Source organism: Mobula hypostoma, chromosome 30 (genome assembly GCF_963921235.1).
Source record: "Mobula hypostoma chromosome 30, sMobHyp1.1, whole genome shotgun sequence".
NCBI lineage: Eukaryota > Metazoa > Chordata > Chondrichthyes > Myliobatiformes > Myliobatidae > Mobula > Mobula hypostoma.
In genome coordinates, this window is record NC_086126.1 from 6,029,804 (window position 1) to 6,101,892 (window position 72,089).

The window sequence follows — 72,089 nt, forward strand, 5'->3', positions numbered from 1 at the left end:
CCCTTTTGCCAATCACCTGTCCAGCTCTTGGCTCCGTCCCTCCCCCTCCTGTCTTCTCCTATCATTTCGGACCTCCCCCTCCCCCTCCCACTTTCAAATCTCTTACTAGCTCTTCCTTCAGTTAGTCCTGACAAAGGGCCTCGGCCCAAAACGTCGACTGTACCTCTTCCTAGAGATGCTACCTGGCCTGCTGCGTTCACCAGCAACTTTGATGTGTGTTAATAGAGAAACTATTTATGAACAGTCCGGGACTGACAAACAATCAGCGTGCAAAAGAAGGAAAACTGTGTGCAAATATGAAATATCATATCGAGGACAAAAATGTCTAATACGATTTGACATCGTCATAGGGCGAAAGTGTCGTGCAGACGTCAGAGGCAAGTTTTCCACACAGAGTGTGGTGGGGGTGGGAGTGCGTTACATTTCCGGGGTGGCGGTAGAGGCAGATACAATAGAGACATCTGAGAGACTCCTAGGTAGACACTTAGATGAAAGGAAAGAGAGCAGTGGGGGGGGGGGAGGGACAGATTACACTGATCTCGGAGTAGGTTAACGGAGCATCAAGAAAGCTCACCTCTGTCCCAGGATACTGACGGACTTTTACCGCTGTACCATTGAGAGCATACGCACCAACTGCATCTCAGTGTGGTATGGCAATTGTCCCGTATCGGACCGCAAAGCACTCCAGCGTGTGGTGAAAACTGCCCAGCGGATTATCAGCACCCAATTGCCCAGCATTGAGAACATCTACCATAACCACTGCCTGGGCAGGGCGAAAAGCATTATCAGGGATGCATCTCACCCTAACCGTGGACTTTTTACTCTCCTCCCGTCCGGTAGGCGCTACAGGAGCCTCCGCTCCCACACCAGCAGGCACAGGAAGAGCTTCTTCCCTGAGGATGTGACCCTGCTGAACCTCACATCACAGTGCTAAGCAGTATTGCATCCATATTGTATTGTCTCAGTACTTTGGTATTTGTGTGCTGTAGCACCTACTTTTTATTCGCAGTTATTTTGTAAATAACACTGTTCTTTGCATTTCTGGTTGGATGCTAAATGCATTTCATTGGCTTTGTACCTGTAGTCGGCACAATGACAATAAAGTTGAATCTAATCTAATTGAATCTAATTGAATTAATCTAAATGAATCGAATCTAATCGGTTCCTCGAATCTAACCCTAAGAGGTTAGCACAACATCGTGGGCCAAAGGCCTGTGCTGTACAGCTCTGTGAATTGTAGAGTCTTTGAAAGTGAGTCTGCCAATTGCGGAACCGGTTCAGAGCTGAGGTGGGTGAAGACACCCATGCCGATGGCTGAAGGGTTATATCTGTTCCTGAACTGTGGTGCGGGTCCCGAGGCTGCTGTACCTACTTCCTGAGGTTGGCAGCGAGAAGAGAGCGTGGCCTGGGTGGCGGGGTCAGGGTCCCTGATGATGGATGCTGCTTTCTGAAGGCAGGCCTTCGGTGTCGATGTGCTCCGTGGTGGTGGGGGTGGGTGGGTGGCGACTCAGAGGAGGTCCCGGCTGAGTGAGCCCTCGTCTTTGCGGGGAGAATCCCGCTGCCACTCTGATTCCTAACGTGCGCGGTGCGAAGGCGTCACGACCACACCGCTGTACCCCGTAGCACCTCCCGAGAGCTCCAACCCCCACCCTCCCCAGATGGTCTTGGGCAGAGGGGATGAGGAGAGCGCTCCCCCCCCCCCAAATTGGGCTGCAGAGGAGGTGTGGGGAAATGGTTTGGCTTGATGGACTGCTGGCACCGGCTTGCTGTGCTGACAGCGAACGGTCGTCCACAACCGTTTAGGATCTTCGACCCCCCCCGCAGAATATCCGCAAGATGAAAGGAGCTGGTTGTCCGCCTAAGCGGCTCTCCTGGAAACTCATCACTGAGCTCCAAGGCCTGGGCCTCGGTACCTCCCTGTGGTTAAGGCGTCGGTCTAGCGATCTGAAGGTCGTGAGTTCGAGCCCCAGCTGAGGCAGCGTGTTGTGTCCTTGAGCAAGGCACTTAATCACACATTGCTCTGCGACGACACTGATGCCAAGCTGTATGGGTCCTAATTCCCTTCCCTTGGACAACATTGGTGTCATGGAGGGGGGAGACTTGCAGCATGGGCAACTGCTGGTCTTCCATAGAACCTTGCCCAGGCCTGCACCTTCCAAGGCGCAAATCCATGGTCTCACGAGACTAACGGATGCCTCCATACGTACAGTATTTTGATAATAAATTTACATTGATTTTGAAGGAGGCAGGATACTAAATGCAACCCCACCCTCGCATTCGGAGCTGCCGTAGTGATGGTCGATGTCTTCCTGCCCATGGGCATCCATCTCACTGGCAGCCTCTTGCTGGTCCCTCCACGCTGATGGTGGGGTGAGATCCAGAAAGCAGATCAGCAGATGCACTTTGTAGGGCATTGGGGAACATACAGCTTGTCCATAAGAGTTCTCTACAACTTCTACAAATGCGCTATGTAAAGTATCGTTGGGGGTTGTATCTCAGTCTGGAATGGCAACGGCTCTGCTCTGGACCGACGTATCGTACAGAGAGTGATAAACACAGGTATGTTCAACTTGAATCCAATTGAATTTATTTTTAACCAATTCTCCCACGCTCTCCTCATATATCTTTTCGCGTGACTATATCTTACTGGTGTCAGAATGGTTGTTGTGACGTGTCTAGTGTGGTAGTGTAGTGGGTCGTGCTTGTCGCTCTCACTTTCAGCTCCCACCGCTGGCAAGCGGTCTCAGGAACAGGAGAGCTGAATGTGTCAGTCTCTCCCTGCCAGTACACAGTCTCTCCTACAGCAAGCCTCACGTCGTGCCTCCTCGCCGGCGACACACGGAAACTGAACTCCTCTCCGACTCGGGCTGAACTACAGAGGACGGGGAGGAGGTCCGGCCCCTGCACAACGTAGCACGCAGGTTCACCGGTGTGTGGACACGCCCTGGTGCTCGTGAACCAGACCCCCAGCGACACGTAAATAGCCCCACTGCCTTGCGGGCAGCCTTGGGAGAGACGAAGGCTACGGGAGTAAAACCCAGACAGCAAATCCGGAGTGGAGCCCCTGAGGCGGCCGGACGTCACCGAACATCCTTCCGGCAGCTCCTGCAGCCGAGCTGGTGACAGACGTATTGCTTCATAAACTTTCCTTTGGACTACACCGGTGAGGCCGAGAGGGGGATTTTGACGAATGTGCATTTCAGGATCTCCACACCTTCCACCCAGGCTGGTGATGATCATCACCCATTGTCCTTCGAGACAGACAGATGCCAACCAGCCAATATTTTACTGATATTTTATACGTGCTTTGTGTGCTTTGTGCTGTGTGTGACTGTTGGTATTTTGTTTTGTACATTGGCCCTGGAGGAACGCTGTCTTGCTTGGTTGTATTCATGGGTATTCATGTATGGTTGAATGACAATTAAACTTGAACACGAACCCTTAAACCCCTTATCAATCAAGAACCTATCAATCTCTGCCTTAAATACATCCAATGGCTTGGCCGGCACTGCTGCATGTGTCAGCAAATTGCACAGATTCACCACCTTTTGACTGAAGAAATCCCTCCTTGTCTCAGTCAGAAAGGGTCATCCCTCCGTTCTAAAGCTGTGCCCTCTGACCCTAGGCTCCCCCACTACCGGAAACATCCTCTCCGTGCCCCCTCCTTTCAGCAGATTTCAATGAAATCCCACCACCCACCACCGCCCCCCCCCGGCCTTCTGAACTCCAGCGAGCACAAGCCCAGAGACATCCAATGCGCCTCGTACATTAACCATTTCATCCCCAGGATTGATTTTGTGCACCCTTTCAGATCTTTTCTTGGTTACAAGGCAAAAGATCGCTCACGACGTCCCAAGTGGGGTCTGGCCTTACAAAGCCTTGCTTTTATGTTCTAGTCCTGTCAAAATGAATGCTAACATTGCATTTGCCTTCCTTGTTACTGTGAAGCCATAGGAGCAGGAAGCTGATGGTCGTATAAGCAGCCGGTGCATATCACAAGTCCTGGTTATGCGACCACTAGGCAGACGATCTCTGAAGAGTACTGATAATGGCTGGGGTCACCCGTCCCAAAGAAGGCGGCAAACCATTTCTGCAGAAAAATTTGCCAAGAACAATCATGAGACTCTGATCCCCCTGGTGACATGACACAACATTTGATAATGATGACAACCGACTCACCCCAGTACCTAACCTTAATCCCGGATTCTTAGGAACTTGATGGAGTCGCACTGACAGATTTTACAGATTTAAGGATGATACCAAAACATAAGGGTATTTTCTTATGCTTCACATATTAGACAGCCGTGTATTTTCAGAGAGTCCAGGGAACAGGAAATATCCAAGCACTTTGGACCCCTGGCCTGGGACCATCGTGTAAGCACCGTTGCAAAGAAGGCACAACAGCACCTCCACTTAGAAGTTTGTGTAGATTTTGCATGTCTCCAAGGACTCGAGCAAACCTCCACGGTGTAGATGCACAATTGAATGTATGGAAACGCCAACGCTCAAGAACTGTAGAGTCTGCAGAAAGTGGTGGATATGGCCCAGTCCGTCACGGGTAAAGCCCTCCCCACCATTGAGCACATCCACAAGGAGCGTTGTCGTCATCGTGGATATCCCTCGAGGTCGAGGATGATTGTCTTCGTTCTGAAGAAGAGGACCACAGAGTGAGGATGCCTGTGTGTGTATTTGTTTAACGTGTACTTGATGTTGCACTCCAAGAAGCACACGATACTTCACAAATCAACCAACTGATTCCAACAGCATGGAAACCACTACGACTGGAGCTGATGGATTTGTTGCAGCTTTCATCCGCCTTCACAGCCGTTGAGTTCGAAGTAGCTTCGTCCACCTGTTCCACCGTTGAGGTCTTGGTTGGATTGTTCTTTGTCAGGGACCTCACCCTCGACCTTACTGCCATGGGTGACCCTACCAGGAGCACAGCTCCAGACGGCATTGCTCTCGGGATCTCAGGACTACGACAAGGTGACAATCCACGGAGAAGGACAAGGAGCACTGCTACAAGGAAGCAGTATCCATCTTCAAGGAACCCCTCACCATCTAGGCCATGCTCTCTGCTCACCGCTACCATCCGGCAGGAGGGGGGGGGGAAAGTCTGCGGTCCCACACCAGCAGGTTCAGGAACAATCCTCAGGCTCCTGAACCGGTGTGGATAACTTCACCCATCACAAATCTGATCTGATTCCACAACCTAGGACAGCAATGAAGATCCTCCGCAGCTACCACGACCCATTGTTTTCCTGCCTATCACCTCCCTGCTTCCCCTCCCCCACCCCTTTGTCTTTCAAGTTACTGGTTTTTCAACTGGACCTACCAGCCTTCTCCTTCCCACCCTCCCCCCACCTTCCCTCTTCAGTCCTGACGAAGGGTTCCAGCCGGAAACGTCGACTCATCGTTTCCATGGATGCTGCCCGACCTGCTGAGTTCCTCCAGCGTGTTGTGAATGAAGATCCTCCATCTCTATCTCTCCTTGGTCATCTTCTCCACTATGCCCCAGGTCCTCATTTCTGTCTCTACAGAACGGGGCTAAGTTTTCTTTGTCCTCCCATGTTTCCTCCACCCAGTCCAACGAAGAACTGTGTCGATGATCGAGCTGGCCTCTTCACGTGCCTAATCCATCTCCAACGTTTCTTCATGGTGATTGTGTCCACATCCTCTTGGTGACCCGATGGCACTGCTCCCTCCTCCGCCGTCCCTCTCACAGCTCAGTGCTCCCTCGCTTCCCCATCCACAGCATGGTGCTCCCTCACCACCCCACCCCGCGGCACGCTACTCCCTCGCCGCCTCCCCCCCCCGGCAGCGTGGTGCTCCCTCCCCAACGCCTCTCCCGCACGCATGTCGCCATTTCTTCACCGCGCTCCCCCCGCCACCCAACCGTGGTGTGGCACTCCCCCCCCCCCCAGCACCCGTCCCTCAGCGCGGCGCTCCCCAGAAGCATTGGCTTGGGTGCGTGAGACCAGGATCTCCGGGAGAAGGACCGGAACGTGCAGGAGGGATCGTAAGGCGGAAGAAACCTCCCTTTTTTGAAAGGATTAGTGAAGTTTGTCGGGGGGGGGGGACTGACAGGGCTGGCTACAAACAAGCCCAGTCTCCAAACAAATAAAGTTAAGGCACTTTTCGCCAGCACTTGCAACACACAGCAAACATCTATCTGCAACCGGTAACTGCATTTAAATGAGTCAGTTGTTTTGGCCCAGGTGTACAATAGGGAGATAGGAGGGGGGTGGAGAGGACAGGCTAAAGAGGTGGGAAATAATTATTTAAATTTTAGCTAGAGGCTCAAGGAGGGAAGGACTGAGGCACACACAGAGCGAGAGGGGCAGCGTTACAGGAGCACTGGCCACTCTCTGCTCAGTTTGTTCCTCCACAGTACAGCTTCGGTGACTGGGACTCTGAGTGGGAGAGCAAGTGGAGACCCCTTCACAATGCTAAATGGGATTAAACTGGATGGCGTGGATTTCTCTGATTGGGATTGCTATTACACTGGGAATGAGGTAGGTTCAACTCAATTTTTTTGATACTCTGTTGATGAGAGAATGTTTTAGATCTCTCAAAGGCTGTTAAGATTTTCGGAGTCAGATTTTGGAGATGTATGGTGTGGTCTGGTGTTGAGATTTGTCCTTTGATAGCGTTGGGCAGGGGTCTGAGTGCGGGGGAAGGGGGCGATCACTACTAGTAAGTGGCAGAGCGTGAGGTTTTTCCAAAAGGATTGGAAGGTTTGGCCAAGTCGGGGGTTGCGTGTTGTGACCACGTCGGTGTTAGTCACCGGTGGGCTTCCCACTGGCCCGGTCGCATTACTACAGCCCCTCTGTGCAGACGGGGTTCTGGAGAGAATAAATTGTGCAGCGCCTCCAAAGTTGCCACGGTTTCTCAGGGCCCCTACCCACCTCGCCGGCGGTGGGGATGGACCCCGAGCCGCTTCAGGAGGGAATTAAGTGAAAAGAGGTCGCTTTGTGGAGAGTCTTGGAGGAGAGAGGAAGAGAGATAAGGTAGAGAGGCGGAGGGGGGGAGAAGAGGAGATGGAGACAGAGGGAGCAATATATATAGATTCAGAGAGAGAGGGAGATGAGACGGGAGAGGGAGAGAGCAACAAATATATACAGAGACAGAGAGAGGAGATGGGGGGACAGAGATACAGAGTGAGAGAGAGAGAGAAAGAGAGAGACTGAGAAGAAGAAAGAGAGAGAAAGGGAGGGGGAAGGAGAGAGGTAGAAAGAGAAAGTGAGAGAGAGGGAGGGGTAAAGAGAGAGAATGAGAAAGAGAGAGAGAGAGGGTGAGAGAAAGGATGAGAAAGAGGGGGAGAGAGATAGAGAGGGAGAGAGAGAGAGAGAGACAAAGGTATGGAGAGATCTGGCTGGGGAAGGAATTCCAGTGCTCTGGGCCCAGGCAATGGCAGAGAAATGGGAATTGTGGAACACGGAAATGGCCGGGATAGGAAGAGGGCAGTGGGGCTGGTGGAGATCACAGAGGGAGGGATTTGAACACAAGGTGGTGCCAGGCACTATAGAAATGCAACTCTTTTGTTCCTTCTCTCTGTTTCCGTCACCGTTCGCTTCCGCCCCATTAGGGTCACAGCTGGTGTTATCCCCCACACACCTATCTTCAGAACCAATCTCAGGCCCCCGGCATACGTACTTACAAAGGAAGGGTGGGGGGGGCAGGGAGGGCAGTTCACTGCGGCCAATGGAACCATTGGCACGTCCCAGGGATCTGGGAGGTAACGGGAGCGGGGGAGAAAGCGGGGACAAGCCCCACGCGGACAGCAGGCAAGGTCACTATTGCACTCGGGACTCTGGGGCTGCCAAGCTGAGGTGATAACTACGCCACCGCGTTGCCCAGCCCAGGGCTGTGGAACAGAGTCCCTGAAGGTCATCCACGTTGGCACGGCTCGGAAATCACTCCCAGTGAAAGACTTCAGAGCCATTTTCACAGCCTGCCGGGGGACTGAGGACGTAATGTCAGCCACCTCAGCACTGCTCGAGTCTCGTTCTCCAAAATAATAACAATAATCCTGTCAGAAAACTCTCTGTTAAGCATCCCAGCGTTGAAACACCCTCATTTTCAATACGTTGGTTGTCTGTCTTGTCGGACGATGACGGGAGGTCTGGGTGGGGGAGTTTTTAAAGTGGTAAAGCCATTGGGCTGGGGCTGTTCCACTCTCTCGACCTCAGAAGTCCGGGTCCAGTGGGACCAGTAGTCGTCACAGATGGGGTCTTCCCTGGTTGCAGTGGATGACCACGACGTCTCCTGTGTCTTGTCATTGCCCTTCGCTCTCCACGGAGCATGGTAAGACAGCCTTCCTGGCTGTTTGGTCTCATCTGCCTAGTCCACCAGAACTGCCTTCATATTCTAGGACAGGCACGCCCCCTACCTCACCCGTCCCTGGACACCCCAAACACCCCAATTCTCAATATAAGTAGTAATTTTTTTTTGTTTTCCCTCACACCTTCTTGTGGCTGTTCTGCTTCCACCAACCACAGCCTTATATTCCTTGGTTATGAAACATCGATCCCGATGAAGGGTCACGGCCCGAAACGTCGACTGTTTATTCCCCTCCATAGATGCTGCCCGACCCACTGAGTTCCTTCAGCATTTTGTGTGTGTGTGTGTGTGTGTGTGTGTGTGTGTGTGTGTGTGTGGATTGATCTTCAGTTCCAACATCTGCAGAATCTCTTGTGCTTCTGAAACATCGATCAACCGAGGCTAGGCCTTTTCTCTTTGGAGGGGAAAGGAGGATGAGAGGTAACTTGATAGACGCGTACAAGATGATAAGAGGCACGGACAGAGTGGGGTAACGTCGCGGCTCTGTAAAACCCTGGTTAGACCGCACTTGGAGGATTGTGTTCAGTTCTGGTCGCCTCATTATCGGGAGGATGTGATGCTTCAGAGAGGATGCAGAGGAGATTTACCAGGATGCTGCCTGGATTAGAGAGCGTATTTTATGAGGAAAGGTTGAGCAAGTTGGGGGTTTTCTCTTTGGAGCGAAGGAGGATGAGAGGTGCACAAGATGGTGAGGCGTAGATAGAGTGGATACCCAGAATTTTGTTTGCCCTGGGCAGAAATGGCTAATACAGTGGCGGCGGGGGGAGCATAATTTTAATGTTATTGGAGGAAAGTAAGGGGGGGGTTGTCGGAGCTGGTTTTTTTTTTCACAAAGAGAGTGGAGAGTGAGTGGAACGCGTTACCGGGGCAGTGGTGGAGGCAGATACATTAGGGACGTTTAAGTGGCTCTCAGATAGGCAGATGGATGACAGAGAAATGGAGGGCTAGGCAGGAGGGAAGGGTCAGCTTGATCTTGGGGCAGGTTAAAAGGTTGTGGGCCGAAGGGCCGGTACCGTGCTGTGATTCGATACTTTCTGATCTCGTGCCTGCCTGAGTGCTGTCAGTGGGTGTGGATTCACGATGCGTCACGGGAGGAGACGCGGCCGGCAGTTCCCTGTGGCCCACCCGCTCAGCCCTACACCTGGTACAGGTTTTTAATCGCTCTACCTCTGACCCCGTTTATTCTGACCTCTCCAAGCGGCACTGTGAGCAGTTTTAGGCTCCTTATCTGAGGACATGCTGGCATTGGGGAAACGTCACCAGGGAATGAAAGGGTTAATATATGAACGTAAACACGAGGAATTCTGCAGATGCTGGAAATTCAAGTAACACACATCAAATTTGCTGGTGGAACGCAGCAGGCCAGGCAGCATCTCTAGGAAGAGGTACAGTCGACGTTTCGGGCCGAGACCCTTTGTCAGGACAGAGGGTCTCAGCCTGAAATGTCGACTGTACCTCTTCCTAGAGATGCTGCCTGGCCTGCTGCGGTCACCAGCAAATTTGATGTGTGTTGGCTAATATATGAGGAGCGTTTGATGGCTCCTGGCTTGTACTCACTGGAGTTTAGAAGAATGGGGGTGGGGGGGGGTTCTCATTTAAATTCTATTGTATATTGAAAGACCCCCACCACCCAGGCCATGCTCTCTTCTCACTGCTGCCCTCAGGAAAGAGGTACAGGAGCCTCAGAACCCACACAACCAGGTTCAAAGACAGTTATTACCCTTCGACTATCAGGGTCTTGAACTAGAGGGGATAACTTCACTCACCCTGACACCGCACTGTACCCACGGCCTGTGGACTCACTTTCAAGGACTGTTCATCTCACGTTCTCGATACTCATTGCTCTCTGCCCCCTTGCTTCTTTGTATTTTCTGTGAATGCCTGCAAGAAAAATGAACCTCAGGGTCGTACGTGTGTCTAGTTTGATAATAAATGTACTTTCAACTTTGAACTCTGAGTGACCGTGGAGAGGTGGGGGAGTGCTAAAGTGGGGGAGTCTAGGACCAGAGGGCACAGCCTTAGGATAGAGGGACGTCCCTTTAGAACCGAGACGAGGGGCATTTTCTTTAGCCAGAGGGTGGTGCATCTGTGGGATCCATTGCCGCAGATGGCTGTGGAGGCTGTTATTGGGTACACTTAAAGTGGAGGTCGATAGGTTCTTTATTGTCAGAGGTGACAGGGAGAAACAGGAGAATGGTGTTGAGAGGGATACTCAATCAGCCATGATGGAATGGCAGAGCAGATGCGATGGGCTGAATGGCCTAATTCTGCTCCTATGTCTTATAGTTTAATCAGACTTCTGGAATCTCTATATCCTGTTCAGTGGCCGTTTTTGCAGCTGGTGCTTAGGGCAGCAATGAAGGTCCTCCATCTCTGGCAATGTTCAGGATTTCCTTAATCATATCCGTAGCTCAGTCATGCATGTCCCGGGTGGAGACTCAGGAATACCGACGCAGTCAGATGTAGAAAGAATTTTCACTGCTGTTTCCGAAACAGTTTTGTTTGACCAGTCAGGCTTGTCGGCCCTGAATGAATCCTCGAACCTGGAGGACCGGTGAACCAGTCTTAGTCTGACCTCTACCCTTTGACCTGTTTGACATGGGTGACCCTTCCAAGAGCCAAAGCGTCCTGACTCCAGCCAGCGTGGCTCACTGAGGCACGCAAGCCTCCAAGCCAGACAACAAGGTTGTGGTCTTCTTGGAGGTCTGTTCAGTGCCATGCAGAGTAACATGTCCTTTTTGTTCAGCAGTCTCCAGTGTTCACAGAGGGCTCTGTGTTCCTTTATGATTCCTCCAGTGGCGGTACTGGGATTTGTATCAGTGTATCATTGACACCTTTGTCGAAACACACACTGAAATGCGTTGTTTGCATCAACGACCAGTACAGTTAATGTATTGGGAGACCGCTTCTCCGAGCACCTATGCTCCGTCCGCCAGAGCAAGCGAGATCTCCCAGTGGCCACCCATTTTAATTCCACTTCCCATTCCCATTCCGATATGCCTCCTCCACCATTGAGATGAAGCCACACTTAAGTTGGAGGAACAACACCTTATATTCCGTCTGGGTAGCCTCCAACCTGACGGCATGAACCTCGATTTCTCAAACTTCAGGTAATGCCCCCACCCCCCATTCCTTCACCATTCCCCATTTCCCCTCTCACCTTATCTCCTAGCCTGCCCATCACCTCCCTCTGGTGCTCCTCCCCCTTTTCTTTCTTCCACGGCCTTCTGCCTCTTTCAGCAATCAACTTCCCAGCTCGTTACTTCATCCCTCCCCCTCCCGGTTTCACCCATCACCTGGTGTTTCTCTCTCCCCTCCCCGCACCTTTTAAATCTACTCCTCAGCTTTATTTCTCCAGACCTGCCGAAGGGTCTCGGCCCGAAACGTCGACTGTTTACTCTTTTCCTCGACGCTGCCTGGCCTGCTGAGCTCCTCCAGCATTTTGTGTGTGTGTTGCTTTGGACTTCCAGCATCGGCAGGTTTTCTCTTGTCAGTCAAAGTACGTGCTGGGGGCAGCTCGCAAGTGTCGGTCGCAATGTAGCGTGCCCACAGCTGACCCTAACCCGTACGTCTTTGGAATGGGGGAGGAAACCCACACAGTTATGGGAAGAAAGTATAAACTTGTTACAGCAGCGGGAATTCAACATGGATAGCTGACGCTGCAGGGCATTACGCGAACTGCTACCATGTGCCAAGGGGCTTAGTTCTGAGTGCCATCCACACAGATAATTTAACCTCATCGGTGCCTCGAGGTAGGGCAAGGGAGAAGCAATAACAGAGCGCAGAATAAAGCGTTACAGTTGCAGAGAAAGTGCAGTGCAGGCAGACAACAAGGCACAAGAGCCACGACGAGGTAGATTGTGAGGCCAAGAGTCATCTTTAACGTAGAAGAGGTCCGTTCAATGGTCACATGACGGCGGGATAGAAGCTGTCCTCGAGTTTGGTTTCCTCCCACAGTCCAAAGATGTAGTAAGTTGTGGGCGTGCAGTGTTGGCGTCAGAAGAGTGGCAACACTTGCGGGCTGCCCCCCACCTACTGGCGCATCCTCGAAGCCGACACAGATGATGCGTCTCAATGCTTCGACGCGCACGTGACAAACGAAGCCAATCTTAAACACAAGCGATTCTGCAGATGCCGGAGATCCAGGGCAATGCTCTCACGCACACAGATCGCCGGAGGAACTCGGCAGGTCAGGCGGCATCCGCGGAGACGCAGCATCGGGAAAAGCTGGAGAGGGTTGTAAGCTCAGCCAGCTCCATCGTGCGCGCCAGCCTCCCCACCGTCGAGGACACCTCCAAAAGGCGATGCCTCAGAAAAAAACTCAGCATCGTTCGTTAAGGATCCATCATGCAGGACGTGCCCGCTTCTCATTGCTACTATCAAGGAGGAGATACAGAAGCTTGAAGGCACACACTCAACATTTTAGGAACAGCCTCTTCCCCTTCACCATCAGATTTCTGAATGGACAGTGAACCCGTGAACACTACTTCACTACTTTTTTCCCTTTGATTTGCTCTCTTTTTTGCACTAATTTATTTTTTCATAAATATGTGTACAGTATTTCTTATTGCAATTTACAGTTTTTAAAAATTATGTACTGCAATGGACTTCTGCCGCCAAATGATGTCCCTCAAGTCAGTTTTCATTCTCTGTGCTGTCCCCCGGCAGCATTCGGTAGGTCAATAATTTCCCAAGTCCACAACTTCCAGAAAGTGGCTGCACAGGCTGACAAGATGGTGAAGGAGATGTAAGGCATGTACTGTACCGTTCTGTATATTTGTTATCAAAGTATGTATAGAGATTGAGATCCGTCCTCTTAAGAGGGAGCCACGAAAGAAAGAAAGACAATCGGATGCATGAGAAACCCCACACAGGGGGCTGCTTGAGATGTCGAAGTGTTGGGATGGACAGTTGTTTTTGATGGGCTCTAGATCGTGGTCTAGTCAGCCGGTGGCGTAGTGGTATCAGCACTGGATTTCGGGGCGAGTGGTTTCAAATCTGGCCAGCTCTTTGCACGCTTTCCATCTGTGCTGGGTTTAGCATCGAGCTAGCGACTCGTAAAAACAGACAAACATGCTAAAGAAATGGCAAGGAACAACAAGATCATGATCTCTTTGGGGAGGGGGCTTGCTTTCGGTGGGAGTTGAAGGGGGGCTGATGCTTTTGCTGCAGCTTGTGTGTGAGGGGGGTGGGGGAGCTTTGAGGTTCTAACGTTTTTTTCTATCGTTCATTCTTTGGGTTGTTTTCTGTTTCGTGGACGTCTCTGTGAAGAGTAAGAATTTCAGGCTGTATACATTCTCTGACATTACACTGAACCGTTGAGCAAAGACCACCAAACACCCAAATGTGTGGAAAAGAAGAACAGATCGTGCAAACGAATAACATTCACCCCAGAGTGCCCGAAAGTGAGTCTGCAGCCACACGGAGCCACCGATGCGGGTGAGGTCACGGCCCCGGAATCAGTTCAGCGCTACACCGGCGGTCGCCGGTCGCAGCTGCAGAGCGGGCTTGGCGCTGGAGCGCCTCGATCAGATCGTGCGGATAGCAAAGAGTTAGGAGGGAAACCAGGAACATAAGGAACGCGAACGGCAGACGAGGTGAAAGTTCGAGGGTTGTTGCAGCTCTGTGAAACTCGAGTAGACCACATCTGGGGCATTTTTCCAGGTCTAGAGGGCAAGCGTCATCACAAGAAGCTGGACAAACTTGTTGGCCAAAGGACCCGTTCCTGTGCTGTACACAAGGAATTCTGCAGATGCTGGAAATTCAAGCAACACACATCAAAGTTTCTGGTGAACGCAGCAGGCCAGGCAGCATCTCTAGGAAGAGGTACAGTCGACGTTTCAGGCCGAGACCCTTCGTCAGGATTAACTGAAGGAAGAGCTAGTAAGAGGCTGTAATTCAGTTCAGTTTGCCCAATTGTAGGAAGAATATGGAGGCTTTTTGCAGAAGCCGTATGGCACATTGGCATTCATTAGCTGGACGATAGCGTTCAAGAGCCGCGAGGTAATGTTGCCGCTCTATAAAACCCTGGTCAGACCACACTTGGGAGTATTGTGTTCAGTTCTGGTCGCCTCATTACCGGAAGGATGTGGAAGCTTTAGAGAGGGTGCCGAGGAGACTTACCAGGATGCTGGGTTGGATTAGGGAGCATGCCTGATGAGAAATGGTTGAGCGGGCTGGGGCTTTTCTCCCTGAGTAATAGATGTGCATAAGATGATAAGAGGCATACTGTACATTGAGTGGAGAGCCAGAGACATTTTCCCGGGGCAGAAATGGCTAATACAAAGGGGCAGAATTTTAAGGTGATTGGAGGAAAGTATGCAGGGGGGGAATGTCAGAGGTAATTTATTTACACAGAGTGGTGGGTGCGTGGAACCTGCTGCATGGTTGGGTGAGAGCGGCAGATACATTAGGGGCATTTAAGAAACTCTTAGATAAGCACATGGATGATATAAAAATGGAGGGAGGCGGTAGGTTGATCTTAGAGTAGGTTAAAAGGTCAGCACAGCATCGTAGATCAAAGGTTCTGTACTGTGCTGTGTTTTATGTTCGAGGAGCTTCACCAGGATGCTACCTTTATTAAATTGCTCCTCTCCACGCCTTGTGGGGCATCGGGCAGAAAACCTTGCCATCTCTTGAGCGCCTTTCTCCGTTTTTCCATGAGGCCAAGCTGCTAGCTAGTACTGGGCAGTCAACACGGAAAGCGTGCTAGTAGCCGGTCAGAATCGAACCCGGGACCGTTCGCCTCAAAGTCCGGTTCTGATGTGGCTGCACCACCGGCTGGCTAGCCTGAATTAGAGGGCATGTGCTATTAGAAGTTGGACAAACTTGACTTGTTTTCTCTGGAGCGGCAGAGACTGACAGAAGTTTATAGGATTGTGAGAGGCTTAGATAGATAGCCAGTATCTTTTTTCTCCAAGGTTGAAATGTCTAATACTGGCAGGGGGTGGGGGGGCTGCATTTAAAGTGAGGGGGAGAAGTTTAACGGAGACGTGCAGGGCAAGTTTTGTTTATACACATACAGTCCATCACAGGTAAAGCCCTCCCAACTATTCAGCAAATCTACATGAAACGCTGTTGCAGGAAAGCAGCATCCATCATCCAGAATATCTCACTGCTGCCATCTGGAAGAAGGTACAGAAGCCTCAACACCCTCACCACCAGGTTTAGGAACAGTGACTATCAGGCTCATGAACCAAAGGGAATAACTTCACTTGCCCCATCATTGAAGTGTTCCCACAACCTATGGACTCACGTTCAAGGACTCTTCCTCTCATGTTCTTGATATTTATTTATTATTATTGTTTCTTCTCCTTGTATTTGCAGTCTTCTGCAGCCCTGGTTGAATGCCTAGTTGGGTGGTATTTCATTGATTCTGTTACAGTTATTATTCTCTAGATTTGTTCGAGTATGCGCATGAGAAAATGACTCTCAGGATTGTATATGGTGAGATATATGTACTTTGATAATAAATTTACTCTGAACGTTGAGCTTTGAGTGGTGGGTGCCTGGAATGTGTTGCCAGGAGTGGTGGTGGAGGCGGATATGATATGATAAGGCTCCGACATAGGCACCTCCAAGGGGACCACAACCTTGTCGTAGGGTTTGGAGGCTTGTGTGTGCCTCGATGACCCGGAGAGCTACGTTGGCTGGAGTCAGGGCTTTGTGCTTTGGCTCTTGGTCGGGTCACCCAAGACAAACAGGGTCAAAGCCAAACTAAGGGTGGTCCACTGGTCCTCCAGGTTCGGGGGTTCATCTCAGGGCCATCACAGGTAAAGCCCTCCCAATTGTTGCTGAGTGCGACAGTATCTCTGAGTCTCAACACGGGACTTAACACACCATGACCGACAGTAGTGAAAACCGAGAGGAAGCTACTGACATGATGAAGGAAGCCCTGAACACCCCAGAGATGGAGGAGCGGGGTAACAGTCAGTAAGGCACAGGAATATACAAAGAATGGAGGGATATGGAGATTGTATCCGCAGCGCAGAACGGGACCTACCGCCCAGCAAATCCCCAATTTAACCCTAGCCTAATCACGGGACAATTTACAATGACCAGTTACCAAGTAGTGCGTCTTTGGACTGTGGGAGGAAAGCGGAGCACCCGGGGGAAACCCACGCGGTCACGGGGAGAACGTACAATCTCATCACAGGCAGTGGCGGGAATTGAACCCGGGTCGCCTGCACTGTAAACCGTCGTGCTAACCACTATGCTGCTGCCCCGCCCTGTGCGACGCTGTGAGAGAAGAAGCAGTTCCTATAACATCGAACATGTTGTACCTCCTCCCTGAAGGTAGCAAGGAGAAGAGGGCATGTCCTGGCTGGTGAGAGTCCTTCACCACGGATGCCGCCTTCCTGAGGCACTGCCTTTTGAGTTGTGTTCATGATCTTGAGTTTCTTTAGAGATTTTAAAGGCGAACTTTGTCTGTCACATGTACATCAAAACATGCAGTTAAATGAGTCGTTTCGATGTACCCGTCACAAATACAGTTAATAATATCTTCACTATTATCGCCACTGCCCGGAAAGAGTTTGTACGTTCTCCTGTAAGGCCGTGGGTTTCCTCCGGGTGCTCTGGTTTCCTCCCACAGTCCAAAGACGTACCGGTTGGTAGGTTAATTGGTCATTGTAAATTGTCCTGTGATTAGACCAGGGCGCCAGAACTTGAAAGGCCTGTTCCACACTGTATCTCAATAAATTTAAAAAGATCTTTATTTCCTGTTTCTGATCTGGTGTAAAGTTTCCTGCAGCCTGCCTTATCAATATAATTTTATATACCGCAGTCACGTCACCTCTTAGCCTCCCCTGCTCGACCAAGGAGAACAGACCCAGTCTCGCTTTGAAACCGTAACGCTCCAACCCGGGCGACGCTGTGCCAGAGATCATGCTTGTGAGCTTTCAAAATGCGTCAGGGGTATGACTCAGTGGTTTCGGGAGATTAACTGGCAGGGGTGGGGGGGGGGGTGGTGGTGCTGGGAAAATAGACCCTATTTGCATTCAATTCAGCAAAGTGATCTTATCAGAGCTCCAGTCAGTTATCACTGGAGAGTAACCTTGGGCTTTCCACCCTTCCCCCCCACCCGCACCTCCAGCACCCTTCTTCAACTCTGAATGTCCCAGAGAACTCCGCCACCACAGAACATAGAACAGTGCAGTACAGGAACAGGCCCTTTGGCCCACATTGCTGTGCTAGCTAATTAAATTACTAACTAATGCCAAAAGTCTTTGATAACGGCTGATTATTTTTCTTATCTCCGCCCATTCTCCCTGTAACCCTTAACTCCCTTGCCAATCAAGAATTTATCGAGTTCTATGTTGAATACACCCAATGAGTTGGCCCACACAGCTTTCTGTGGTAATGAATTCCACAAATCCTCCACCCTCTGACTGAAGAAATTCCTCCTCATCTCTCCGTTCTAAAGGGACGTCTCTTTGTTCTGAGGCTGTGCCCTCAGTTCCTCGAGTCCTCTCTACGTCCACCCAGGCCTCTTCAGTATCACAGAGATGAGAAAACCTGCAGATGTAGGAAATGTCGGCAACACACACAAAATGCTAGAGGAACGAGCACACAGTCCATGTTTCAGGCCAAGACTCTTCATCAGGACTGGGGGATAAAAAAGGATGAGAGGTGGGGGTGGGGGGGAAGAGGAGGAAGACATATAATGTGGTAGGTGATGGGCGAAACTGGGAGGGGGGGAGGCAGTGAAGTAAAGAGTTGGGAAGTTGGTTGGTGAAAGAAATACAGGGCTGGAGGAGGGGGGAGTCTGATCAGAGAGGACAGAAGATTCTGGAAGAAAGGGAAGAGGGAGGTGATGAATGGGTAAGGAGAGAGGGAAACGGGAATGGTGAAGGGGGAGGGCAATTACTGGAAGTGCAACAAATGGATCTGGTTGGAAGCTACCCAGACAGAACATAGTGTTACTCAAGCAACACACATCAAAGTGCTGGTGAACGCAGCAGGCCAGGCAGCATCTCTAGGAAGAGGTACAGTCGACGTTTCAGGCCGAGCCCCTTCGTCAGGACTAACTGAAGGAAGAGCTAGTAAGAGATTTGAAATTGGGAGGGGGAGGGGGAGATCTGAAATGATAGGAGAAGACAGGAGGGGGAGGGATGGAGCCAAGAGCTGGACAGGTGATTGGCAAAGGGGATATGAGAGGATCATGGGACAGGAGGCCCAGGGAGAAGGAAAAGGGGGAGGGGGGGAAAAAGCCCAGAGGATGGGCAAGGGGTATAGTAAGAGGGACAGAGGGAGAAAAGGGAGAGAGAGAGAAAGAATGTGTGTATATAAATAACGGATGGTGTACAAGGGGGAGGTGGGGCATTAGCGGAAGTTAGAGAAGTCAATGTTCATGCCATCAGGTTGGAGGCTACCCAGACGGAATATAAGGCGATGTTCCTCCAACCCGAGTGCGGCTTCATCTTTACAGTAGAGGAGGCCGTGGATAGACATATCAGAATGAGAATGGGATGTGGAATTAAAATGTGTGGCCACTGGGAGATCCTACTTTCTCTGGTGGACAGAGCGTAGGTGTTCAGCGAAACGATCGCCCAGTCTGCGTCGGGTCTAGCCAATATATAGAAGGCCACATCGGGAGCACCGGACGCAGTATATCACCCCAGCCAACTCACAGGTGAAGTGTCGCCTCACCTGGAAGGGACTCACAGGTGAAGTGTCGCCTCACCTGGCAGTCTCTCACTGCTCCCAATAAAGTGTTACTCCTCCAGTGAGTGTAACCTCATTGCAGCGGAAGAGGAGGCCCGACTGACATGTCGGAAAGGGAATGGGAAGTAGAATTAAAATGGCCACCAGGAGATCCTGCTTTTTCTGGCGGATGGAGCATAGGTGCTAACCCTGGGGGCCTGCCCTGCAGCATAGAGGGTAGTGTGACGCTCTACAGCAGCACCAGCGATACAGGTTCAATCCTGCTCGCACTCTGTGAGGAGTTTGTACGCTTTCCCCCGTCACCGTGTGGGTTTCCTCCAGGTGCTTTGGTTTCCTCCCACAGTCCAAAGGTGTACGGGTTAGTGTTAGTGAGCTATGCTGGGATTGAAAGAGGTAACTCTTGCAGACTGACCCCCCCAAACCCCTAATGAAATACAGCTGCTGCTGTCTTGCCTCCTTTGTTGCTGCATCAATATGTTTGCGCCCAGGTCAGGTCCTCAGAGATATTGACACCCAGGGATTTGAAACTGCTCACTCCCTCCACTTCTGATCCCCCTGTTAGGATTGGTTCGTGCTCCCTTGTCCCCCCCCTTCCTGAAGTCCACAATCAGCTCTTTGATCTCACTGACGCTCAGTGCAAGGTTGCTGCAGCGACACTGCTCCGCTACCTCGCTCGTGTACGCCCTCTCGTCACCATCTGAGAATCTGCTAATGGTGGTTGTAGATCGTCGCGAATTTATAGATGGTATTTAAGCAGTGCCTACCCACACAGTCATGGGTAGATAGAGAGTAGAGCAGTGAGTTAATAAGCACACATCCCTGCAGTGTGCCAGTGTTGATGTCAGCAACACTTTGGTACTTAACATTTCTACCCTGGGATAAGGAATTTGACGGTCTATCCTGGCAACATCTCTATTAACAGAGATGAAGAGGAATTTCTTTAGCCAGAGTGTAGTGAATCTGTGGAATTCATTGTCACAGATGGCTGTGGAGGCCAGGTCATTGGGTGTATTTAAAGCAGGGGCTGATAGGTTCTTGATTAGTTTGTTCCTTATGCGCCCTGTCATATGATGTGGGCGGTCATGGTCATGATTGTTCTTGGCAAACTTTTCTACAGAAGTGGTTTGCCATCGCCTTCTTCTGGGCAGAGCCTTTACGAGCCAGGTGACCCCCAGCCATTATCAATACTCTTCAGAGACTGTCTGCCTGGCATCAGTGGTTGCATAACCAGGATTTGAGATGTGCACCGGCTGCCCATACGACCATCCAGCACCTGTTTCCATGGCTCCACGTGACCCTGATCCAGGGAGGTGGGGGCTAAGCAGGTACCGCACCTTGCCCAAGGGTGACTGTTGACGATGCTGAGGATGTTCTACGAGACTGTGGTGGCCAGTGCGATCATATTTGCTGTTGTGTGCTGGAGCAGCAGGCTGAGGGTAGCAGACACCAACAGAATCAACAAACTCATTCGTAAGGCCAGTGATGTTGTGGGGATGGAACTGGACTCTCTGACGGTGGTGTCTGAAAAGAGGATGCTGTCCAAGTTGCATGCCATCTTGGACAATGTCTCCCATCCACTACATAATGTACTGGGTGGGCACAGGAGTACATTCAGCTAGAGACTCATTCCACCAAGATGCAGCACTGAGCGTCATAGGAAGTCATTCCTGCCTGTGGCCATCAAACTTTACAACTCCTCCCTAGGAGGGTCAGACACCCTGAGCCAATAGGCTGGTCCTGGACTTATTTCCTGGCATAATTTACATATTACTATTTAATTATTTATGGTGCAACTGTAACAAAAACTAATTTCCCTCAGGATCAGTAAAGTATGACTATGACTATGACTATGACTATGACTTGCAGGCTAGCGAAAGGAAGGAGCCTCTTTTGGTAGAGACCCATCCCGCCACCTGGCTTGAGAAGTCAGGTCATCAAAGGTCACAGGGAGAAGGCAGGAGAATGGGGGTTGAGTGGGAAAGTAAATCAGCCATGATCGAATGGCGGAGCAGGCCCGATGGGCCAAATGGTCTGATTCTGCTCCTGTGTCTTATGCTCTTATAAGCCTCCATCAGATCTCCCCTCAGTCTCTGCTGCTCCAGAGTAAAGAACCCCAGTTTGTCCAACTTCGCGTTGGGGCTGACTGATCTCTCATCCAGCCAGCATCCTGGTGAATCTCCTGCTTCCTTTCCAACACCCTTCCTGTAATGGGGAGACCACAAAACGCACATAACGTCCTTTTAGCAGATTGTTTATTGCTACCAGATTCCATCACCTTGTCGATCATTTTGATCGTTCGGTATGGCAGATCGGGAGACATAAGCAATGCCCACAAACTCAGCAGGTCAGGCAGCATCTATGGAAATGAATAAAACGTCAACATTTAAGGCCATAAACACAAAATACTCTGCAGATGCTGGGGTCAAAGCAACACTCACAACATGCTGGAGGAACTCAGCAGGTCGGGCAGCATCCGTGGAAACCCTATTTCACTCTGCCCCCTCCCCCAGCTGCCTTTCACCTCCCTCATGGTTCCGCCTCCTTCTACTACCCATTGTGTTTTCCCCTATTCCTTCTTCACCTTTCCTGCCTATCACCTCCCCGACCCCTTTATCTTTCCCCTTACTGGTTTTTCACCTGGAACCTACCAGCCTTCTCCTCCCCACACTCCCCCCACCTTCTTTATAGGGCCTCTGCCCCCTCCCTCTTCAGTCCTGACAAAGGGTTCCGGCTCAAAACGTTGACTGATCGTTTCCATGGATGCTGCCCGACCTGCTGAGTTCCCCCAGCATGTTGTGAGTGCAACATTTAACGTCAAGCGTCTTCATCAGGACCAGAAAGGAAGGGGGAAGATGCCAGAATAAGAAGGGGGAGGGAAGGGAAAGGAGGATAGCAAGAAGGTGATAGCGGAAGCCAGGTGGGAGGGAAAGATGAAGGGCTGGAGAAGAAGGAATCTGATAGGAGAGAGTGGACCATAGGAGAAAGGGAAGGAGGAGGGGACCCAGGGGGAAGAGGTAGGCAGGTGAGAAGAGGTAAAAGGACAGAGTGGGGAATAGAGGAAGAGGGGAAGGAATATCGGATATATTCCAGACGGAATATAAAGTGTTGCTCCTCCACCCTGAGGGCGGCCTCATCTTGGCACAGGAGGAAGCCCCGGACCGATATGTCGGAACAGGAATGGGAATGGGAATTAAAATGTTTGGCCACCAGGAAAGCTCTAGTTCTCTTGCGGGTGGAGCAGTGAGGGGGTGCTCGACGAAGCGGTCCCTCCAATTTGCAACGCGTCTCACCGATGTAGGGGAGGCCGCATTGGGAGCACCGGACACAAGAGACGACCCCAGCAGATTCACAGGTGCAGTGTTGCCTCACCTGGAAGGACCGTGTGGGGCATTAGGGTTAGCAAGCAAAAGGTAAATTGTTTTTTAAACAGCACGAAAGGAGACAGAGGTGGAGAGCTTTCACAGTCAAAATCAAAGTAAAGTTTATTATTAAAGTATGGCTATGTTACCATACACTACCTTGAAATTCATTTTCATATAGAAAAATAACAAAATACAACAGAATTTATTAGAAATTATACATAAATTAATGAACGCTGATAAATCACCTATGTGCAAAAGAACACAACGTGCAGATGCTAAAAAGAACACTGAGATCATGTGAGGGGTCCTTGAAAGGGTTTGTGTAGGTTGTAGAATCAGATTAGAGTTGTGGTGGGTGAGGTTATCCACGCTGGTTCAGGAGCCTGATGGTTGTGGGGTAATAGCTGTTCCTGAACCGGCTGGTGTGGGACCTAAGGCTTCTGCACTTCTGCCCGATGATCATAGCGAGACGAGAGCATGGCCTGGATGGTGTGGATTCTTGATGATGTATGCTGCTTTCTTGTGACAGCCCTCCTTGTAAATGTGCTCAATGGCGTGAGGGTCTTGCCTGCGATGGACTGGGCTGTGTCCACCACTTTCTGTAGACTTCCCTGTTTCCATACTGCAGTGATGCAACCAGTTAGGATATCCTCCCGCTGTGTGTGTTTACAGACATTTGTCAAAGTGTGTGGCAACATGCTGTAGGTACTGGGTGGTGAGGTGGAGATACGTTTTTACCAAAGGAGGTGTAAGGCGCTCCTTCTTCCCTCCACTAGCCTGCAGGTCACCCTTGGGCAAGGTGTAGCACAAGTGCTGGTCATGCGACGACTGACGCCAGGCGGACAATCTCTGAAGAGTATTGATAATGGCTGGAGTCACCCATCTTGTAAAGATGCTGCCCAGAAGAAGGCAGTGGAAAACCTCACCTGTAGAAACATTTGCCAAGAACAATCATGGTCACGGAAAGATCATGATTGGCAACGTTATATAATGGACAAACGAGCACACATTTAAGGAAGTAGAGGTGCTGTCAGGCCTTCTTGTATGACACTTATGTGCTGGTCCCAGGACAAATCCTCTGGAGCAGTGGGAATCTTCGAGAGTCATCATCGTCACCAAGGAGACATAGAAAGGGTCAGCGGATACCTTGGTGAACTAATACTGTCTCTCAAAGTCCTTCGAACACATTGGAAGGATAACCTCTGTCAAAGGATAAGGAGCTTTTTGACTTGTCACAAACTTCTACAGATGCACTGTTGAAACTATCTTGACCAGTGTATCATGGGCTGGTTGAAACTATCTTGACTGGTTGTATCATGTTCTGGTTGAAACTATCTTGACCAGTGTATCATGGTCTGGTTGAAACTATCTTGACTGGCTGTATCATGGTCTGGTTGAAACTATCTTGACCAGTGTATCATGGTCTGGTTGAAACTGTCTTGACCAGTGTATCATGCATGGTCTGGTTGAAACTATCTTGACTGGTTGTATCATGGTCTGGTTGAAACTATCTTGACCAGTGTATCATGGTCTGGTTGAAACTATCTTGACTGGTTGTATCATGGTCTGGTTGAAACTATCTTGACCAGTGTATCATGGTCTGGTTAAAACTATCTTGACCAGTGTATCATGGTCTGGTTGAAACTATCTTGACTGGTTGTATCATGGTCTGGTTGAAACTATCTTGACCAGTGTATCATGGTCTGGTTGAAACTATCTTGACCAGTGTATCATGGTCTGGTTGAAACTATCTTGACTGGTTGTATCATGGTCTGGTTGAAACTATCTTGACTGGTTGTATCTCGGTTTGGTTGAAACTACAAGTATCTTGACCGGTTGTATCATGGTCTGGTACATCAATTCGAAAGCCCAGGAATGTAAGAGTGCACGGGTAGATTTACAAGGATGCTGCCGGGACTCGAGGGACTGAGTTATGCAAGGAAGCTGAGCAGAGACTTTATGCAATGGCATGTGTGAGATTGAGAGGTGTGCGTACAACGAGGGGCATAGTGTGAATGTGCATGCATTTTTCCCCAGTGTTGGGGAATTGAAGAACTGATTGTGGACTTCAGAAAGGGTAAGATGAGGGAACACACACCAGTCCACATAGAGGGATCAGAAGTGGAGAGAGTGAGCAATTTCAAGTTCCTGAGTTTCAATATCTCTCAGGATCTATCCTGGGCCCAACATATCGAGGCAGCTACAATGAAGGCACACCAGCAGCCATATTTCATTAGGAGTTTGAGAAGATTTGGTATGCCACCAAACACACTTGCAAGTTTCTACAGTTGTACCTTGGAGAGCATCCTAACTGAGTGAGTCACGGTCTGGTATGTGGGGGGGGGTGGTGTTGCACAGGATTGAAATAAACTGCAGAGAGTTGTAAACTCAGTCAGCTTCATCATGGGCACTAGCCTCCATAGTATCCAGGACATCTTCAAGGAGCGATGCCTCAAAAAGGCAGCATCCATTATTAAGGACCCCCATTGTTGCAAGGAATGGGGCAAACCCAAACCCAGGACACTGGCATGGAGATAGGGTTAGGATGCAGACGAAGGCGTGGGTGTAGCTGGAACCTGACACGAAGCGATGCTGGAGTTGAACAGCAAACAGAAAGGCAGGCGGCAGGCAACCCTTATCTTGACACGGATTGTAGAAAGGCAAGCGGTAGACAATACTTTTCTTGACACAGAGAGATGGAGTTACACAGGTAAACCTCGGTACTGAAGTAAAACTTAGAATACTTGACACGGAGAGACACAGTTACCCAGGTAAACCTCGGTACTGAAGTAAAACTTAGAATATACAATCCTAAGTGGCCGGGAACGTTAATTACCACACTGGCTAAACAACGATCTGGCAACGAGTGGATGCAAAGCCGGGGTTTTTATGCTGCAGGTCTTGATGGGGACCAGGTGTGCCGCCATCAAAGGGAATGAGGAGAAAATGGGGAATTAACGGTCGGTCACAGAATCAAATGGAATTAGGAGAAAATGGGGAATTAACGGTCGGGACCATGACACCCATCACCTGGGACATGCTCTGTTCTCATTGCTATCATCAGGAAGGAGGTACAGGAGCCTGAAGGCTCACAGTCAACATTTTAGAAACAGGTTCTTCCCCTCTGCCATCCGATTTCTGAATGGACATTGAACCCAGGAACACTACCTCACTACATTTATATTTCTGGTTTTCACTGCTTGTTTAATCTAACAATATACATATACTTACTGTAATTAATTTTTTTCTATATTATCATGCATTGCATTGTACTGTTGCCGCAAAGATAACAAATTTCACGACATGCCGGTGATATTAAACCTGATTCTGATTCAGATTCAAAGAAGCGCAGTCTCAACTCTGCCGTGTACTTATCCCTGCCCGACCTGATGGCCCTACCTGTCAGGGTCTTTTTAAAGTTTAATACCTAGAGTTGAAGAGTTCAGAGAAAACAATGGAAGGGGCGGGAGAACACTTGCTGGGTGGCCTCCGACACGTCTCGGAGGAGGGCGCTTCCCTGTTTACACAGAAACAGTGACTTGAGGAGCCTAAGGAGCTCTGAAGACAATTTAGAAAGGATGAGCCAAGAAGGAGGGGAGCCCGCCGGTCGGACTGCACGCGTTGGACGGGGCGCCGGGAAAACAGAGCCAATCCAGATGCCTCTGTCCAGGAATGATCCGTGTGCTGAATGAAGGAAGTTCAGTACCAACTGGCGCACAGCAAGATCTCACAAATGACAATGGGATATTGGAAACGTAGCACAGGAATAAACCCATTGGCGCATGATATCATCCCAAACTAACTGAGCTAGCGATGGCCAATTGCTCTGATCCCTTCTGCCTGCACATAAGGTTCATAAGACATAGGAGCAGAATTAGGCCACTCAGCCCATTGTGTCTGCTCTCATTCCATCATGGCTGACTTATTATCCCTCATCCCTCCCTTATTACCCCGTTCTCCTGCCTTCTTCCGTATGTAGAAGAGAAGATGGTGATGCAACGCAGCGCACAGTGGCCACTCCGGTGATGAACAACTGTTATTTGTCAAGTAGGAAGCCGTGCACAACCCTGATTTGATGGAGACGGACGTGAGAAGCACGGAGGAACATCTGGTGAAACTTCTGAAAATCCTGTTTCGCTGCCGCTGCTACTGTGTGATCCAGAATCTCTCGGAGGGCTGGTCGGGGGCTCGAAGCTTTCGGACGGACTCGGAGTCGGCTGTGGTCGGGTGCTTCCGGGGTGCTGCATCGGCAAGTTTGCAGTGCTGGAGGTTCATGGCAGGAAGAGTTTCTTCCTTCTACTGTCTGCGTGAGATGATGGGGCTATTGGGACTTTGAGACTGTTATTTTACCATGCCCATGGTCTGTTCTTTATCAAATTACAGTATTGCTTTGCACTGTTGTAACTGTATGTTATAATTATGCGGTTTTTGTCAGTTTCAGTCTTGGTCTGTCTTGTGTTTCTGTGACATCATACTGGAGGAACATTGTATCATTTCTTAATGCATGCATTACTAAATGACAATAAACGAGGACTGTGTGTGCTCATAATCTAATGTACATTTGACACCCTGACTAATCAAGAACCTATCAACCTCTGCCTTAAATACACCCAATGACTTGGCCACCACAGTCGGCTGTGGCAATAAATTCTACATATTCACCATCCTCTGGCTAAAGAAATTCCTCCTCATCCTCTGGTCTAAAGAGGCATCTTTGTGTCTTGAGGCCGTGCCCTCTGGTCCTCCACTCTCCCCACTAAACGTCCACTCAATCTAGGTCTTTCAATGCTTGATAGGTTTCAGTGAGGTCCCTCCTCATTCTTCTAAACTCCTGTGAGTACAGGCCCAGAGCCACCAATCGTTCCTCATACATTAACCCTTTCGTTCCCAGGGCCATTCTCGTGAACCTCCTCTGGACCCTCTCCATTCCTGGTGTATTCCTGTGTCCTCTTTAATACCTCTATTGCATCTGCCCCCCCACCCCCCTGGCAGCGCACTGCAGGCACCTAGTGCTCTCCGTGTAAAAATCTTGCCCCACACATCTCCTTTGAACCTGCCCCCTCTCACCTTGAATACGTGCCCTCTAGTATTAGACATTTTGACCCTGGGGAAAAGACACTGGCTGTTATCTATATCCCTCCACTTGTATCAACTTCTGTCACGTCTCCCCTCTGCCTCCGCTGCTGTAGGGAAAACAACCAGTTTGTCCCACCTCTCGTGATAGCACATGCTCTCTAATCCAGGCAGCATCCCGGTGAACCTCTTCTGCGCCCTCTCCAAAGCCTCGACATCCTTCCTGTATTGGGGAGGTCAGAAATGAATAAAATATCCCAGACGCGTCCTAACCAGAGTTTTATAAGGCTCCTTCTGACTCTTGAACTCAATACCTTAACTAAAAAAAAAGCCAAGCATGCCACAGGCAGTCTTTATCACCCCATCAACTATCTTTACCCCACCAGCCAGGCCAGGCTCTCTTCTCGCTGCTGTGATCAGGAAGGTACAAAATCCTCAGGACTCACACCACCAGGTTCAGGAACAGTTACTACCCCTCAACCATCAGACTCTCGAACCAAAGGGGATAACTTCACTCAACTTCACTTGCCCCATCATTGAAACGTTCCCTCAACCTATAGACTCACTTTCAAAGACTCTTCATCTCATGTTCTCGATATTTACTGCTTATTTAGGATTATTGTTTCTTCTTTTTGCATTTGTCTTCTGCATTCTGAATGCCTTAATTGGGCAGTCGTTCATTGATTCTGTTACAATTAACACTAAGAACATGAGTGGTTAATAGTGAGTCCATTGATTGTGGACATATTAGACAGATCTGCTCCAGGAAAAAGTCTCCACTCAGTCTATGCCTCTTATCATCTTGTACAGCTCTATCAAGTCACCCCTCATTCTCCTTCACTCCAGAGGGAAAAGCCAGGGTTGGCAGGATAATTGGTCATGTGGGAGTAGGTGGTTGGGGACCGAACTGATTATGGACCTCAGGAAGGGTAAGATGAGGAAACATGCACCAGTCCTCACAGAGGGATCTGAAGTGGAAATGGTGAGCAGTTTCAAGTTCCTGGGCGTCAGCATCTCTGAGGATCTATCCTGGGCCCAACATATTGACGCAGTTACAAAGAAGGCAGGACAACTTCATTCGGAGTTTGAGGAAACTTGGCTTGTCACCAAAGACACTTGCAAATTTCTACAGATGTACCGTGGACAGCATTCTGACTGGGTGCATCACCGCCTGGTACAGGGAGGGGTGGTTACTACACAGGATTGAAGTAAGCTGCAGAGTTGTAAACTCAGTCAGCTCCATCTTGGGCACCAGATATCCAAGACATCTTCGAGGCGCAGTGCCTCAGAAAAGGCAACAACAAATCTCACGACGTATGCGGGTGACATTAAACCCGATTCTGCTCTGAGTGGGCTCGTTGGGCTGGACAGGCCTATTACTGTGCTGAATCTCGAAATAAGTAAATAAATGACAACACTCGCACTTGCCCATTTTAAACTCCATCTACAACTTCTCTCAACGACTTCTATAGATGTACCATGGAGAGCATTCTGACAGGCTGCATCACTGTCTGGTGTTGGGAGGCTACTGCACAGGACTGAAAGAAGCTGCAGAAGGTTGTAAATCTAGTCAGCTCCATCTTGGGTACTAGCCTACAAAGTACCCAGGACATCTTTAGGGAGCAGTGTCTCAGAAAGGCAGCGTCCATTATTAAGGATCTCCAGCACCCAGGACATGCCCTTTTCTCACTGTTACCATCAGGTAGGAGGTACAGAAGCCTGAAGGCACAGACTCAGCGATTCAGGAACAGCTTCTTCCCCTCTGCCATCCGATTCCTAAATGGACATTGAATCTTTGGACACTACCTCACTCTTTTTTAATATACAGTATTTCTGTTTTTGTATGTTTTTTTTCCAATCTATTCAATATACATAATTGATTTACTTGTTTATTTATTGTTATTTTTTTGTTTTATTTATTATTATTTTCTCTGCTAGGTTATGTATTGCATTGAATTGCTGCTGCTGAGTCTAAAAATTTCACGTCACATGCCGGTGCTAATAAACCTGATTCTGACTCCTATTTATCTGTACAGCTTTCTCTTTTTGTACGCTGGTCGTTTGTCAGTCGTTGTTTATGTAGAGTTGTTCCACAAATTCTCTTGCACTTTTTATTTCCTGGTAAATGCCTGCATGAAAATGAATCTCGAGTATACGGAATATGCGCAGACTCAGAGGTCACTCTCTTAGGTACACCTCACTGTCCATGAGGCACAGGAGCAGATTTGCACCATTTGGACCATGGCTGACTTATCATCCCTCTCAACCCCATTCTCCTGCTTTTAGGGCCATAACTCCTCGCATTGGAGCTGTAATTGATTTGTTATCTTCGCAGTGAAAAGATTTTGCTTTCCTGCCATCCAGGTAGATCGAAGCCTAGTAAAGTTATTGCCAAACGACGTGTATGTTACATCTGGGCCCTGGCGAGACCACACCTGGAGTACTGTGTGCAGTTTTGGTCTCCAAATTTGAGGAAGGACATTCTTGCTATTGAGGGAGTGCAGCGTAGGTTCACAAGGTTAATTCCCGGGATGGTGGGACTGTCATATGTTGAAAGATTGGAGCGACTGGGCTTGTATACTCTGGAATTTAGAAGGATGGGAGGGGATCTGATTGAAACATACAAGATTATTAAGGGATTGGACACGCTGGAGGCAGGAAGCGTGTTCCCGCTGATGGGTGAGTCCAGAACCAGAGGCCACAGTTTGAGAATAAGGGGTAGGCCATTTAGAACGGAGTTGAGGAAAAACTTTCTCACCCAGAGAGTTGTGGATCTGTGGAATGCTCTGCCTCAGAAGGCAGTGGAGGCCAATTCTCTGGATTCTTTCAAGAAAGAGTTAGATAGAGCTCTTAAAGATAGCGGAGTCAAGGGATATGGGGAGAAGGCAGGAAAAGGGTACTGATTGTGGATGATCAGCCATGATCACAGTGAATGGTGGTGCTGGCTGGAAGGGCCGAATGGCCTACTCCTGCACCTATTGTCTATTATCTGTTATCTACTAGCTTGAGATGCGGGGGGAGAGAGCAAGTGGAGTCGGGGTGGTGGGGTTGGTGAGAATTTACCAAGAGTTACGGCAGTACGTTGAGTGAAATGCCTCTCTTCTGTCTGGTCTACTCCAGCTGCTCAATTTGGTTCGGAATTCTGTTGCTTGCTTTTATTGTTTGCGTGATTTGTGGGTTTTTTGTGCATTGGGTGTTGGTCCTATTTTTAAAATTTGGGTTCTTTTGGGTTTCTTGCTTTGTGACTGCCTGTCAGGAGACAATCTCAAGGTTGTATAATTTATATTCCTTGAATCATTTGAATTCCTCACTGGGTGTCCTGTTTCATTCCAATCTCCTCTCCTGGGTCAGTGTAATGATCCCTGACTCAGATTTTGACCGACTGAAGGTGTGGTACAAAGCCACGGCCATCCCCCCAACCCCTCCTCCCACCAGCACACTTCAAAACCCCCACTCACAAATATCTCACTTCGTGCCTCCCTCCCTGTACTGAGGTGAGGGCATCAGTAAATTAGGTGAAACTGCCTGGGATAAGAAGGGCTGCACTGCCACCCTGCAACCCCAGACCATCCTCAGGGTCACGCAGCCACCCGAGAACTTCCCCCCAGTTGCCTTTCTGACCTACGACTCCCCGCCACCACAACCATTCCCACTGATTTCCATCACTCCAGCACCGGCAGGAACACCGTCAGCAGCCTTTGATTCTATCCAAAGCCCTTCCACCTCTCCTTCCCTCCCTCTCTCATGCTCTCTGTTTCCCTTTCTTTCTTCTCCACCCTCTCTCCCTCATTCCAACCTTCTTCCTCTCCTCTCTTTCTCTCCACCTGTCTCTCTTCCATGCCTCTCCCTCTCCCCTCTCTCTCTTCAACCTCTCTTTGCCCCTTTTTCCCTCTCTCCACTCTGCACTCACTCTCTTTTCCCCTTCTTTCCCTCTCCCCTCTCTCTCTTCCCCCTCTCCTCTCTTTCCCCTCTCTCTCCCCCTCTCTGTCACTGCCCCTCTCTCCTTCACTCATCTCTCTCTCTGCTACCTTCTCTCCCTCTCTCCTCTCTCTCTCCCCCTCTCTCTCCCCTCACTTCTTCTCTGCTCTCTCTTCCCCTCTCTCCTCACTCTCTCCCTCTATCCCCTCTCTTTATCTCCACCCTCTCTCTCCTCTCTCACTGTCACTCATTTTCCTCTCTCTGCCCCTCTCTCCCCCTCACTGTCACACTCTTCTTCCTCTCTCTGCTCCTCTGTCCCACTCTTCTCTCCATCTCCCATTCTCTCTTCCCCTTCTCTTCCCTCTTCCCTCTCTCTTCCCCACACTCTCGCCCTCTACCCCATTTCTCTTCCCCCTCTCTCTCCTCTCTCAGTCACTGTCTCTTTCCTCTCTCTGCCCCGTCCCCTTCTTCTCTCCCTCTCCTCCTGTCTTCTCCTCTCCTTCACTCCTGACTCACTCTGTCCCCCTCTTCTTTCTCTCTCCCTCGGTTACTGTGCTGCACCTCTAAATAAAGAAACGAACAGAACGGTGGACCAGCACGACTTATTGGGCTGAAGGGTCTGCCTGACGGGTGCTCCAGCTTCCTCCCACCTCCCAAAGACGTACTGGTTAGGGTTGGTGAGTCGTGGGCACGCTACGTTGGCACTGGAAGTGTGCCCACCCCTCAGCACGTCCTTGGACCGCGTTTGGCCGCTGGACGCAAATGGCACATTTCACCGTGTGTTTCGTTGTACATGTGATAAACGAGGCTAATCTTCAGTCCTGTCCTCTTGCCCCTGGTCGTAAATTTCGGCTCCTAACCATTGTTTTCTGCTCTGTGCCAGGTTTACCAGCCGATGGCCAACATGAACCCGGGGATGAACCTGAATCCTTACGAGGAGGACGCGAGGCATCCTGGCACCATCAACGTGTCCTACATAAACCCCGGGATGGTAAGCCACCACCACCACCTGCTGCCGGGTATGGGGGCCGGCGCTGGAGCCGCGACCAGTGCGGCCTCTGAGGTCACCGGGCTGGAGGGCTCGATGGGTTCACCAATGGATCAGGTTGGAGCCCAACCCAATGCCATCAGCCAGATTGCTTCCTACTGCAGCGTCAACCCTGCCATCGGCCCAGCGCTCAGACGGGGCAGTCTGGAGTTTGCGGGGGACAGCAAGAGCTTCAGGCGGAACTACACGCACGCCAAGCCTCCATATTCCTACATCTCCCTCATAACCATGGCCATCCAACAATCCTCACAGAAGATGCTGACGCTCAACGAGATCTACCAGTGGATCATGGACTTCTTCCCCTACTACCGGCAGAACCAGCAGCGCTGGCAGAACTCCATTCGCCACTCCCTGTCTTTCAACGACTGCTTCATCAAGATGCCCCGGTCGCCAGAGAAACCGGGAAAGGGCTCCTACTGGGCCCTCCACCCGGACTCGGGCAACATGTTCGAGAACGGCTGCTACCTCAGGAGGCAGAAGCGGTTCAAGTGCGAGCGGCGGAGCGAGGCAGCGGCCGCCCCGCGGAAGAGTGGCGTGGCCCCTGCGCCGGAGAGCCTGGGGCCGAGGGACGTGTCGCCGGACACAGACTCTTCCGTTGGGTCACCCGGCTCGGAGCAGGGGAGGAACCAGGGGAGGCCCCTCTACCAGCAGCTGGGCAAGGCATCCCCAGAGGCCAGCCCTGGCATCCCGAGCCAGGAGAGTCCCCCGGACACCAAGTCGGCTTCCTTGGTGCCCTCCCAGCCTTCGTTCCTCTCCCAGCTCTCCTCTGAGGTCTACCTCAAGCCTGACCCTCAGTTTCCCTTGAACCACCCTTTCTCAATCACCAACCTCATGTCGGCTGAGCAGCAGGCCGGCAGGGTGGATGTGAAGCCCTACGAGCAGATGGTAGAGTTCTCCAGCTACGGACCCTCGATGACCACCGACGTCTCCATGAACTCCGTGTTCTCCAAAACCGGACTGGACCTCATGCCCATAGCCAGCGAGCCGCCCGCCTACCAGTCTCTGTGCTCCCGACCAGTTCTGAGCTCGATATAGACTGTGCGCCCATAAAAAATAGACTCTTTTCCACATGTATGTGCTTTGTAGATACCTGCAATCTTGTCAAAGAACGGATGAAAATTAATATTAATCCTTTGTATAAATCAAAAGGGAATACGTGAGAGTAAAAGGACTTTCAATGCATGTAATTCCTTTTTTATTGCAAACGTTTACAAAACAGGGCAAGGCCAGGCCATTCGGCCTTCATCTGTTTTGCTGTTCAATGGCGTTGCAACCACCAAGATTTATTACCAACACTAGCCAACACCCCCCACCTGAACCGTAACCACATCCCCTAACACTCAACATAACACCATAAGACATAGGATCAGAATTCGGCCATTCAGCCTATCAGGTCTGCTCTGCCATTCCATCTTGCCTAATTTATTACCCCTCTCAATCCCATTCACGCTGCCTTTTCCCAGCAACCTTTGACACTCTGACGAACCAGGACCCAATTAACCTCTACTTTAGAGATACCCAATGATATGGCCTCCACAGCCATCTGTGGCAATGAATTCCACAGATTCACCAACCTCTGGCTAAAGAAATTCCTCCTCATTTCCATGCTAAACATAGAATATAGAATCGTATGGGCCCTTCGGCCCATAATGTTGGGATGACCTTTTAACCCACTTTAAGATCAATCTAACTCTTCCCTCTCACATAGCCCTCCATTTTTCTTTTATCCACATGCTTATCTAAGGGTTTCTTAAATCTCCCTAACCTATCTGCCTTTACCACCACCCCTGGCAGCACATTCCAGGCTCCCACCACTCTGTGTAAAAAAAAAACCTGATATCCACCCCCCCCCCAACTTCCCTCCAGCCACTTTAAAATTATGCCGTCTTGTGTTAGCCATTTCCACCCTGACGGAATATTCCCCAGGCTGCTCCACGAGGCGGGGGAAGAGATTGCTGAGCCTCTGGCTAGGATCTTTATGTCTTCGTTGTCCACGGGAATGGTACCAGAGGATTGGAGGGAGGTGAATGTTGTCCCCTTGTTCAAAAAAGGTAGTAGGGATAGTCCGGGTAATTATAGACCAGTGAGCCTTATGTCTTTGGTGGGAAAGCTGTTGGAAAAGATTCTTAGAGATAGGATCTCTGGGCATTTAGAGAATCATGGTCTGATCAGGGACAGTCAGCGTGGCTTTGTGAAGGGCAGATCGTGTCTAACAAGCCTGATAGAGTTCTTTGAGGAGGTGACCAGGCACATAGATGAGGGTAGTGCAGTGGATATGACCTACATGGATTTTAGTAAGGCATTTGACAAGGTTCCACACGGTAGGCTTATTCAGAAAGTCAGAAGGCATGGGATCCAGGGAAGTTTGGCCAGGTGGATTCAGAATTGGCTTGCCTGCAGAAGGCAGAGGGTCGTGGTGGAGGGAGTACATTCAGATTGGAGGATTGTGACTAGTGGTGTCCCACAAGGATCTGTTCTGGGACCTCTACTTTTCATGATTTTTATTAACGACCTGGATGTGGGGGTAGAAGGGTGGGTTGGCTAGTTTGCAGACGACACAAAGGTTGGTGGTGGTGTAGATAGTGTAGAGGACTGTCGAAGATTGCAGAGAGACGTTGTTAGGATGCAGAAGTGGGCTGAGAAGCGGCAGATGGAATTCAACCCGGAGAAGTGTGAGGTGGTACATTTCGGAAGGACAAACTCCAAGGCAGAGTAGAAAGTAAATGGCAGGATACTTGGTAGTGCGGAGGAGCAGAGGGATCTGGGGGTACATGTCCACAGATCCCTGAAAGTTGCCTCACAGGTAGATAGGGTAGTTAAGAAAGGTTATGGGGTGTTAGCTTTCATAAGTCGAGCGAGAGAGTTTAAGAGTCGCGATGTAATGATGCAGCTCTATAAAACTCTGGTTAGGCCACACTTGGAGTACTGTGTCCAGTTCTGGTCGCCTCACTATAGGAAGGATGTGGAAGCATTGGAAAGGGTACAGAGGAGATTTACCAGGATGCTGCCTGGTTTAGAGAGTATACATTATGATCAGAGATTAAGGGAGCTAGGGCTTTACTCTTTGGAGAGAAGGAGGATGAGAGGAGACATGATAGAGGTGTACAAGATAATAAGAGGAATAGATAGAGTGGATAGCCAGCACCTCTTCCCCAGGGCACCACTGCTCAATACCAGGACATGGCTTTAAGGTAAGGGGTGGGAAGTTCAAGGGGGATATTAGAGGAAGGTTTTTAACTCAGAGAATGGTTGGTGCGTGGAATGCACTGCCTGAGTCAGTGGTGGAGGCAGATACACTAGTGAAGTTTAAGAGACTACTAGACAGGTATATGGAGGAATTTAAGGTGGGGGGTTATATGGGAGGCAGGGTTTGAGGGTCATTGTGGGCCAAAGGGCCTGTAATGTGCTGTACTAATCTATGTTCTATGTTCTATGAAAAAGCCACTTGACCTATGCCTCTCATCATGCACCTCTATCAAGTCAATGTGCACCGCGACTTCTGGCTGCTCCACATCCCCCTCTTTGTTTTCTGAGGCTGCACTCTCTGCTCCTAGACACCCCAACTGTAGGAAGCATCCTCTCAACATACACTCTATGTTTAAGGTGAGAAGGGAGAGATTTAATAGGAATCCCAGGGCATCTTGGGTGCTGACCATGAAACCTACTCTCGAAGCTGCCTAGAATATCCCTAATGCATAGCCCTCTATTTTTCTGAGCTCCGTGTACCTATCTAAGAGTCTTCGAAAAGACCTGATCATATCCGCCTCCACCTCCATGCACCCATCACTCTCTGTGTGAGAAACTTACCTCTGACATCCCCCTTGTACCTACTTCCAAACGCCTTAAAACTATGACCCTCATGTTAGCCAGTTCGCTCCTGGGAAAAAGCCTCCGGATATCCACACGATCAATGCCTCTCAACATCTTCTACACTTCTATCAGGTCACCTCTCATCCTTTGTCGCTCCAAGGAGAAAAGGCCAAGTTCATTCATCCTATTCTCATAAGGCATGCTCCCCAATCCAGGCAACATCCTTGTAAATCTCCTCTGCACTCTCTCTGTAGTATCCACATCCTTCCTGTAGTGAGGTGACCAGAACTGAACACAGTACTCCAAGTGGGTCTAAATCAGGTTTTATATAGCTGTAACATTATCTCACAGCTCTTGAACTCAATCCCACGGTTGGTGAAAGCCAAAACCCCATATGCCTTCTTAACAACACTGTTAACCTGCGCAGCAGCTTTGAGTGTCCTATGGACATGGACCCCAATATCTTGCTGATCCCCCACGCTGCCAAGAGTCTTACCATTGGTATCATACTCTGTCTTCAAATTTGACCTACTGAAATGAACCGCTTCACATTTATCTGGGTTGAACTGCATCTGCCACTTCTCAGCCCAGTTCTGGATCCTATCGATGTCCCGCTGTAACCTCTGACAACCCTCCACACTATCCACAACACCCCCGACTTTTGTATCATTAGCAAACTTTCTAACCCACCGTTCTACTTCCTCATCCAGGTCATTCATAAAAATCCCCTGGGTTCTCTAGTTTCCTCCCACATTCCAAAGATGTACGGGTCAGGGTTACTCATTGTTGGGCACGCTATGCTGACGACGAAGGTGTGGGAACACTTTTTCGGGCTGTCTCCGTCACATCCTCTCTGACCGTGTTGGACATTGACACAAGCAATGCCTTGTCACTATGTGACAACAGCTAACCTATCTTCCAAATAGTGGCAAAGTGGCATCCGCACCGGACTGCGAGGCCAGGGGTCCCGGATTTGAATCCGGCCGGCCCCTTGCACGCTTTCCATCCGTGCTGAGCTGAGCGGCGAGCGGGCAACTCGGCCTCATTAAAAAACGGACAAACATGCTGAAGAAAATGGCAACGTCGCCACCCGATGCGCGGAAGGGAACAACGATCTTCCGAAGGGCCCTAACTTCACACTGATGTGACATAACGCATCATGGTTTGGAGGGGCCCTGAGAAGTCTACCATTGTGGATTGGTGGAGAGAGGTAGGGCCAATCAAAGTCAAGTTTATTGTTACGTGCCCAAGTACGTTTACACACGGGTGCAATGTAAAGCTAACTTGATGGCAGCGTAGTGGTTAGCGCAACGGCTCACAGCACCAGCAATCCTGGTTCAATTTGTGCTGATGCCTGCGAGGAGTTTGTACATTCTCCCCGTGACCGCGTGCCTTTCCAAATACTTCAGGCTTCTGACCTCCTGCGTGATGGTAGCGGAAAATGACATGGCCCGGATGCTGGGGATCTTTCATGGACGTTGCCTACGTGAGGCAGCGCCTCTTGCAGTTCCTACTGATGGCGGGGAGGGCCACGCCTATGACGCACTGGGCTGAGTCCGCGACTCTCTGCGGCCTCTCAAATTCCTGCGTGTTCGAATTGCCGCACCGGACCAGACCATATTCCAGGCGGCCAAGGTGGTGAGGTGGTGCTCATGGGTTCTTGGACCGTTCGGAAACCTGATGGCAGGAGGAACCAAGTTGCTTGGAACTTGTTGAGTGTGTGTGGATGCCGCCTTTTTGAGGCACCTCCTCCTGAAGATGCCCTCCATGATGGAGCTGGCCGAGTTTATTCACTTATTTATTGAGATAAAACGTAGAACAGGCCCTTCCAGGCTTTCAAGCCACACCGCCCAGCAATCCTCCAATTTAACCCGAATGACGGGACAATTTACAGTCACCAATCAACCTATCAACCAGTAGGTCTTTGGACTGTGGGAGGAAACCCACGCGGTCACGGGTTCGAACATACAAACTTCTTACAGGCAGCGGCGGGAATCGAACCCGGGTCGCTGGTACTGTAAAGTGTCGTGCTAACCACTACGTCACTGCACCGCCCCAAGTTTATGACCCTCTGTGGAGGGAAATCCTATCGGATCCGCTGAGTTCCTCCACATCTCCAGCCCCTGCGGACCACCATCTCTCCCGGGCCTTCCTTTGAGCTCCCCAACTTCACCTGAGCTCAGATCCGTGCAGCCGAGATTGAGCCCTGTTCCCTGCTGATCTCCAGTCAGCCTGAGCTCTTATCTGCGAGCGTTAAAGCAAACACTCTCCCAGCCTTGGCTGCCAGACCACCTAGAGCCAATGATTGACTACTGACCTTGTTTCTCTGTGCACTTTGATCCCTGCTTCACAGAACCAAGCAATGTTCCTTTTTGTAACCTTCAGGCTTTGAAACTGTGGGGGTGGGGGTGGGAGAAGAAAAACACCACCGTTCTTGTTCGTTCTCTCTCTCTCTCTCTCTCTCTCTCTCTCTCTCTCTCTCCCTCCCTCCCTCCCTCCTTCCCTCCCTCTCTCCCTGTCTGTCTGTGCCCACCAAGGACAACCTTGGGGCGCCACGCTAGAGTGGCGGTTAGCGCAACACTATCACAGCTTGGAGCGTCAGAGTAAACTGTCCCCACCGCTTTGCTGAACACCTACGCTCTGTCCGCCAGAGAAAGCAGGATCTCCCAGTGGCCACACATTTTAATTCCACATCCCATTCCCATTTTGATATGTCTATCCACGGCCTCCTCTACTGTAAAGATGAAGCCACACTCAGGTTGGAGGAACAACACCTTATATTCCGCCTGGGTAGTCTCCAACCTGATGGCATGAACATCAACTTCTCTAACTTCCACTAATGCCCCACCTCCCCCTCGTACCCCATCTGTTATTTATTTTTATACACACATTCTTTCTCTCACTCTCCTTTTTCTCCCTATGTCCCTCTGAATATACCCCTTGCCCATCCTCTGGGTTCCCCCCCCTTGTTTTTCTTCCCGGACCTCCTGTCCCATGATCCTCTCGTATCCCTTTTGCCAATCACCTGTCCAGCTCTTGGCTCCATCCCTCCCCCTCCTGTCTTCTCCTATCATTTTGGATCTCCCCCTCCCCCTCCAACTTTCAAATCCCTTATTCACTCTTCCTTCAGTTAGTCCTGACGAAGGGTCTCGGCCCGAAACGTCGACTGAACCTCTTCCTACAGATGCTGCCTGGCCTGCTGCGTTCACCAGCAACTTTGATGTGTGTTGCTTGAATTTCCAGCATCTGTAGAATTCCTGTTGCCCACCATTAAGATACCGGGGGGAGGGGGGGCTCCGGTCCGCAGCGATCACGTGCCTCTTTGAACCTTAGAACATCAAACATACAACAAAACGGCCCACGTCCCCTCTGTGCTGAACACAAGGCCTGGACGTGATCCTACAAAAGGCTGTGCTGACATTGGAGAGGGTTCATGAAAATGATTCTGGGATTGAAAGGCTTGTCGCATGAGGAGCGTTTGATGGCTCCGGGCCTCTGCTGACTGGAATTCACGAGAGTGAAGGGGTGACCTCATTGAAGCCCATCGAATGTTGAAAGGCCTCGATAAAATGGGATGCGGAAAGGATGTTTTCTATGGTGGGGGCGTCTAAAACTAGAAGCCACAGCTTCAGAATAGAGCGGCATCCTCTTAGAACAGAGATGAAAAGTTATTTCTTTAGCCAGAGGGCTAAATAAACCCTGCAAAACTCAGCAGGTCAAAGTTCAAAGTTGGAGAGGGTACAGAGAAGATTCACTAGAATGATTCCGGGAATGAGAGGGTTAACATATGAGGAACGTTTGTCCGCTCTTGGACTGTATTCCTTGGAGTTTAGAAGAATGAGGGGAGACCTCATAGAAACATTTCGAATGTTGAAAGGCATGGACAGAGTGGATGTGGCAAAGTTGTTTCCCATGATGGGGGAGTCTAGTACGAGAGGGCATGACTTAAGGATTGAAGGGCGCCCATTCAGAATAGAAAATGCGAAGAAATTTTTTTAGTCAGAGGGTGGTGAATCTATGGAATTTGTTGCCACGGGCAGCAGTGGAGGCCAAGTCATTGGGTGTATTTAAGGCAGAGATTGATAGGTATCTGAGTAGCCAGGGCATCAAAGGTTATGGTGAGAAGGCGGGGGAGTGGGACTAAATGGGAGAATGGATCAGCTCATAATAAAATAGCGGAGCAGACTCCCTGGGCCGAATGGCCGACTTCCGCTCCTTTGTCTTATGGTCTTATGGTCTAAATTTATTATCAAAGTACTGTACATATATGCCAGGGTGTGGTGAATCTGTGGAATTCGTTGCCACAGGCAGCTGTGGAGGCCAAGTCATTGAGTATATTTAAGGCCGAGGCTGATAGATTCTTGATCGGTCAGGGCATGAAGGGATACGGGGAGAAAGCAGGGGATTGGGGCTGAGGAAAAATAAATCAGCCATGGTGAAATGGTGGGGCAGACTCGGTGGACCGAATGGCCTAATTCTAGTCCTATATCTTATAGTCTTACATCCCTTCATTTGCAGCAGAATAATGTGCCTGTCTAAAACCCTCTCAAGCACCCCTACTTCAAAGTTTAATTTATTTTCAAAGTACATATATGTCACCTTATATAAACCTTAAATTCATTTCCATGGAGGCACACTTAATAAATCCAATACCATTTCTCCCAGAGAGTTTGAGTAGGAACTTCTCCCAGAGAGTTGTGGAGGTGTGGAACACACTGCCTCAGAAGGCAGTGGAGGCCAATTCTCTGGATGCTTTCAAGAAGGAGCTAGATAGGTATCTTATGGATAGGGGAATCAAGGGTTATGGGGACAAGGCAGGAACCGGGTATTGATTGTAGATGATCAGCTATGATCTCAGAATGGCGGTGCAGGCTCGAAGGGCCGAATGGTCTACTTCTGCACCTATTGTCTATTGTCATAATAGAATTAATGAAAGACCACAGCAACAGGGCAGACAACCAACAAACTGACAACAAACTGTAAATACAAAAAGAAAGAAATAATAAATAAGTAAGCAATAAATATCGGCAACCTGAAGAGTCCTTGAAAGTGAGTCCATAGGTTTTGGCAACACACATCAAAGTTGCTGGTGAACGCAGCAGGCCAAGCAGCATCTATAGGAAGAGGCGCAGTCGACGTTTCAGGCCGAGACCCTTCGTCTGACGAAGGGTCTCGGCCTGAAACGTCGACTGCGCCTCTTCCTATAGATGCTGCTTGGCCTGCTGCGTTCACCAGCAACTTTGATGTGTGTTCCATAGGTTTTGGGAACAGTTGAGTGAAGTTATCCCCTTTGGTTCAGGAGCCTGATGGTTGAGGGGTTGTAACTGTCCCTGAACCTGGTGGTATGAGTCCTGAGGCTCCTGTACCTTCTTCCTGATGGCAGCAGTGAGAAGAGAGCATGGCCTGGGTGGTGGGAGCCACCGACGACGGATGCTGCTTTCCTGCGACAGCGTTTCATGTAGACGTGCTCAGTGGTGGGGTGAGCTTTACCCCTGATGGACTGGACCATATCCACTACTTTTCTGTCGGATTTTCCATTCGTGGGCATTGGTGTTTCCATTCCAGGCTGTGATGCAACCAGTCAATATACTCAAACACGAGGAAATCTGCAGATGCTGGAAATTCAAGCAAGACACATCAAAGTTGCTGGTGAATACAGCAGGCCAGGCAGCATCTCTAGGAAGAGGTATAGTCGACGTTTTGGGCCGAGACCCTTCGTCAGGACTAACTGAAGGAAGAGTTAGTAAGAGATTTGAAAGTGGGAGGGGGAGGGAGATCCAAAATGATAGGAGAAGACAGGAGGGGGAGGGATGGAGCCAAGAGCTGGACAGGTGATTGGCAAAAGGGATATGAGAGGATCAAGGGACAGGAGGCCCAGGGAGAAAGAAAAGGGGGAGGGGGGGAGAGCCCAGAGGATGGGCAAGGGGTATAGTCAGAGGGACAGAGGGAGAAAAAGGAGAGAGAGAAACAGAATGTGTGTATATAAATAAATAACGGATGGGGTACGAGGGGGAGGTGGGGCATTAGCGGAAGTTAGAGAAGTCAATGTTCATGCCATCAGGTTGGAGGCTACCCAGACGGAATATAAGGTGTTGTTCCTCCAACCTGAGTGTGGCTTCATCTTTACAGTAGAGGAGGCTGTGGATAGACATATCAGAAGGGGAATGGGATGTGGAATTCAAATGTGTGGACATATCAGTCAATATACTCTCCACCACACGCCTATAGAAGTTTAGCAGGCCGGGCAGCATCTATGGAAAAAAGTCGGGCCGAAACGTCGACTATACTTTTTTCCATAGATGCTGCCCGGCCCGCTGAGTTCCTCCAGCATTTTTGTGTGTGCTGCATGGATCCCCGGCATCTGCACACTTTCTCTTGTTTGACTATAGAAATTTGTCAAAGTTTTAGATGCCACGCCGAATGTTTGCAAGCCTCTAAGGAAGTAGAGGTACTGCTGTGCTTTCTTCGTAATTGCACTTGTGCGCTGGCCCCGGGACAGGGCCTCCGAAATAATAGCACCAAGGAATTTAAAGTTGCTGACCCTCTCTGACGCGACTGACGCGTGGACCCCTGGCTTCCTCCTCCTGAAGTCAATAATCATCTCCTTGATGTTGCTGTGGCAATACTCAGCCAGATTTTGGGGATCCTTTGATTCGGCCTGTGACAGTGCTGTCGTCAGCAAGCTTGAATATGGCGTTGGAACTGTGCTTAGCCTCACAGTCGTAAGTATAAAGCAAGTAGAGCGAGGGGGCTAAAGCACATAGCCTTGTGCCTCTATCTTATCTGTCTCCATCACCACCCCAGTCCAGACATCTAACTCTCTCTGTAAAAAAATATTTAGCTAGCACGTCTCCTACACGGTCTCCTAAATTCACGCCCTCTGGTATTAGACATCTTGATCCTGGGAAAAAAAGATACTGGCAACTCACTCTGTCCATGCCTCCCAAAATCTGGGCAGCACGACGATTGAGAGTACAGGCGACCCGGGTTCAATTCCCACCACTGCCTGTAAGGAGTTTGTACGTTCTCCCCGTGAGCACGTGGGGGTTCCTCCGGGGGCTCCCGTTTCCTCCCACAATCTAAAGACGTTCCAGTTGGTAGGTTAATCAGTCATTGGGCTAATTAAATTGGGGGATTACATTGCGGCATGGCTCAAAAGTCCAGAAAGGCCTATTCCACACTGTATCTCAATAATTAAATTAAAGTCAAGTGTCAAGTCAAGTAAAGTTTGTTGTCATTTAACTACATAAATGTATATAGCATATATAATGTATACGGAAACAAGACGTTTCTCCGAACAAGGGTGTAAAGCACATGTAACACACGATAACTTATGAAGGTAAAGATAAAAGCTACGGATGAATCACATATGAATAACAAACTAAAGTGCATAAATTAAATATTGTCAGGTATGGAACAGATTAACCGGTGACACTTCAAATGCGATGTGGCAGGGAGTTCAGAAGCCTGACGGTCTGGGGGTATAAACTGTTTCCCATCCTGACCGTTCTTGTCTTTACACATCGGAGTCTCCTGCCTGATGGTAGAACGTCAAAGAGGATGCTGGATGGATGGGTGGGATCCTTGATAATACTGAGGGCCCTGCGTACGCAGCGCTCCTAATAAATATAAATAAAATCTTATGAAGCTCTATCAGGTCTCCCCTCAGCCTCCAACGCCCCTCCTCACTGCATCTCCCACAGTGCAGTGCTCCCTCCTCACTGCCCCTCCCACAGCGCAGTGCTCCCTCCTCACTGCCCCTCCCTCAGTGTGACACTCCCTCCTCACTGCCTCTCCCTCAATGTGACACTCCCTCCTCACCGGCCCCCCTCAGTGTGACACTCCCTCCTCACTGACCCTCCCTCAGTGTGACACTCCCTCCTCGCTGCCCCTCCCTCAGTGTGACACTCCCTCCTCACTGCCTCTCCCTCAGTGTGACACTCCCTCCTCACTGCCCAGTGGGGAGGAGGGGGTGAGTGGGGAACAGTGCGGGGCGTGGGGTGAAGGAGCATACTCTGGTGGTGATGGTGGGAGGGTGATTCAGGGGCTGTAGCAGCGGGAGAGCACGGCCTAAACATACTGTCTGCAGAGCAGTGCTCCCTCTTCACCTCCCTTCCCACAGCATGACACTCCCTCCTCACCGCCCTCCCTCAGTGTGACGCTCCCTCCTCACTGCCTCTCCCTCAGTGTGACACTCCCTCCTCACCCCCCCGCCCCCAGTGAGCACCCTCTCAGTCCTGACGACCTGCTCCATGGGAAGGGAAGCGACAGGAGCTTCAATTGGAAGGCACACACAGATTGATGCAGATCGCTGAGCCACTCCACTGCAGTTCAGTGCCCTCAAGAACAGCAAACAAAACTGCAGCCATTCTATTTGCCCAGTTGAAGTTGAACCTCCACCTTTGACCCTACAGAGATAAACTCCACAAGAAACTATTCACGGTGAAAGCCACGAGGGACTAAAAGGATGTTAAAATGCAAAATCTGCAAGAAGAGAAAAACTGTTACAGGGTCATACAGCACAAAAACAGGCCCTTCGGCCCAACTAATCCATGCCTACCATGATTCACATCTAAACTAGTTCTATTTGCCAATGACACAACTATTGTTGGCAGAATTTCAGATGGTGAGGAGAAGGCACACAGGAGCGAGATAGGTCAGCTGGTTGAGTGGTGTTGTCGCAACAACCTTGCATTCAACGTCAGTAAGATGAAGGAATTGACTGTGGACTTCAGGAAAGGTAAGATGAGAGAACACACACCAGTCCTCACAGAGAGATCAGAAGTACAAGTACAGAGTGAACAATTTCAAATTCCTGGGTGTCAACATCTCTGAGAATCTCTACTGGGCCAACATATCGATGCAGCCACAAAGAAGGTACGACAGCAGGTATATTTCATTGGGAGATTGAGATCTGGTATGTCACCAAAGACACTCACAAGTTTGCACAGATGTACTACGGAGAACATTCTAACTGGCTGCATCACCATCTGGTATGGGGGTGCAGTGAGGGGGCTGCAGCTCACAATCAAAGAAAGCTGCAGAAAGTTATAAACTCAGACAGCTCCACTAGCCTCCCGAGCTTCCAGGACATCCTCAAGGAGTTGTGGGGATGGAACTGGTCTCTCTGATGGTGGTGTCTGAAAAGAGGACGCTGTCCAAGTTGCATGCCATCTTGGACAATGTCTCCCATCCACTACATAATGTACTGGTTGGGCACAGGAGTACATTCAGCCAGAGACTCGTTCCACCGAGATGCAGCGCAGAGCGTCATAGGAAGTCATTCCTGCCTGTGGCCATCAAACTTTACAACTCCTCCCTTGGAGGGTCAGACACCCTGAGCCAATAGGCTGGTTCTGGACTTATTTCCTGGCATAATTTACATATTACTATTTATCTATTTATGGTGTTATTACTATTTATTATTTATGGTGCAACTGTAACGAAAACCAATTTCCCCCGGGATCAATAGAGTATGACTATGACTACCTCAAAAAGTCAGCGTCCATCATTAAAGACCTCCATCACCCAGGACATGCCCTCTTCTCATTGCTACCATCGGGAAGGGAGGAGGTACAGGAGCCTGAAGACACACACTCAACATTTTAGGAACAGCTTCTTCCCCTCTGCCATCAGATTTCTGAATGGACATTGAACACCCGTAAACACTACCTCACTTCTGCACTACTTATCTAATTTGACTTTTTAATATATATGTTCTTGAACCACTAGGTTCAAGAGCAGTTACTACACCCAACACCAACAATCAGACTCTTGAACAAAAGGGGATAACTACACTACCCCCACCATTCCCACTAATAATGATCTCACTTTCAAGGACTCTTCATCTCATATCCTTGTTATTTATTGCTATTTATTTCTATTTCCATTTGCACAGTCTTTATCTTCTTCACTCTGCTTGTAAGCCCTAGTTGGACGGTCTTTCATTGATTCTGTTATAGTTTGTATTCTTTTGATTTGTTCAGTATGCCCTGAAGAAATTGAATCTTAGGGTTGTACCTGTATTTTGGTAATAGATTTACTTTGAACTTTGATATATATATATATACTTCTCACTACAATTCACAGGTTTTATTATTATGTATTGCAATGTACTGCTGTCGCATAACAACAAATTTCATGACATATTCTGGTGATATTAAACCTGATTTTAATTTGCCCACATTTGACCCCTATCCTTCTGAACCAGTTCTTTTAAAGATTAAAGATTAAATATTCACTTTACTTGTCACATGTACATCAAAACATACAGTGAATGGTGTCATTGACCGACACAGCCCGGGGATCGTGCTGGGGGCAGCCCGTAAGTGTTTCCACGCTTCCTGCGTCGACATAGCACGCCCACAACTTACTAACCCTAACCCATACACCTTTGGAATGTGGGAGGAAACGGGAGTATCCGGAGGAAACCCATGTGGTCACAGGGAGAACGTACAAACTCCTTACAGGCAGTGGTGGGAACTTAACACGATCTCCGGCGCTGTAAAGCGTTAGGCTAGCCGCCAGGCTACTGTTGCTACCCTTACGTTCTGGAGTCCTCGTCCATCCGCTTGGAACTTCAATACACCCTGCAAACTCAGCAGGTCAAAGTTCCAGAGTAAATTTATGATCAAAGTACTGCATATGTATGCCAGAGGGTGGTGAATCTGTGGAATTCATTGCCACAGGCGGCTGTGGAGGCCAAGCCACTGGGTATATTTCAGGCAGAGGCTGAAGGAGTCTCGATTGGTCAGGGCATGAAGGGATACGGGAGACTGGGGATGAGAGGGAAAATGGCTCAGCCATGATGATATGGCAGAGCAGACTCGATGGGCCAAATGGCCTGATTCCACTCCTCTGTCTTGTGGTCTTACGTCATTATGTACAACCCTGAGATTCATGTTCTCTCAATAAATCCAAAAACTATAATGGGATCAATGAAAGACCGCACCCAACAGAACGGACAAACAACCAATGTGCAAAAAAGAAAAGAAACTTTATTCAAATACAGAAAAAAAGCAATAAATATCAAGAAGATGAGATGATGTGTCCTTGAAAGTGAGTCCACAGGTTGTGGAAACATTTCAATGATGGGACAAGTGAAGTTGAGAGAAGTTATCCCCACTGGTTCAAGAGCCTGATGGTTGAGGGGTAGTAACTGTTCCCGAACCTGGTTGTGAGGTTCCTGAGGCTCCTGTACCTTCTACCTGATGGCAGCAGAAAGAAGAGAGCGTGGTCTGGATGGTGAGGGTCTTTGATGACGGATTCTGCTTTCCTGCGACGGGGCTCTGTGTAAATCTGCTCAATGGTGGGGCGGGCTTGACTCGTGATGGACTGGGACGTATTCACTACGTTTTGTGCGGCTTCCCATCCAAGAGCATTGGTGTTTCTGTAGCAGGCCATGATGCAATCCAATCCATCAACATTATTCACTCCATCCAAAGACTTCCGAAGTAGGAAGGAAGACTCAAAAATCCGTCAGGGGAGCCTCACCATATTGGGCACCAGTCGTGTGGTGAAAGGTCAGCTTCGGGCCGAGACCCTTCATAAGGAGCTGATGAAGGGTCTCGGGCCAGAAACATCAATGCTTTATTCCGTTTCTTTTAGTGATATGCAAGGTTGGTCATGGCTAGAAACAACTCCTACCTCAGCAAGGACATGGGCCGACTGCGATTTGCCTATCATCATAGTAGGTCTATGGTGGACATGATCTCATTGGCTCTTCACACAGCCTTAGATCACCTGGACAACACAAACACCTCTGTCTGGATGCTGTTTATTGACTACAGCTCAGCGTTTAACACCATCAATCCCACAGTACTGACCGATAAGCTACAGAATCTGGGCCTCTGTACCTCCTTCTGGTTAGGATCCTGACTTCCTAACCAGAAGACCATAATCTGTGCGGATTGGTAATAACACCTCCACCTGTCTGACAATCAAAGGTGACACACCTCAAGGTTATGTGCTTTGCCTACTGCTTTACTCTCTCTATACCCATGATGATGTGGCTAGGCATAGCTCAAGTGCCTTCAGTAAATTTGCTGAGGATACAACCATTGTTGGCAGAATCTCAACGAGAGGGCGCAGAGGAGTGAGATATACCAGCTACTATAGTCGAGTGGTGTCGCAGCAACAACCTTACACTCAGTGTCAGTAAGACCAAAGGGCTGATTGTGGACTCCGGGAAGGGTAAGACGAGGGAACCCAAACTAACCCTCACAGAGGAATCAGAATTGGAGAGATTGAGCAATTTCAGGTTCCTGGGATCTCACCTGGTGCCAGCATATCGATACAGCTATAAAGGCGGCAAGACAGCGTCTATATGTCATTAGGGGTTTGAGGAGATTCTGGTTTGTCAACTAAGCCACTCAAACTTCTACGAATGTACCACGGAGAGCATTCTGACAGGCTGCCTCACCACCTGGTATGGTGGGTGGGTGGGCAGCAACTGCACAGGATAAAAAGAAGCTACAGGAAGTTGGAAAATCAGTCAGCTGTATCTTGGGCACCAGCCTCTGTAGTGTCCAGGACATCTTCAAGGAGCGATGCCTCAAAAAGGTGGTGTCCATCATTAAGGACCAAGATCATGCTCTGTTCTCATTGCTACTGTCAGGAAGGAAGTACAGAAGCCAATTTCTAAGTGGGCATGGAGGAACTCAGCAGGTCGGGCGGCATCCGTGGAAACGATGAGTCGACGTTTCGGGCGGGAACCCTTCGTCAGGACTGTAGAGGGAAGGGGCAGCGCTTTTCACCTGGACCTACCAGCCTTCTCCTTCCCAGCCTCCCCCACCTTCTTTATAGGGCCTCTGCCCCTTCCCTCTGCAGTCCTGATGAAGGGTTCCGGCCCGAAACGTCAACTCATCGTTTCCACGGATGCTGCCCGACCAGCTGAGTCCCTCCAGCGTGTTGTGACTGTTGCTTTGACCCCAGCATCTGCAGATTATTCTGTGTTGTAAATGGGCATCGAACCCATGAACACTAGCACAAAGTCAACAAACTTCACGACATACGCCGGTGATATTAAACCTGATTCTGATTCTTTCCATAAATATTGCCTGCCCTGCAGAAATCCTCAAGCATTTTGTGTGTGTGTGTGTGTGTGTGTTGTTGCTCTGGATTTCCAGCATCTGCAGAATCCCTTGTCCTTGCACTCTGCAAAAGCCTCTTTAGTTTTATGCAACTAATCCCCATTGTGTAAACTCTGACCCAGCATGAGCTAAGAGAGAAAAAAACATAATCCTTTTTAGCCAGCCAGGGCTCCCTATCTTGAGTTACCTTCAACAGTTCTACACTGTTCTTTATTGGCTTGCAATGGTATGGACAATATCTCCTGTGGGACAATACTATCTACCACAGGCATTGTGTCCCACAACAATGATGCACACAGCACCATTCCTTATCTTTTAATGTGCTAAGCCCCATTCTGACAGGTATCTGAGCAGCTCCAGCTGAGTGTGTATCAGGAGCCTCTGCCTAATTCAAGATTCAAGATTCAAAAAACTTTATAGTCATTCTAACTGTACATCAGCTCTGCAGGGCAGAATGAGACAGCGTTTCTCAGGGGCAGTGCAATCATAACTTAACAAATGCAACACTAAATAATAAACATTACAATAAATAGTAAAATACAACAGCCACATGTCAGTTAAAATCAAGTTATAAGTGTCCAATGCAAGTTAAAAGTGTCCAAAGCAGAGTCAGGTGGAGCAGCTATTTAGCAGTCTGACTGCCTGTGGGAGGAAGCTGTTTAGTAGCCTTGTGGTTTTAGTTTTGATGCTCCTGTAACGTTTTCCTGATGGCAGAAGAACAAACAGCTCATGGAGGGGGTGTGAGGGGTCTTTAATGATGTACCGTGTCTTCTGGAGGCATTGACTCTGAAAGAGGTCTTGGACAGAAGGTAGGGAGACCCCAATAACCTTCTCTGCTCCCCTAACCACCCTCTGCAAAGCTTTTTTGTCGACAGCACTGCAGCTGGAGCACCAGGTTGTGATGCAAAAGGTCAGCACACTCTCAACCACGCCTCTGTAGAATGTAGTTAAGATGTCAGTGGGGAGTGATGCTTGTTTAAGCTTCCTCAGAAAGTGCAATCTCTGCTGGGCCCGTTTCACAATCCCAGTGGTGTTCCTGGACCAGGTGAGATTGTCCGAGATCTGCACCCCAAGGAACTTGATATTTTCCACTCCCCCCACTGTGGAGCCGCTGATGCTGAGGGGTGTGTGCTCAGGCTGAGACCGTCTGAAACCGACGATCATCTCCTTGGTTTTGGTGACATTAAGCATCAAGTTGTTATCCCTGCACCAGCTCTCTAGGTGTTTGACCTCCTCCCTGTACATTGTTTCATATTTTTTACCTCCTCCCTGTACATGCAGGAGAAGCACATCTCCTTCATCCATAAAAAGGCTCGGCAGAGCACGTACTTCTTCAGGATTGTTTCACATTATTTCCAGTACACAAGTGTGAAGGAGGACAAAATAACTGCGCCTCCGGATCCGATGTAGCATGAAAGAAAAGCACAATAAGATAAAGAAAACAACACCAAATGCTCCCAGGGGCGTGAGTCTCAAGTAGCCTCTGACGACCAAGTCCGGCTCCTGGCCTTCACGTCTGGCCTAAATTAGCTACCCAGCCCGACAGAACTGTTTCTGAGAAGGGGCAAAGGTGGGTTACTGTTGCCTGAAAACCAGTCGCTTCAGGCAGATGGGGCTCGTCAGCTGTGGTTGGCAGCTTATGTAGGGGAAGGAAAACTCTGATCTCAAACCTCCGCTGCCTTGTGGCTGTACCCGCTCATGGGGAAGGCTTCAGGAGTAAACCCTGAGGAAAAATCCGGAGCTGGAGTCCCTCAGGCAGTCCTACGTTGAGTCCAACCTGACTGGCATCTCCTGCTGGTGACAACTGTACTGGGCCCTGTCGTTCCTTTGGATCCATCTGCTGCGTGGAGATGGGGAGCCTGCTGCATGGGCAACAGCTCGCTCTCCCTGTCGTACTGCCCTGGCTTGGACGCAGACTTGCATATCATGTAGAAAGCTGTGACCTGACCGACGGAGGGTCTCAGGGTCTTCATCAGGTTCGTTTTCAGGATCTGCACATTCCTCATCTCAAACGTCTGGTGTTCTTTCAACACTCCCCCTGGTCTCTCCCCTTTGACACTGCAGACCCAACCCCCCCCACCCCCACCCACCATCCAGGACATGCTCTCTTCTCACTGCTGCCATCGGGAAGGAGGTACAGGAGCCTCAGGACTCACACCACCAGGTTCAGGAACAGTTATTACCCATCGACCATCAGGCTCATGAACCAGCGTGGATAACTTCACTCACCCCAACACTGAACTGGTCCCCTTGGACACAATTTCAAGGACTCCACAAGTTATTTATTTATTGAGATATGGCGCGGAGTAGGACCTTCTGGCCCTTTGAGCCCCATTGTCCAGCAACTCTAGCCTAATCACAGGACAATTTACAATGACCGATCAACCTACCAACCGGTACGTCTTTGGAATGTGGGAGGAAACCCACTTGATCATGGGGTACGAATTCTGTTTCAATATTTATTACTTAATTATTTGTTATTATTATTTTGTTTGTTTTTTGTATTTTCACAGTTTGTTATCTTTTGCACTTTGTCCTTTAGTCCCTCTTTGTTGTGTGTGGTTTTTCATTGATCCAATTGTGTTTTTTTTTGTATTTATCACAGGAAACAAATCTCACGGTGATATATACATACATTGCTTTTCAGTTCAGGTGACCCGGGTTCAATTCCCGCCACTGCCTGAAAGGAGTTTGTACGTTCTCCCCGTGACCACGTGGGTTTCCTCCGGGTGCTCTGGTTTCCTCCCACAGTCCAAAGATGTACCGGTTGGTAGGTTAATTGGTCATTGTGAATTGTGCCGTGACTAGGATTAAATTGGGGGATTGCTGGGTGGCGGGCTGAAGGGGCTGGAAGGACTTTTTCCATGCTGTTCTCAAATTTAAAAATAAAAAAATTTGCTTTGAACTTTGAATCCCAACATATCGATGCAGTTATAAAGAAGGCAAGACAGTGACTATACTTTATCAGGAGTTTGAAGAGATTTGGTATGTCAACAAATACACTCAAAAACTTTTATAGATTTACCGTGGAGAGCATTCTGACAGGCTGCATCACTGTCTGGTATGGAGGGACTACTGCACAGGACTGAAAGAAGCTGCAGAGGGTTATAAATTTAGTCGGCTCCATCTTGGGCACTAGCCTACAAAGTACCCAGGACACCTACAGGGAGTGGTGTCTCAGAAAGGCAGATCCATTATTAAGGACCTCCAGCACCCAGGGCATGCCCTTTTCTCACTGTTACCATCAGGCAGGAGGTACAGAAGTCTGAAGACACACACTCAGCGATTCAGGAACAGCTTCTTCCCCTCTGCCATCCAATTCCTAAATGGACATTTGAACCTATGAACACTACCTCACTTTTTAAGTATATATTATTTCTGTTTTTTGCAAGATTTTTAACCTGTTCCGTATACGTATACTGTAATTGATTTACTTATTTATTTATTATTATCATTATTGTATTTTTATCTTCTATATTATGTATTGCATTGAACTGCTGCTGCTAAGTTAACAAATTTCATGACATATGCTGGTGATAATAAACCTAATTCTGATTCTGAACTGTCTCAGCTCGTCCCCCTCATGAAAGGCACCAGTGAATATCATAGAAATCTACAGCACATTACAGGCCCTTCGGCCCATAATGTTGTGCTGACCATGTAACCTACTCTAGAAGCTGCCTAGAGTTTCCCTACTGCATAGCCCTCTATCTTTCTAAGCTCCATGTACCTATCTAAGAGTCTCTTAAAAGACCCTATTGTATCCGCCTCCACCACCGTCACCAGCAATGTGTTCCACACGCCCACCACTCTCTGTGTGAAAAACTTACCTCTGACATCCCCCTTGCACCTATTTCCAAGCACCTTAAAACGAAGCCCCCTCATGTTAGCCATTTCAGCCCTGGGAAAAAGCCTCTGGCTATCCACATGATCAATGCCTCTCATCATCTTATACACCTCTATCAGGTCACCTCTCGTCCTCCGTCACTCTAGATAATGCACTTGGACTGTTATCTGACTCATAGGTGAGAGAGTGTGCCGGCTGACACTGGGCAATTTGCACCGGTGAATTGGATCTGGTCGAAGTTGATCTAATTACTGTGTCTGCACACTCAGAATGCTTAATGAAATCTCTGACTTGAAGCACAGATCACTGTGAGCTCCCCCTCCTCAAGCCTCTCCCTGGGTGGCTTTTGTGTGACGATTACTCAGGCTTTAGCCCCTCCTCCTTTGGTCTGTGTGCTCTTTTATTCCCCAGCGTTAGACCCAGCAGCTTCACAGCGTCAGCACAAAGACGAGAAAATCTGCAGAAGCCAGAAATCCAGAGCGATCACACACACAAAATGCTGGAGGAGCTCAGCAGGCCAGGCAGCATCTGCAGGATAGAGACAACACTTGACGTTTCGGGCTGAGACCCTTTTTCAGGACTCAATGAAGGGTCTCGGCCTGAAACACGTCGACTGCTTACTCTTGTGGGGTGGGAGGGGGTGAATATTTGGGTTTATCTCGTCTCTAGCACAGTAACTTGCTGTTCCATTTACAAAATCCGAATCCCGTTTATTGACACTGATGTAGCCACATTGGTCACTTGATTAGGTACGTCTTGTAACTAATAAAGTGGCCACTGAGTCTACGTTCACAGATTTTATTTATTGAGTGCAGAATCAGAATACGGTTTAATATCACCGGCATATGTCATGGAATTTGTTAATTTTGTGGCTGCAGGACAATGCAATACGTGATAATAGAAAAGAAAAAATCCTGTGAAACTGTGATATAGGCCGGCAATACTTAACCTGATTCTGACTCAAGATTCAAGTACATTTATTATCAAAGAATGCATAAATTATAGAACCACAAACGAGAGAAAATCTGCAGATTCTAGAAATCCGAGCAACACACACAAAATGCTGGAGGGACTCAGCAGGCCAGGCAACATCTGTGGGAAAAAAAGTAGTTGACGTTTCAAGCTGAAACCCTTCTGTACTTTTTTTTCCATAGGTGCTGTCTGGCCTGCTGAGTTCCTCCAGCATTTTGTGTGTGTTGCATAAATTATACAGCCTTCAGATTTGTTTGCTCACAGGTAGCCACAAAGCCAGAGATCCGGAAGAACCAAATCAAGAAAAAGAAAAAGACTAACACCCGATGCGAGAGAAAGGAAAAAAAAACACAAATCATGCAAACACTTGAAGCGAACAATAATCCAAACCAAAAACTGAGTCCTCAGATCCAAGCTCCAAACTCCGGATTCCGGATTCTGAATTCTGATTCTGATTCTGAATTATGGTAACTATTTTATATATATATATATATATATATATATATATATATATATATATATATATACCTATATTAAATCATACATAGGCATCCGTGTTAGTCTCATGAGAGCATGGATTGGCGCCTTGGAAGGTTTCCAGGGCGCAGGCCTGGGCAAGGTTGTATGGAAGACCGGCAGTTGCCCATGCTGCAAGTCTCCCCTCTCCACGCCACCGATGTTGTCCAAGGGAAGGGCATTAGGACCCATACAGCTTGGCACCGGTGTCATCGCAGAGCAATGTGTGGTTAAGTGCCTTGCTCAAAGACACAACACGCTGCCTCAGCCAAGGCTTGAACTAGCGACCTTTAGATCACTAGACGAACACCTTAACCACTTGGCCACGCGCCAACACATATATTAAATAACTGGTGCAGAAAATAGAAATAAAAAAGTAGAGAGGCAGTAGGAATGGTGAGGCCATTTCTGCCTATTGAACCACGCTGCCAGCAATCCCCCAATTTAACCCTAGCCTAATCACAGGACAATTGACAATGATCAATTAACTACCAACTGGTATGTCTTTGGACTGTGGGAGGAAAGTAGAGCACCCGAAGGAAACCCACGCAGCCACAGGGAAAGCATACACACTCCTTACATTATTATCAAAGTACGTATACGATATACAATCTTGAGATTCTTTTCCTTACAGAGAGCCACAAAACAAATAAACCCAATAGAACCCATCTTTTAAAAAATGCTGTCCGACCACCCAGTGCGCAAAGAGAAAAAAAAATTAAACGAACATTAAAAGTAAGTGAACATCATCCAGAACTGAAGTTCACAAAAGTGAGTCCGCAGTCACGAGGCCAGCAGCCGATTCAGGAGTCTGTCAGTTGCAGGCCGCAGCCTCGGGTCAGCGCAGAGACGAGTAAAGCTCGTGGATCAGCAGGCTAAACTGACCTGTCTTTCGCCTCCAAACCCAACACCCCTAACTTTTCAATCTGGCCAGGCACAAGTCGTCCAAAATGATCATGGTCTTCTGCCTCTGTAGCCCACCCACTTCCAGGTTCAACGTGCTGTGCGTTCAGAGATGCTCTTCTGCACAACACTGTTATAACGGGCGTTTATTTGAGTTATTGTGGCATTCCTGTCAGCTTGAACCAGTCTGGCCATTCTCCTCTGACCTCTCTCATTAACAAGGCGTTTTCGTCTACAGAACTACCACTCGCAGGATGAGTTTTTGTTTTTCGTACCATTCTCTGTAAACTCTAGAGACTGTTGTACGTGGAAATCCCAGGAGATCAGCAGTTTCTGAGATACTCAAGCCACCCCATCTGGCACCAGCAAACACTTGCATAATCAAAGTCACTTAGATCACGTTTCTTCCCCCATTCTGATGTCTGGTCTGAACAACAACTGAACCTCTTGACCATGGCTGCATGCTTCTATGCATAGAGTTGCTGCCACGTGATTGGCTGCTTAGAGCAGGTGTACCTAATAAAGTGGCCACTGTATCCCAAAACGGTTTTATCTTATGGAAACGCAGAGACTTGTTGACGCTAGGATCTGAAGCGAGTAATCCTGCTGCCATCTGTGAAGAGTTTGTACATCCTCCCTATGATCGCCTGGGTTTCCTCTGGGTGCTCTGGTGTGCCCCACATTGTGTAGATGTCTGGGCTAGTAGGTTAATTAGTCACGTGAGTGTAATTGGGCAGCGCAGGCTCGTTGAGCCAGGAGGGCCAGGAGTTACTGTGCTGTAACTCAAAGTAAATGTTTTAAAAGAGCTGTTGTAGAACTCAGTGGGTCAAGCAGCCTCCGTGGAGGAAAATGGGACAAAACGTCCCAGGCCAACACACACAAAATGCTGGAGGAACTCAGCATCCATGGAAATGAATAAACAGTCGGCAGTCTGAGCCTACAGCCTCCTTCAGGGCTCAGACCATCCCAGACCAGGCTCCTGACCCTAGACCCCTTTGCTCCCAGGAGTCGGGAGAGTTGGGCTTTGCATATCCATACTCGCGTCATTATATGCATGCGCAGTGGAGAGCACCCTAACGACCTGCTTCGCTGCTTGGTACGGAAACTTCACTGTGGTGGACAGTGTGATGGATCACTGGCATCAGCCTACCTGCCATCAAGGACATCTACACAGACACAAAAAGAGCTGGTGGAACGCAGCAGGCCAGGCAGCATCTATAGGAAGAGGTACAATCGACGTTTCGGGCCGGGACCCTTCGTCAGGACACTTCTCTTTTAGCTTGCTTCTGCCCCACCGAACTTATTTCTGCATACCTTGACACTGTTTTATCCCCCCTTGTTTAATCCCTTCCCACCTATGTTCGTGACACTTCTCTTCTCTGCGTTCCACCAGCACGTTTTGTGTGTGTTGCTTGAGTTTCCAGCATCTGCACATTTCCTCGTGTCTGCACCTATACAGAAAAGGGCCAGTAACATCCCACCCACCCTGCTCATGGACTGTTTGTCCCACTCCCACCAGGGAGGCGGCGACGTAGCATCCCCGCCGGGACCACCAGACTCGAAAGCAGTTCCTTTCCCCAAGCAGTGAGGCTGATCAACAGCTCCACCCACCGACCCACCCCTCCACACCCCCCAACCACCACTAGTTTATCATTTCCTGTCAGAATCACCTTGTGTACAGACACTCCTGTGCCCAGCGTCACTTTATGGACATACAATCAACCTATGTCTATAAGCTATCTTATGTATTTATATTGATTGTGTTTTTATTGTTGTGTTCTTCATCTCATTGTGTCTTTTTTTGGTGTGGCACCTGATCCTGAGTAACAATTATTTCATTCTCCTTTACACTTGAGTACTGGACATGACATTAAACAATCTTGAATCTTGAATCCTAAACCTTAGGTCCACTCACCTGCCTCACTTGCCCACTGGACTCCTGGTTCATACTCTGGACTAATGCATTTGCCGCACTGTCAGGACTTCCAAGCAATCGGATGCTCCAGAAGAGGCGGGATGTCACATACGGGAGTGAGATGCTGGGCTGTAAACGATATGGGCTGTCTACTGGGTGTATCTGGGGCATCAGTGTTGAGGAGGAGTCACCCCATTATAGGAAGGACGTTGAGGCTTTGGAGAGGGTGCAGAAGAGGCTTACCAGGATATTCCCTGGATCAGAGAGCATGTGCTATAACGAGAGGTTGGACAAACCTGGGTTGTTTTCTCTGGAGCGCGGAGGCTGATGGGGGGATCTGATAGAGGTTTATAAGGTTATGAAAGGCATAGACAATATCTTTTCCCCAGATTTGAAATGTCTAACACCAGAGGGCATGCATTTAGGGTGCCAGGGAATAATTCGAAGCAGATGTGAGGGGTAAGTTGTTATACAGAGTAGTAGCTGCCTGGTATGGTGGCAGAGGCAAATACATTAGAGACTTCTAGGAGACATTTAGATAGACACGTAAATGTGAAGAAAATAGTGCTGGGTACAGCAGTCAGCCGGCTTCGGGACTCCGACTCCGGATTTTTCCTCGGGGTTTACTCCCAAAGCCTTTCCCGTGAGGGGGTATAGCCGCTAGGCAGCGGAGGTTTGAAATCGGAGTTTTCCCTCTCCTGGATGAGCTACCATCTGTGATTAACGAGCCCCTTCTGCCCGGAGCAGCTGGTTTTAAGGCGCCAGTGGCCCGCCTTTGCCCCCTCTCCTGTCAGTGAGAACAGCTCCGCCGGGCATAAGAACTATGCCACACGTGAAGGCCAGGAGTTGGACTTGGTTGTCAGAGGCTGTTGAGACGCACGCCATGAAGAGCATTTGTTTAGCAGAGGGAGCTCGTCCCCACTACCACCCTTTGGCTATGACTATCTTTGGAGCCCACAGTATATGGTGACATATATGTACTTTGCCCCTGACATATGTGTGCTTGGCCCCCTGCCCTACTCACCTTACACCAATGAACTGTGTACTCAAGCACAGTTCCAATGCCACGTTCAAGTTTGCTGATGATGCCGCTTGTCGTGGGCCAAACCGAAGGGTGGCGATGAATCAGCATCTAGGAGGGAGATTGAAAATCTGGCTGAGTGGTGCCACAATAGCAGTCTGTTACTTGGTATCATCAAGAGCAAGCAGCTGATTACTGACAGGCTGCATCACTGTCTGGTATGGAGGGGCTACTGCACAGGACCGAAAGAAGCTGCAGAGGGTTGTAAATCTAGTCAGCTCCATCTTGGGCACGAGCCTACAAAGTACCCAGGACATCTTCAGGGAGCGGTGTCTCAGAAAGGCAGCGTCCATTATTAAGGCCCTCCAGCACCCAGGGCATGTCCTTTTCTCACTGTTACCATCAGGTAGGAGGTACAGAAGCCTGAAGGCACACACTCAGCGATTCAGGAACAGCTTCGTCCCCTCTGCCGTCCGATTCCTAAATGGACATTGAACCCTTGGACACTGCCTCATTTTTTTTAATGTACAGTATTTCTGATTTTTGCACATTTTTTAATCTATTCAATATATGTATACTGTAATTGATTTACTTATTTATTATTTTTAAAATTTTATTTATTATTTTTTCTCTTCGATATTACATATTGCATTGAACTGCTGCTGCTAAGTTAACAAGCTTCACGTCACATGCCGATGCTAATAAACCTGACTCTGAGTATTGACTGCAGGAGGAGGAAATTAGAGGTCCAGGAGCCAGTCCTCATCAGAGGATCAGGTGTGGAGAGGGTCAGCAGCTTTAAATTCCTCAGTGTTATTATTTCAGGGGACCTGTCCTGGGCCCTTATAAGTGCCATTATAAAAAAAACACAGCAGCGTCTCTGCTTTAGGAGTTTGCGGAGGTTTGGCAGAACATCGAAAACTTTTATGAACTTCTATAAATGCAGAGTGTATTGACTGGCTACATCACAGGCTGGTATGGAAACACCAGTGCCGGTGAACAGAAAATCCTGCAAAGTTAGTGGATGCAACCCAGTCCAGCATGGGTAAAGCCCTCCCCACCATTGAGCGCATCTGCTGCAGGAAAGCAGGGACCCCCACCACCCAGGCCATGCTCTCTTCTTGCTGCTGCCATCAGGATGGAGGTACAGGAGCCTCAGGACTCGCACCACCAGGTTCAGGGACAGTTACTACCCCTCAACCATCAGGCTCTTGAACCAAAGGGGATGACTTCACTCAGCTTCACTTGACATGTTCCCATAATCTATGGACTTACTTTTAAGGACTCTTCATCTCATTCCACGATATTTATTGCTTATTTGTTTATTATTATTATTTATTTCTCTTTGTATTTACACAGTTCGTTGCCTGGTTGAACGCCCAAGTTGGTGCGGTCTTTCACTGATTCTGTTATAGTTATCATTCTGTAATGGATTTATTGAGTATGCCCGCAAGAAAGTGATTCTTAGGTTGCATGTGATGACATATATGTACTTTGATAATAAATTTACTTTGAACTTTTGGACTTTGATAATAAATTTGTTTTGAATTTTGGAGTTTTTGGACAAAGACTCCATCCCTGGGAGAGGAAGGATCTTGGAAGATGGACGACATCTGTGTACAACTTGAAAACTGGCCCAGGACGAGGACTCTGGTGAGCTGTTGTCAGCAGCCTATGCCCCAGTAGGGGCGATGGGCTTAAGAAGAAGTATTGGTTGACTTGGGGAGCTGAAGACTCACTTGGCTGGGGCATTTCTGGAGACAAAGCAGTGGGATTCCTCTGCAGTAGATGCTTGACGGGGGTTAGAGGCATAGCGAAACAGCCACAGGCGAGTGAGTAAATACTTTCACAAAGGGCTGTGCCCTGTACCTTAACTACTCCTCGGCTGGTTGTTCTAACAGAGAGAGCTGGTACGCATTGTAGCTCAAACAATCAGACTGCAACCCCGTGTAAGCCAATGACTCAGGGAACAAACAGAGCTGTTTGATTTGGACAAGGCTGGCTGCGGCAGCCAGACCCAAATAACTTCATTATCGCTTTGGATATTGGTATCAGTGCTACTCCTGGCTCCTGAAAGCTCGCTCGCTCGACTGATCAGGGTGTTTGGGAACTTGGTTCTAGTTAGTCAGAGAAAAACACATAAAATGCTGGAGGAACTCAGCAGGTCAGGCAGGCTCTTTGGAGGGGAATAAACAGCCAATGTTTTGTGCCGAGATCTTTCATTAGGACTGGAAAGGAAAGGGGGAAGATGCCAGAATGAGAAGGTGGGGGCGAGGGAAGGAGGTAGGTGATAGGCGAAGCCAGGCTGGTGGGGGAGGTGATGAAGTAAGAAGCTGGGAGGTGAGAGATGGAAAAGATAAAGGGCTGGAGAAGAAGAAATCTGATAGGAGAGGAGAGTGGACCATGGGAGAGAGCAGCACCAGTGGGAGATGATGGGCAGGTGAGGAGAAGAGGTAAGGGGCCAGCGTGGGGAAACTGAAAAATAGGGAGGAGGGAGGGATAAAAAGTACCAGAAGCTGGAGAAATCGATGTTCATGCCACCAGGTTGGAGGCTGCCCAGACAGAATATGAGGTGTTCCTCCTCCAACTAAGAGGTGGCCATGGACTGACATGTCAGAATGGGAATGGGGATGGGAATTAAAATGGTTGGCATCTGGGAAATCCTGCTTTTTTTTTGCAGATGGAGCGGGGATGCTCAACAAAAAGGTCCCCTGATCTATGTCGGGTCTCACCCATGTAGAGGAGGCTGCACTGGGAGCGAAGGTCAGAGTAGGTTTAGAGGGAGGATGGGGTGGTGGGTAGACAGATTCAAAACCGGGGGTGCATTGAGAATGGGAAGAAGAGAGTGGTTAGGGTTTGTAAACTAGGGCCTAACCAGGGCTTTGAAAAATAATCTGCAGAGGAAACGTAACTGGCATGGTCAAAGAATGAGGGAATGGATGCTTCTTCTACAGGGGGCCAGTATGGAAAAATGGGCCAAATGGCCTCCTCATCATTGTGTGGCTAATTATTTATTTAATAGTCATAGTCATAATCATACTTTATTGATCCCGGGGGAAACTGGTTTTTGTTACAGTTGCACCATAAATAATAAATAGTAATAAAACCATAAATAGTTAAATAGTAATATCTAAATTATGCCAGTAAATTATGAAATAAGTCCAGGACCAGTCTATTGGCTCAGGGTGTCTGACCCTCCAAGGGAGGAGTTGTAAAGTTTGATGGCCACAGGCAGGAATGACTTCCTGTGACGCTCTGTGTTGCATCTCGGTGGAATGAGTCTCTGGCTGAATGTACTCCTGTGCCCACCCAGTACATTATGTAATGGATGGGAGACATTGTCCAAGATGGCATGCAACTTGGACAGCTTCCTCTTTTCAGACACCATCGTCAGAGAGTCCAGTTCCGTCCCCACAACATCACTGGCCTTACGAATGAGTTTGTTGATTCTGTTGGTGTCTGCCACCCTCAGCCTGCTGCCCCAGCACACAACAGCAAACATGATCGCACTGGCCACCACAGACTTGTAGAACATCCTCGGCATCGTCCAGCAGATGTTAAAGGACCTCAGTCTTCTCAGGAAATAGAGACGGCTCTGACCCTTCTTGTAGACAGCCTCAGCGTTCTTTGACCAGTCCAGTTTATTGTCAATTCGTATCCCCAGGTATTTGTAATCCTCCACCATGTCCACACTGACCACTGGATGAAAACAGGGGTCACCGGTGCCTTAGCTCTCCTCAGGTCTATCACCAGCTCCTTAGTCTTTTTCACATTGAGCTGCAGATAATTCTGCTCACACCATGTGACAAGACATTTATTCAGAGATACAGCATGGGACAGGCCCTTCTGGCCCACTAAGCCGTGCCGCCCAGCATCCAACTGATATAACCCTCGCTTAATCGCAGGATGATTTACAACCACCAATTAACCTTTGGACTGTGGGAGGAAACCAGAGCACCTGGTGGAAACCCAAGCGCACATGGGGGCAAAGTACAAACTTTCTTACAGAGGACGCCAGAATTGAACTCTAAAGTCCGATGCCCCTCTCCCCAGGTGTAATAGCATCGTGCTATCCGCTCCGTCACCGTTGTGCCCCAAAATCCCCCTTCAAATATCCTTGAATTTATGGGATAACAGATTAGATTATAAAATTAGCTTTGTCACACGTACATGGAAAGGAGAGACTGTACAACCAAAAGACCCAACTGCTAACCACAGGCACCACGTACTCTTGCCCGCACTGGATTCCGGGTCGGCTGCTCCAGCCTCCTGAGGACCTACCAATAGGCAACCACCAAGGAGGGCATCACGCTCGGCTCGAGTGATCGCACTAGTACCATCACAGCCTCGAAACGTCAAAATATACAGCCAAAAGCCCCATCTGCTTCAGGAAGGGGAAGACGAGGGAACACATACCAGTCTGCATAGAGGGATCAGAAGTGGAGAGAGTGAGCAATTTCAGCTTCCTGAGGATCTAACCTGGACCCAACGTGTCGATGTGGCTACAAAGAAGGCACGACAGCGGCTATAATTCATTCAGAGTTTGAGGAGATTTGGTAAGTCACCAAAGACACTCGCAAATTTCTACAGGTGTACTGCCAGAGAGTATTCTAACTGGCCGTATCACTGTCTGGAGTCGGGGGGCGGGGGGCTACTGCACAGGTTTGAAGCTCCAGATTGTTATAAACTCTGTCAGCTCCATCATGGGCACTAGCCTCCGTAGTATCCAGGACATCTTCAGCATCCATCATTAAGGACCCCACCACCCAGGACATGCCCTGATCTCATTGTTACCATCAGGGAAGGAGGTACAGGAGCCTAAAGGCACACGCTAACGATTCAGGAACAGCTTCTTCCCCTCTGCCATCTGATTTCTGAACGGACATTGAACCCATGAACACGACCTCAGCACAGGCCCTTCAGCCACAATGAAATTCCTCCCCATCTCCATTCTAAATAGACGTCCCTCTATTCTGAGGCTGTATCTCTAGGCTCTCCCACTATAGGAAACATCCTCTCCGCATACAATCTGTCTAGGCCTTTCAATGTTCGATAGGCTTCAATGAGATTGCCTTTCCCCACCCCCACATTCATTCTTCTAAACAGGCCCAGATCTATCAAACAATCCACATACATTAACCCTTTCATTCCCGAAAGAGGAGGCTACACACAGGTCAGGGTGAGCAACTTAAAAAGGAACGTTCGCAGGCTTTCAGCTTTTCCCAACAGCCCAATCGGATCGTGATTCATTAGCATGGGCAAATAAAAATAATGCAGAGATAAGCAGAGCGGCTATTGTTGGAGTGGGGAGGCCTTGGCTCAGCGGGCTTCGGCAAAAACAGGATGGGCAAGGTAAGTTTCTCACAAACCCGAGACAGTCTGCAGATGCTGGAAATCCAAAGCAACACACACACAAAACACTGGAGGAACTCAGCAGGTCAGGCAGCATCTATGGAATAAGCTTCTTCTTCATTCTTCATCTGTTAGTGCAGTGAGAATGGCTCCAGGGGCTTTGGAGTGTCTGAAACGCAGGAATTCTGGGAGACCTCCCAGTCTCCTAGAGAACCACATCTGTACTAGATGCGCTGAACCACAGTTCCTCGGAAAATGTGTTAAGGAACTGGAACTGCAGCTCGATGGCCTTTGGCTCATACAGGAAACTGAGGAGGTAATGGATAGGAGCTACAAGGAGGTAGTCACCCCCAAGTTGCAGGAGGCCTGCCTGGGTGACAGTCAAGAGAGGGAAGGTAAGTGGGCAGCCAGCGCAGAGCACCCCTGTGGCCTTTCCCCTCAATAGTAAGTATACCAATTTGGATACTGTTGAGAGGATCGACCTACAAGGGGGAACTGCAGCAATTGGGTCTCTGGCACAGAGTCTGGCGTTGTGCCTCAGAAGGGAAGGAGGGGAGAAGAGGACTGCAGTAGTGGTAGGGGATTCCATTAGAGGAGCAGACAGCAGATTCTGTGGACAAGATAGAGACACCTGGATTGTAACGTCGCTTCCCAGGTGCCAGGGTCAGGGACGTGTCGGACTGGGTCCACTGCATTCTAAAAGGGGAGGGTGAACAGCCAGAAGTCCTGGTACATATTGGCACCAGTGAGGCAGGTTCACCTGGTCCCTGAGCTCCTCCATCCTGATCAAAAAGGCGCAACAGTGCCTTTATTTCCTGCGTAGTATCAAGAAAGCTCACCTCTGTCCCAGGATACTGATGGACTTTTACCGCTGTACCATTGAGAGCATACTCACCAACTGCATCTCAGTGTGGTATGACAATTGTCCTGTATCGGACCGCAAAGCACTCCAGCGTGTGGTGAAAACTCCCCAGCGGATTATCGGCACCCAACTGCCCACCATTGAGAACATCTACCATAAACGCTGCCTGGGTAGGGTGAAAAGCATTATCAGGGATGCATCTCACCCTAACCATGGACTTTTTACTCTCCTCCCATCCGGTAGGCGCTACAGGAGCCTCCGCTCCCGCACCAGCAGGAACAGGAAGAGCTTCTTCCCTGAGGCTGTGACCCGGCTGAACCTCACATCACAGCACTAAGCAGTATTGCACCCATATTGTACTGTCTCAGTACTTTTATATTTGTGTGCTGTAACACTTACTTGTTATTCACAGTTATTTTGTAAATAACACTATTCTTCGCATTTCTGGTTAGATGCTAACTGCATTTCATTGGCTTTGTATCTGTACTCGGCACAATGTTGAATTGAATCTAATCTAAAAGGGAGTAGGTTCTGAAGAGTGAATTAAGGGAGCAAGGTAGAAAGTTGAAAAACAGGGCCTCCAGGGTAGTAACCTCTGGATTGCTACCTGTGTCACTTGCCAGTGAGGGTAAGAAAAGGACGATTTGGCAGGTGAATGTATGGCTGAGGAACTGGTGCAGGGGGTAAGGTTGCAGATTTCTGGGTCATTGGGATCTCTTCAGGGGTAGGTATGACCTGTACAAAAGGGTCGGGTTACATCAGGACCCGAGGGGACCAGTATCCTTGCAGGCAGGTTTGCCAGAGCTGCTGGGGAGGATTTAAACTAAGTTATCAGGGGGATGGGAAACTGAGTGATAGGGCCGAGGATGGGACAGTTGGTACATAAACAGAGGCAGTGTGTAGTAAGACCGTCAGGAAGGACAGGCAGATGATAGAACAAAATTGCAGTCAACAGGAGGAGTTGCCGTGTAACAGGGGGCCAAAATCAAAAAGGTTGCTGAGTGCAGGACTGAAGGTGTTATATTTGAGTGCACACAGAACATGGAATAAGGTAGATGATCTTATAGTGCATTAGAGAATGGCAGGTATGACATTGTGGGCATCACTGAGTTGTGGCTGAAAGAAGATCATAGTTGGGAGCTTCACATCCAAAGATACACATTGTATTGAAAGGACAAGCAGGCAGGTAGAGGAGGTGAGATGGCTCTGTTGGTACATAATGAAATCAGATCCTTAGAAAGAAGTGACATAGGATCAGAAGACGTGGAATCCTTGTGAGTAGGGTTAAGAAACGGCAAGGATAAATAGACCCTGATGGGAGTTATATACAGTAGCCATATAGGATGTGTGTTACATATTACAACAGGCAATAGAAAACATATGTCAAAATGGCAATGTGACAATAGTCATGGGGAATTTCAATATGTAGGCAGATTGGGAAAGTCGGGTTGGTTATAGATTCCAAGAGAGAGAATTTGTAGAATACCTATGATATGGTTTTTTAGAGCAGCTTGTGGTTGAACCCACTAGGGGGGGAGGCTATTCTGGATTGGGTGTTGTGTAATAAACCTAATTTGATTAGGGAGCTTCAGGGAAAGGAACCCTAAGGAGGCAGTGATCATAAGATAGAATTTGCCCTACAATTTGAGAAGGAGAAACTGAAGTCAGATGTATCAGTATTACAGCGGAGTAAAGGGAATTACAGAGGCATGAGAGACCAAAGTTGAGATGGCCAAAGTTGATTGGAAGGGGACACTAGCAGGGATGATGGCAGAACAATAACGGCTGGAGTTTCTGGGAGAAATTCAAAGGCGCAGGAAATATTCTATAGGCAGGATGACGCAACCGTGACTGATAAGGGAAATCAAAAATAATATAAAAGCTAAAGAGAGGGCCCATCCAAGAGCAAAGCCGAGGGAAGTTAGAGGACTGGAAAGCTTTTAAAAACCAACAGATGGCAACTTAAAAAAGCCATAAGGAGTGAAATGATGAGACATGAAGGAAAGCTAGCTAATAATATAAGAGAGGATACAAGAAGTTTTTTCCAGATATATATAGAATAAAAGAGAGGTGAGAGCAGATATCGGACCACTAGAACATGATGCTGGAGAGATAGTAATGGGGGACTAAGAAATGGCGAATGAATTAAATAAGCATTTTGCAATCATCTTCACTATGGAAGACATTAGCAGTTTAAGAGTGTCAGTAGGCAGAAACTAGCATAAGTGTTATTACTAGGGAGAAGGTGTCTGGGAAGCTGAGAGGTCTGAAGGTGGATAGGTCACCTGTACCAGATGGCATACGCCCCAGGGTTCTGAAAGAGGTGACTGGGGAGATTGTGGAGGCATTAGTAATAACCTTTCAAGAATCACTAGTATGGTTTCAGATTGGAAAATTGCAAATGTCGCTCCACTCTTCAAGAAGGGAGAGAAGCAGAGAGAAAAAAATTTATAAGCCAGTTAGTCTGACCTCAGTGGTTGGGAAGATGTTGGAATTGATTGTTAAGGATGTGGTTTTGGGGTACTTGGCGGCATATGATGAAAGTAGGCCAAAGTCAGTATGGTTTTCTTAAGGGAAAATCTTGCCAGACAAATCTGTTGGAATTATTTGAGGAAATAACAGGCAGGTTAGACAATGGATAGATGTTGTTTACTTGGATTTTCAGGAGGCCTTTGACAAGATGCCACACATGAGGGTGCTTAACAAGATCTAATGGTATTACAGGAAAGATACTGGAACAGATAGAGGATTAGCTGATTGGCCAGAGGTAAAGAGAGGCATGAAAGGGAACCTGTTCTGATTGGCTGCCAGTGACTAGTAGTGTTCCACAGGGGTCAGTGTTGGGACAACTTCTTTTTACGTTGTATGCTAATGATTTGGATGACGGAATTGATGGCTTTGTGACCACGTATGCAGATGATACTGAGATAGGTGGAGGGGCTAGGTAGTGTTGAGGAAACAAAGATGCCGCAGAGGAACTTAGATTTGGTCCAACCAAGCAGAGTCCACTGCTAAGAAGGCCCACCAGCTCCTTGACTTCCTGAAAAAACTAAAGAAATTTGGCCTGTCCCCTAAAACCCTCACTAATTTTTATAGATGCACTGTAGAAAGCATTCTTCCAGGGTGCATCACAACCTGGTATGGAAGTTGTCCTGTCCAAGACCGAAAGAAGCTGCAGAAGATCATGAACACGGAGCAGCACATCACACAAACCAATCTTCCATCCTTGGACTCACTTTACACTGCATGCTGTCGGAGCAGTGCTACCAGGATAATCAAGGACACGACCCACCCAGCCAACACACTTTTCATCCTTCTTCCCTCCGGAAGAAGCTTCAGGAGCTTGAAGACTCGTACCACCAGATTTGGGAACAGCTTCTTTCCAACTGTGATAAGACTACTGAACGGATCCTGACCCGGATCTGGGCCGTACCCTCCAAATATCCGGACCTGCCTCTCGGTTTTTTTGCACTAGCTTACCTTCCATTTTTCTATTTTCTATTTATGATTTATAATTTAAATTTTTACTATTTACTATCGATTTGTAATCCAGGGAGCGGGAAGTGCAGAATCAAATATCACTGTGATGATTGTACATTCTAGTATCAATTGTTTGGCGACAATGAAGTATAAAGTATAAAGTAGATTAGGAAAATGGACAAAGAAGTAGCTGATATAATACAGTGTGGGAAAGTGTACTTTGGTAGGAGAAACAAAAGCATAGACTATTTTCTAAATTGGCAGAAAATTTAACAATCCAAAGTGCAAATGGACTTGGGGGTCTAGCAGGATTCCCTAAAGTTAACTTACAAGTTGAGTCTGTGATGAGGAAGACAAATGCGATGTTAGCATTCATTTCCAGAGGACTGGAACATAAAAGGAAGGGTGTCATGTTTTGTCTTGATAAGGCCATGGAGGGGCCTGGCTTGGAGTATCGTGAGCAGTTTTGGGCCTCTTATCTAAGAAAGGATATGGTGATATTGGAGAGGGTTCCGAGAAGGTTCACGAGAATGATTTCAGGCCAACATAAGAAACAGCGACAAAACAAAAGCAAGACAAACCCCTTTCCTCCCTAACGGCACACACTCAGACAACCAAGACAAGCTGCCTCCTGGCCTCCAGGATATTGGACCTCCAACTTCCCCGGTAGACTCAGAGACCCAGGGCTTCCGGCATCGGCCTTGACTTTCGGACTACCAATTGACCTTCAGGCTTCAAGCTTCGGTGTTGACCCCAGGACTCAACAATGATAGGACGCCGAACTCCAGGCCTCAAATTAGCCTACATTAGGATCCTATCCTTCTACGCCTTGCCTATTTGAGTGTCTGCCTAAATGGCATCTTATTCTGCAATCTTCCCGGTGAAAAGACTTTCAAATCCCCTTTAAAACTCCCTCCTCTCACCTTAAACCTGCATCCTTTTGCTTTTGATAATGTATCTGGATTTCCAGAAGGCTTTTGATATGATCAGGTATAAAAAGACAACTCCACAAGGCAGGTTCTCATGGCATTGAAGGTTATATAAGGATTGGCAGGTGTCCAAAACCACGGTCAAAGAAGTAGGTTTTAAAAGAGGGGGACTTACAAGGAGGCCGAGAGAGAGAAGTCCAGCTATGGACACCAATGGCAGAACAGTGGGATTCAGGGCAGATATGGTGAGAGAGGAAAAGTTCAAATGAGATGTGCAGGGTAAGTTTGTTTACACAAAAAACCGTGGGTGTCTGAAATTAAACCATAAGACATAGGAGCAGATTTAGGCCACTCGGCCCATCGAATCTGCTCCGCTAGTCCATCATGGCTGATTTGTTCTTCCTCCCAACCCCAATCTTCTAGCTTCTCCCCATAACCTTTTGACGACCTGGCCCATCAACCCACCAACCTCTGCCTTAAATATACCCAATGACTCTGCCTCCATGCTCATCCGTGGCAATGAAGAATTCCACAGATTTACCACCCTCTGGCTAAAGAAATCCCTCCTCACCTCTGTTCTAAATGGACTATTCTATTCTGAGGCTGTGCCCCCTGGTCCGAGACTCTCCCACAAGAAGAAACATCCTCTCCACATCCACTCTACTGAGGTCTTTCACTTTTCATTAACCCTTTCATTCCTGGAATCATTCTCATGAACTTCCTCTAGACCCTTTCCAATGTCAGCACATCTTTTCTTAGATAATGTGCCGAAATGGCTCAGGATACTCCGAGAGTGGTTGATCAATGCCTTTTAAAGCTTTGGCTTTAGCTTTACAAGGCCTTGCTCATCCTTGCTCTTATATTCTAGCCCTCTGAAAATGAATGCTAACATTGGATTTGCCTTCTTTATCTCTGACTCAACCTGTATTAACCTTTAGGAAATACTGCTCCCCTGATTTTTAAATTTTCTCCCCATTTAGAAAATAATCTATGCCTTTTTTTTTCCATTTACAAAAGTGCATGACCATACGATTTCCTGCACTGTATTCTACCTTCCGTTTCTTTACCCTTTATCCTAATCTGTCCAAATCCTTCTGCTCAACACTACCTGCCCACAGTGCTGGCTTTCAAGCACTGACCTAAATATGCGTGCGTGTGTGTGTGTGTGTGTGTGTGTGTGTGAGTGTTTGTGTGTGTGTGTGTGTGTGTGTGTGTGTGTGGCTGTGACTGTGCGATAAGTGTGTGTGAGTGTTTGTGTGTGTGCGTGTGTGTGTGTGTGTGTGTGTGTGTGTGTGTGTGGCTGTGACTGTGCGATGAGTGTGTGTGTGTGTGTGTGTGTGTGTGTGTGTGTGTGTGTGTGGCTGTGACTGCGATGAGTGTGTGTGAGTGTTTGTGTGTGTGTGTGTGTGTGTGTGTGTGTGTCTACTTGTGTCTCTGTGCATGTGTGTGTGTGTGTGTGCATGTGTGTGTGTGTGTGTGTGTGTGTGGGGTGTTACTGGTTGTGGACACAAGGCCCTGGAGAATGTGAAAACAGGGATCAGAACTCCGAAGCACAGAGCTGGGCGCCGGACACCCATCGATGCCGGAATGTTTACAGGGTGTGTCTCACCTTCTGCGCCTTTGTGTCGATAAAGCTGAGGGAGCTGGGAGCCAGGGAAGTGAAACCCTCATCTCCCTCATCTCAGTCGAGACAAAGGCTCAGGTGGGACACACCCTGTAAAACACACCAGTACTGATTGCTAAGGCTTTTGACCTATCCATCATTCGCCCTACCTTGTCAACGTTAAGCGACCAGCCCAACTCTTTGACCAAAACACGATAGACTTGGATCAACAATAAAGTCCGGGATATTAGCATTTTGGCGTAAAAGAGGGCAGGGCCAGCTACTAACACAAACAAAGCCTAATACTGGTGATCACGAGCCACAACTCCTTCCATGAGAAGCTTGTGACCTCACCATTCAGGCCAAAAACACCCAAACGTTTCTACAGATATACCGTAGAGAGCATTCTAGCATCGCCGTCTGATATGGGGATCAAAGTAAGCTGCAGAGAGTTGTAAACTCAGTCAGCTCCATCATGAGCACCAGCCTCTGTAGTATCCAGGACACCTTCAAGGAGCGATGCCTCGGAAAGGCAGCGTCCATCATTAAGGACCCCCATCACCCAGGACATGCCCTCTTCTCATTACTACCATCAGGGAGGAGGTATAAAGGCATCCATTATACTTGCAAGACCATGGATCTGCGCCTGGAAAGTCTTCACTCTCCAGAGCGCAGGCCTGAGCAAGGTTGTATGGAAGACCGGCAGTTGCCCATGCTGCAAGTCTCCCCTCTCCACGACACCGAGGTTGTCCAAGGAAAGGGCATTAGGACCCATACAGCTTGGCACCGGTGTCGTCGCAGAGCAATGTGTGATTAAGCACCTTGCTCAAGGACACAACACGTTCCCTCGGCTGGGGCTCGAATTCACGACCTTCAGGTAGCTAGTCCAATGCCTTAACCACTTGGCCACGTGCCCACCTAAGGGAGGAGGTACAGGAGCCTGAAGACACACACTCAACGATTCGGGAACAGCTTCCTCCCCCCCGCCATCTGATTTCTGAGTGGACACTGAACCCATGAACTCTACCTCACTATTTTTAAATTTTTATTTTTGCACTACTTATTTACTTTTTTAATACATATAGTATATACTCACACTTCTTTTTCTCTATTATTATGTTCTGCATTTTGCTGCTGCCACAAAGTCAACAAAGTTCACGGCATATGTTGGTGACATTAAACCTGATTCTGATTCCTTGTCTTATTACCTGCCCTGCATCTTAACCTACAACTATTACCTGTTAGCGGCAGAGAGTGTCTGACTAAGGCCAGTATGTTGCGGGCACACACCCCTTCCCACCATCGGTAGTATCTACCTACAGGAGGCGCTGCCTCAGGAAGGCACCGTCCACCGTCGAAGACACCCACCATCCGGGGCT

The 72,089-nt window shown here is 48.7% G+C and overlaps 1 protein-coding gene across 1 annotated transcript; it reads left to right on the forward strand.

Annotated features, from left to right (window-relative positions):
• The first annotated feature begins 6,315 nt into the window (after window positions 1–6,315).
• Window positions 6,316–34,573, forward strand: LOC134339733 (forkhead box protein A2-like). Its single transcript, XM_063036465.1, has 2 exons — window positions 6,316–6,515; window positions 32,245–34,573. The coding sequence occupies exons 1-2, from the start codon at window positions 6,447–6,449 to the stop codon at window positions 33,442–33,444; spliced, it is 1,269 nt and encodes a 422-aa protein (XP_062892535.1). The 5' UTR covers window positions 6,316–6,446; the 3' UTR covers window positions 33,445–34,573.
• The last annotated feature ends 37,516 nt before the right edge of the window (window positions 34,574–72,089 follow it).

What these genes read in the sequence shown, in the direction of transcription:
- LOC134339733 (XM_063036465.1), top strand. Translation starts at nt 6,447, where the DNA reads ATGCTAAATGGGATTAAACTGGATGGCGTGGATTTCTCTGATTGGGAT. An exon ending in GCTATTACACTGGGAATGAG is followed by an intron (nt 6,516 to 32,244) that starts GTAGGTTCAACT and finishes GCTCTGTGCCAG; the next exon opens with GTTTACCAGCCGATGGCCAA.